The sequence below is a fragment of the Bos javanicus genome, chromosome 17 (assembly GCF_032452875.1).
Source record: "Bos javanicus breed banteng chromosome 17, ARS-OSU_banteng_1.0, whole genome shotgun sequence".
In the NCBI taxonomy this organism is placed as follows: domain Eukaryota; kingdom Metazoa; phylum Chordata; class Mammalia; order Artiodactyla; family Bovidae; genus Bos; species Bos javanicus.
In genome coordinates this window covers 41,698,571-41,770,659 of record NC_083884.1, presented here as the reverse complement: position 1 = coordinate 41,770,659, position 72,089 = coordinate 41,698,571, and the positions used below count along the sequence as shown (strand labels likewise).

Genomic DNA, 72,089 nt, shown 5'->3' with positions numbered 1-72,089 from the left:
AGAGCCTAGTAGGCTGCAGTCCTTTAAAGGGTTGCTAAGAGTCGGACACAACTGAGCGACTTCACTTTCATGCATTGGAGAGAGAAATGGCAACCTACTCCAGTGTTCTTGCCTGGAGAATCCCAGGGACTGGGGAGCCTGGTGGGCTGCTGTCTATGGGGTCGCACGGAGTCGGACACGACTGAAGCGACTTAGCAGCAGCAGCAGCAAAAGTAACAGACTTCAAAAAATGCATACCTTGGCTATTAAATCCATAAGTTTATGGAGAGTTACGTTTCCAGAAAATAAAATTTTTAAGGAATATAAAACTATAAGAACATTTTTCTGTAATGTGGCCACCAGGAAGTGTCTACCCCTCCAAGACACCAAGTCTTAATCTCTAGACCCTAGGAATGTTACCTTCCATGGAATAAAGGACCCTGTCAAGGAGATTCAAGATAGGATCTGAAGAAGAAGAGATAATTCTGGATTACCCAGGTTTGCCTAATGAAGTCACAGAGGTCCTCCCATATTGAAAGAGAAGCAGAGGTCAGAGTTAAAGTGGTGTTTGGAGATGCTCTGTGTTGCTGGCTCTTTAATGGAGATGCATCTATGAGCCAAGAGAGCAGCAGCCTCCAGGAGCTTGGAAAATGTGAGGTACTTTCACTCTGATTCTCCCCTGGAGCCTCTGGTAAGAAGGAAGTTCTGCCAACACCTGGGTTTTCACCCAGTAAAACCCATTTCAGACTTTGGCACTCCAAAACTACACAATAAAAAAAAATTTAAGCCAGTAAATTTATGGTAGGTTGTTACAGCAGCTTGTGGCTAAATATACATAGGAATACTGATGCAGACATCACTTTGCCATTTTTATTTCACGTCCTATTCTGAGCCATAGGAGTTTCTGTGTTTTAATCTTCATGGCTTGGAATTCTAATTTGCAGATGACTCCGTGACTGCATCAATGTTTAAGATAAAAAGACAGATATTTTGGGACAGCAATGATGCTATCAAAGGGACATTAGAGTATAGTACCCCTCCTGAGATGTCTGAAATTTGGGACTTTTTTCCAGCATGACCTTCTGTAGGATATAAGCTCTCAGGGTCATCCTGGTTTTCTAGTTAATTCAGTTCAGGTCAGTCTCTCAGTTGTGTCTGACTCTTTGTGACCGCATGGATTGCAGCACGCCAGGCTTCCCTGTCCATCACCAACTCCCAGAGCTTACTCAAACTCATGTCCATTGAGTTGGTGATGCCATCCAACTACCTTATTCTCTGTCATCCCCTTCTCCTCCTACCTTCAATCTTTCCCAGCATCAAGGTCTTTTCCAGTGAGTCAGTTCTTCGCATCAGGTGGCCAAAGTATTGGAGTTTCAGCCTCAGTATCAGTCCTTCCAATGAATATTCAGGACTGATTTCCTTTAGGATGGGCTGGTGGATCTCCTTGCAGTCCAAGGGAATCTCAAGAGTCTTCTCCAACACCACAGTTCAAAAGCATCAATTCTCCAGCACTTAGTCTTCTTTATAGTCCAACTCTCACATCCATACATGCTGCTGCTGCTGCTGCTAAGTTGCTTCAGTTGTGTCCGACTCTATGAGACCCCATAGACGGCAGCGCACCAGGCTCCCCTATCCCTGGGATTCTCCAGGCAAGGACGCTGGAGTGGGTTGCCATTTCCTTCTCCAATGCATGAAAGTGAAAAGTGAAAATGAAGTCATACAGTTGTGTCCGACTCTTAGTGACCCCATGGACTGCAGCCTACCAGGCTGCTCCATCCATGGGATTTTCCAGGCAAGATTACTGGAGTAGGGTGCCATTCCCTTCTCCGCATTCATACATGACTACTGGAAAAACCATATTTTTGACGAGATGGACTTTTGTTGGCAAAGTAACGTTTCTGCTTTTTAATATGCTGTCTAGGTTGGTCATAACTTTTCTTCCATGGAGCAAGCATCTTTTATTTCATGGCTGCAGCCACCAATCTGCAGTGATTTTGGAGCCCAAAAAAATAAAGTCTGTCACTGTTTCCATTGTTTCCCCATCTATTTGCTATAAAGTGATGGGATCGGATCCCGTGATCTTAGTTTTCTGAAGGTTGAGTTTTAAGCCAACTCTTTCACTCTCCTTCCTCCTGGCAATCTTGATTCCAGCCTGTGTTTCATCCAGCCCAGCATGTCTCATGATGTGCTCTGCAGATAAGTTAAATAAGTGGAGTGACAATATACAGCCTTGGAACCAGTCCGTTGTTCCATGTCGGGTTCTAATTGTTACTTCTTGACCGCATACAGATTTCTCAGGAGGCAGGTCAGGTGGTCTGGTATTCCTATCTTGTTAAGAGTTTTCCACAGTTTGTTGTGATACCTGCTTAATAAATAACTTGTTGAGTGAACGGTAGGGAAAATGATAGTCTATGAATAATTTGTAGTAAAGGGCCTACATGACAAATGAAACCACCTTCTTTGCTAGCTGGTCAGTGTCTGTGTCACCTCATATTTGTGTGGGTTAGTTAAGGCAGAATACACTTCTATAGAAATGCAAGTGTAATAAGGACCAGTTTACACATTACACCTATACCTTTTGGAGGCAAAAAGTACAACAATCAAGGGAGGGAAGGAAAAGGCACAGAGTGTTGTGGCCAAGTGAAACAAGAGGGAAGAGGGGAAGGTACCTTCTTTTAAAATCAGGATGACATAAAACTGGTTAGAACTTACTTGGTCCAAAATAGTGGAATATTCGACTTCCAGTGGACCTTGAGCCTCGTCATAAGCTCATAGTAGTACATTAGCATCTAAATGACACACCCACAGGTACCCTGACAGTTCTAGCAATAAATGTGCAAAAAATGTGCAAAGTGGCTCAATTCCTGGAAATCCCTGCCCCTCCTCCAAAACAATTGGAATAATCCTCCCACTCATTAGCCTATAAAATCACACAGTCCGTAAAGACTAACCATGCCATGTTTCGGAGCCTCTCACCTTCTGAAACAGACCTCACTCTGAATGTGGAATGTGTTTCTTTGTAAATAAATCCATTTCTTTCCTATCCCTTTGTCTCTTGCTGAATTCCTTTTGCTCCGAGACACAAAGAACCTGAGCTTCAGTAAGTCCTGAGACCAGAGTGCAATCTAATTGAAATACACAGTTCCAGTCCAATCTTGATTTTGGACAAGTACAAGTCCCAATCTGACCTGTGCAGTTTCACAAGGCACCACAGAGCATTGACTCTAATGCTGGATCTTTTTTTACAAGCTGTCTGGTTCCAGAGAAATTACCTAACATCTGTATCTCAGTTCCCTCTGCCATTAAATGAATAGATGGTTTAGTACAAGCAACGTGCATAGAAACAAGAAAATATGGACTGCACACAAAAGGAAGCTTAAGGTGCTTCAGGGAATCAGTTCCATGAGATGAAATGCAGTGTTTCAGACAGCAGCGAGGCTAATGTGATTTTTTTTATTAAAAAAATAATTAAGAAGCATTCATGGGGTGCTGAAGATAAACTTGGTCATTACAACTTTTGCCTAGAGCTGGTCCTGGGCACTAAAACAATTTGGTATTAAAACTTTACTAGTTTAGGGATATTTTTCTGCTTTACCATCCCTCCATGCACATGTTGGTTTGATGAGTTTTCACCTTTTTGAAGTCATAGATTCACTTTACTGACTTCATTAACCAGAGGGGAGAAAAATTTTGCTCAGTGGGTAATGAAAATGTTCGCTGGCCCTTAATGATTAATTAATTGAAATAATATCTGCGAAGTGTATAAAGCAAAGTAAGCAAGCAAAAAAAAAAATTGTCATTAAATGGTGTGTTAGGTCAAGTCAAGGTAATGGTGCTCCAATGATTTGTATGCATGTCACTATGAACACCAAACGCAGCTACAGTTTGCAGATGGTCCAACTCAGAGGAGCATATCCACATTATTTAGAGAGAGAGCTATGAAAGTTGGATTTATGACTGATAAAATTCTATTATACCTTGGCAGGTCTTTCTCTTTTAGAATAACTATTGATGTAGAGGAAGATAAAATGAACTGTTCAGACTTCAAGTGTCATTTTGATAGGTTTTGACAATTATACACACGATGTAACCATCATCCAAAACAACATACAGAACTTTCCCGCCATTCTGAAAAATTGCCCCTGCTTATTATGAGTCTTATCACCACCTGAATATGAGTTAACCACTTTCTGATTTCTATTACCCTAAAAAAATTGTCTCTTCTTGGACTTCATACCCATGGAATTGTGTCTGGCCTTTTTCATGCAAGATAATGATTATGAGATTCATCCCAGTTATGTGTATAACAGTTGTTTATTCCTTTTTATTGCCCAGTAGTATTACATTGTGTGAATCTAATATGATTTGTTTATCCATTTCTTCTTCATAGTAATTTGGTTTCCACTGTAGGGTTATTAAGAATAAGGTTGCTGTGCATATTCTTATTAAAAGTGTTGTGTAGACATGTTTTCTTATCTTGTAAATACCTGATTCAGAATGGATTGTAGGCCTAAATGCTAAAGTGAAAATTAAAAAAAAAAAAAACTCAAAAAGATGTCACTGGAGAGTATTTTCAGGCCATTAAGAGAAGCTAAGTTTTCTTAGGTAGACACAAAAAGCACTAAAGAACCAGAGGAGAATAAGCTTAACTTGGGCTTTCTCAAAAGAAATATTCTCCTTCTCGGAAGATATCATTTAAAAAAAAATTCTTTTGGACTCTGTGGGAGAGGGAGAGGGTGGGATGATTTGGGAGAATGGCATTGAAACATGTATAATATCATATAAGAAGCTAATCACAAGTCCAGGTTTGATGCAGGATACAGGATGCTCGGGGCTGGTGCCCTGGGATGACCCAGAGGGATGGTATGGGGAGGGAGGTGGGAAGGGGATTCAGGATGGGGAACATGTGTACACCCGTGGCAGATTCATGCTGATGTATGGCAAAACCAATACAATATTGTAAAGTAATTAGCCTCCAATTAAAATAAATAAATTTAAATTAAAAAAAATGAATAGACAAGTCAAGGATAAAATACCGACAGTTTGTATAACAAAATATTTCTATCCATTATATATATACAAATCAACAGTAAAAAGACAAAGGGCCATTACAAATATTTGCCCAGACAATGGACAATATCCAGTTAGAGGACTTGCATTATGTAATTTTTTTTTTTTTTTTAATCCATGTGCTGGCCAAGGATCACTTACTCTTTGCTGTTTTTGGGGGGCAGGAGTAGGGGGTGGGGGGTTGTGGAATCTGCCCCACAGTGGCCTCTCCCATCCAAGTTGCAAAACACATAAAACTTCAAGACAAAGGATCCCTGGTTTAGGGATAACATTTTTTAACCCAGGAAGATCAGCAAGGGCTGATGACCAGGGGTACAGTGGGCCTGACCAGAGTGCAGGGTGCTTGACATGTTAAACTACTACAGCATGAAAACTCCTTTCAGTGGGTATTACTAAGGACTGGTTGGGTGACGATCATTTATTTACTTAATTATTATGGATGAAGATTTTAAATTTAAGAGGTTGAGGAATATTTTCCAAGTCCCAAGTTTGAGTGGGACTGACTCAAAATCCACAGTTTCCCGCTGTCAAGGCAGTATCCCCTGGTGGTTAAGGACACAGACCCAGTGGCAGTTTTTTCGGGTGAAAACCTGGCCCTGCCATCCATTCATTGTTCAAACTTAAGCAACTCATTTGACCTTCTAAAAATTTACTCTTCTCAAAAGTAACCTGTTGATAATATGGAAGCTATTCTCATAAGATAGTTATGAAGATTGTATTCATATATGTAATCCCCTGGTAAGAGTTCCTTGAGAGAAATATAAACTCAGTATTATTATGAGAGCTTATTATTATTATGAGATCCTGTATAAATTCTATTACATGTGTATGTGAGTGTAATATTCACTCAGCATGTGGCGGTAGTTTTTATCTTTTAAGTGAATTAAAATGTAATCTGTGCTTTCCCTGGGGAAACAAACTTTATTTACTTATTTTTTATTTACTTTATTTACATTACACACTAAAAATTTTGGAGAGAAAAGAAATAAATATGCTTATGGGGTAGTAGAAAATGTGATCCTAATTATGTTCCAACTGGATAAGCAATAGAACTGAAACATGCCAGTTACCCAATTAGCCACGATCATCAAAACTATAGTTGCTATCTTGGCATAATTGTTCACTTTTTTTCATTTAGAACATATGGAGTAACTGTAGACAGTGTTGCCTGACAATTAAAATCCGAATGATCATGTGCTGCCTAATGTCTATCCACTAATTAGAAAAGTGATTGAAGAGGTATAATTTGCAAGTTTGTCAGCATCAGGAATTAACTAGGACTCCATTATTACATATGAAAGCTTATAGGGACCAATATTCTTTCAAAAATGTTAGTGCTTCATCACCTAAAATACCTTCATCACCTGTTTCATAGGAACAAACTTCAGAACACAAATCCTAAACAATCCTAAATAAATTATTTATTCATTTTGTGAAGATTTTATCCCCCAAGAATAGCTTCAAATTCTCACTCTTAAGTTTTCTTAAGAACAATGTAAGCTCTTAAGGAAACTTGTTTCCATTCATGTCTGGACTGCGTATTTCACATCATTCTCTCTTTACCTTTCTCCAAATTACTGTATTTTGGTTTTTTCCATTGTGTCACCATTTCTCCATTTGAAAAATCATCACTTTTCTCCATTTTCTCTCTTTTTACTTCCAGCTCAATCCTCCTTTGAGTTCTCAATTCTTTCTTCTAGCGGGTCAAAATACAAAGCTAGGACTTTCAGTAACTGTTGTCAACAAGCTTTTGGAAGTAAATTAACACGCTAAGCACACTCATTCAATTGTTCATAATGAATGAATGTCAACTATTTGCCAGGTTCTACTCCAGATTCTGAAAGTAATTCTGTAAACAAAACAAAAAAGGATCTTTTCAGGCTGTGAGGAAGACATGAAAAAGCACCCCCAAACCTACCAGCTAAACAGGGACGGCACTGCAGATCACAGCCTGAGAGAAGAGAGAGAGTGAGGATGGCATCTTTGAAAGGCTGGTGCTGGAGCAGAGCTTGAGGAGAAGAGCTGGCTCTGAGAATATCTGCACTGAGGTGGGAGGAATATAAATGAAGAGCCTGAGGTGGGAACCAAACTGTCTTCTGAAAAGACAGAAATAGAACCTAAATATCTGAAATTTGGTCAGCAAGTGTGAGAGAAAGTACAAGTTCAGAGTTCTTTGCTGCGGAGACAAGAAACCCCCCTAAAGAACACCCTAAATAGCACTTATTAAAGTGACTGAAGGGTATCAAAAAGCACAGGGGATCTCTAGGGAGATGAGAATCAGGCTCAGTTGCACAGACCAACAAACCACCCGCATGAGGGTTGGTTTGGGGGAAACAGCATTGCCTGCATTGCTGCTGAGCACAGCATCGCAGCTCAGGCCTTTGAGACTGGATGCCGTGGTCCTCAAACTCTACTATCAATCTCAATCCACACTAAAGTGTGGATTCTACATGGTATGCACCCACCTTTCCCTCCTGGTGCTGGTGCTCAGTCGCTTTAGTCGTGTCTGACTTTGCGCTACCCCATGGACTGTAGCTTGCCAGGCTCCTCTGTCAGTGGGATTCTGCAGGCAAGAATACTGGAAAGGGTTGTCATACCCTTCTCCAGGAGATCTTCCCGACCCAGGGATTGAACCTGCATCTCTTACATTGCCTGCACTGGGGCCAAATCCAAAGTCTCACAGCACTTTAGATGTGCAGAGCCTGGGGTCATGCTGACCACAGGAAGGCTGGGAGACAGAGTCCTAGCTTGCAACTTGGGAACACAGGACTCCTGATGTCCCATTGCAATAGTGTTCAAAAGATACCAGCTCATCACACACGTGATAAATGCCCACCAGCTGACAGAGAAAAGCTGGAATTATTAAACATGAACATGATTTCAAGTGTGTTATATAGGATTCTCATACTTTTCCCCAAATTCTGCATCAAGGAAGTTGAAAAATAAAAAGTGTGTTTGAGTTCCCCAGTATCACAGAAGAGAATTGCAGTGATCAGTGAACTCAGAATATGGGTTAATTCATGAAATGCCCCTGAAGGACATTTAACCAGCAGAGCCACCTCTGCCAACAAGAGGAAGGCTGCTGGGGACCACGTACAGTCTCATCAGTATGATAAACAGAAAATGATACTCATCTCTCAAAAGTCCATTGCTTCCCTAAGACTCTGAGGTGGAGATTGATAACCAGTGAAACTAGTATGAGTTATTAAGAGTTTGGCAGAAAATGAGTGATTCTGTCAAATGTCATTCAAATCTTACACTCCTATAGTTACAACTGCCATACTGCTAACTAAGCCAAAGCTAAAGGAAATCTAAAGTGGAGATGTTTAAAATTCAACACATACACTTCAAAAATTTTATATTTACAAATGTTAAATGTATTCTATTTTCATGTTAACATATTAAGAACCTGTTTTTTCTTACTCACTTTTCATTAGTATAACTTTTCTTAGTTACAAAGGTTTGCCTTGCAGCATTTTAAAAGATATTTATTTCATAGTGTATGTGTTCAGTTGCTTCAGTTGTGTCTGACTCTGTGATCCTGTGAATAGTAGCCCACCAGGCGCCTCTGTCCATGCGATTTTCCAGGCAAGAATACTGGTGTGGTTAGCCATGCCCTCCTCCAGGGGATTTTCCGAAGCCAGGGATTGAACCTGCATCTCCTGAGTCTTCTTCTGCATTGCAGGCGGATTCTTTACCATTGAACCAGCAGAGAAGTCCCATTTTATAGTGAAGTATAGTTATATAGTGAAATATACAATGTTGTGTTAGTTTTAGGTATACAACAAAATGATTCTGTTATACATATACATAAATCTATTCTTTTTAAGATTCTCTTCCTGATTAGGTTATCACAGAATATTTAGCATAGTTACTGTGCTATATAGTAAGTCCTTGTTGTTTATCTATTTTATATATAGTAATGTGTAGAGTCAATCTCAAACTCCATTTTTTTCTTTCTGTGATTACACAAAGACTTACCAGATACTTATTACCCGACAATGTACTGAAGCAAAACTCTGAAGCCTTTAGGGCTTCATCCAATGCCTTAGATTAGCAATGAAGCTTTTTTCAAAGCTCTGTTTTGCATATGGCTAGCAAGTACTTAAGCTTCATTCATTCCACATAAATGTCTACCTATTAGAACAAAACAGTTTGCTGTTCCGAGGCAGTGGAAAGGATGTATGGCTGTGTATGAAAATCACCTTTGGAAATGTGGTAAAAATGCTCAGGATTTCCCTGCAAAAGTCTGATTCCCTGTCATCTGTCATAGGCCAGGAGCCCAAAGCATCTAATACATTCATCAGTAATTGACTGTGATGGCAATGTGTCCCCTAAATGGATCTTTTGGTAAAATCACAGGATTTTCATCTCATCAGAGATACATGCTGGGTGCAGGGATTAGTTTACAGAAATAGCACCCAAACATTCTGCAAAAGCCATTCAAACAGTTACAGAAAAAAGGACATGATGAAAGCTTATCTTTCTGAGAAAATCCATAGAAAAGTCCATCCATTCCTCTGCTAAAGTGTTAACTCTTTTAATCATCTGAATACCTAGGAAAATGTTTCATAGCTTTTGAGTCCGTTTACAGTCTTTTATTTATCCTTTATCTTGTTTGCTGTTATTATCATTGTCAATATCATTATACAGTCTTTGAAGGGATTGTATAATGATATTGACAATGATAATAACAGCAAACAAGATAAAGGATAAATAAAAGACTGTAAACGGACTCAAAAGCTATTGAGATGAAATTCAGAAAATGATATAATGTGCAAATAAAAACTAGAGCTAATTTATGAAAACCAGAATCACAGACCACTCTCACATAATAAAAATATTAAAGAAATTTGGAAATGAGAATGCAACTGTAACAATACAGAGGGTTTTTAAAATAAGAGAAATGTTTATAATTTTAGTTCATAGATAAGATTCTATACATTTTTTGAAAATTATTGAATTATTCAAACCAAAGTTGGGGAAACTGAAGTCTAATAACTACAAAAGAAATCGAGCAAGTTATCAGTGACTTGTCCTCTGAAAAGAATTGTAGGTTATGTGGGTTTTACACCTAAAATAGCAAAGCTTCCTCTTCTATAGAAACTATGCGTGAGAATACAGATGGTCAAGAATCCCTTATGTAACAAGTATCAGTAGAAGAGATCAATAAACCTTATTAAAAGACAAATATAAAGACAGAACTGATTAAGGTAAAAAAGATGGTCACAAATAGGGTATGCACAGTGGCATATAAGTGTAGAGAATTCTTAAAGATCATGGATTATTCTGAATAAACTTACTACAATGAATTGCAATTTTAAAATGAATATAGATTGCATGGAAGAATGCAAAATACCACAGCCAGCTCAAGAAAATATACAGCATATGTATGTATCTCTTAAGGTTAAATTTTTAGCTAGAAATAGAAAAGATTCTCCAAATGGGCCTTAAGCAAAGGAGAACTTAACTGCTCTCATGTAAAAGTTTTGCAGTTCAAGACTGCAGGGTTCCTTTGCTCATGGATTTACCAGCTCTAAAGTTTGGTCCTTGTGTCTATGATCCAAGGTCATGTCTAGATCTATAGCTATCATGGCACAAAAAACAAAAACAGTTTGAATAAAGTAAATTGCATACAATCTCACTTATGAATTTATGTGAAAATATCTTAAATAAAATATTAACAAGTTGCAAAGGAATATATTTGCACTTATGAAGAACACTCACAGTTGGAATATAACAGAACCAGCACTGAAATCAGTAGGAAAAAGAGGTGTTATAAAATAAATGGTCAGAGATAAGTGGTTATCTGTCCTAAAGTCAAATAAAGACATTATTTTCTCAAAGCATGAACAAACATAATAATTTCCAGGTGGATTAAAATCTGCAATATAAACTGAAAAACTTGGAATAAAAAAACTGTATAAATTTGGAAAAGAAAATGATTTCCTTATTGAGATATAATTCACAAATCACAAACCACATTTTTTTGCAGTAAAAGCTGTTTGTAAAAAAAAAAAGCTGTTTGTATTACGGATAATATCAAATACAATATCTAATGTTAAGCTGCAGATTTGGAGATGATATTTGCAGTATAAAAAAAATAACAAGAAAATACTGTCTAAAATAAAAATATTTTGTTGTTCTATCGCTCATTTATGTCCGACTCTTTGTGACCCCATGAACTGCAACACGCCAGGCTTCCCTGTCCTTTGCCATCTCCTGGAGCTTGCTCAAACTCATGTCCATTGAGTCAGTGATGCCATCCAACCATCTCGTCCACTGTCATCCCCTTCTCCTCCTGCCTTCATCTTACCCATCATCAGGGTTTTTTTCTAATGAGTGGGCTCTTTGCATCAGGTAGCCAAAGTATTGGAGTTTCGGCTTCAGTATCAGTCCTTCTATCAGGACCCCAGCTGCAGTCCATGAGGTCACTAAGAGTCAGACATGACTGAGTGACTTACTTTCACTTTTCACTTTCATGCATTGGAGAAGGAAATGGCAACCCACTCCAGTGTTCTTGCCTGGAGAGTCCCAGGGACGGGGGAGCCTGGTGTGCTGCCATCTATGGGGTTGTACAGAGTCGGACATGACTGAAGCAACTTAGCATGCACACCTGCAAAGATATACGAATAATACATATAAATACATATAGAAAAAATAAAAATAAAAAAAGGGCAAATGACTTGAGCAAATATTTTATAGAAAAAGTATAAATTGCCAATAGAGATGATAAGATATCAACTGCATTGGAGAAAAATAAATTAAAACAGTAGTGAGATTGAGAAAACTTTATAGATTGCAAACCCTGATACCAAATATCAGTGAGACAAAGGAAATAAGAAACACATGGGCTCTTATGTGAATTTAAAGTGGTAGAACTTTGAAGGTGAATAACTTTACTTCTAGCAATTCTATTTCTATGTGTATTACTAAGAGAACATATTGCTCACATTGTCAACAAAACATGTAGAAAATTTTATTGAAGCTTTTACCATAGTAAGAAATGCAAATACCAATTTTGGATAGGAAAATATATTATTGAAAATCTACTAAATGGTATATAATATAAACATTGAAATGATGAATAAGTATCAACATCCATCAACATAAAAATTTTATAAACTATAGTGCAGCTGAAGAGGTACACCTTAGGAATCAATATGACTCAATTCCTTCCATACTCCCCACAGACTCTGGATTCTTAGTCTGTTTGGGCTACTGCCACTAAATGCCATAAATTGGGAGCTAATAAACAATAGGCATTTAATTCCCCATTTCTGCAGACTGAGAAGTCCTAGGTCATGGAACCCACAGACTGGTGTTTGGTGAGAATCTGTTTCTTAGGTGACATGTTTTAGTTGTAGCCTCACATGAAGGGGCTAGGAAACTCTTGAGGGTCTTTTACTAGGAGCACTGATTCCAATCATAGGACTCTACCATGATGCCCTACTCAGCTCTCAAAGGCTCCATCTCCATGCACCATCATAATGGGAACTAAGTTTCAATATATGAATTTTGGGGGCATGCAAACATTCAGATCATAGAATGTAAGAAGTCATAGGGGATCTAAAGTCCAAACAAAGCTGATATGATTCTCCAGGCAAAGCCAAGTCTTGTGTATCCCTTTTCACTGATACCCAAAACCTAAAGGAAAAGAAATTCCTCCACAGACAATTTTAAAGAGGTTCACATAATAAAATCCAATATGAACACAGAAACATGCCTTTAAAAGTATTAGATTTACAGATAGATTTTTAAAATATTGAATGTAGCTGAATAATGAAAACTGTATCATAAAGGGAAAGCAATTTCTAACATATAATACAATGTCCAGTTATGACCAAAGAAATCTAGAACATTAAAGATAGTCATGAATGATAATTACCTTCAACAAAACATTATTTGGGTTGAGTACAAATTTATTCAAAGAATAAAGTAGAAAGTGAAGATACAAAGCTGCTGCTGCTGCTGCTGCTAAGTCGCTTCAGTCGTGTGCGACTCTAAATAGGCTCCCCTGTCCCTGGGATTCTCCAGGCAAGAACACTGGAGTGGGTTTCCATTTCCTTCTCCAATGCATGAAAGTGAAAAGTATTTAATAAAATTTAATAATATAGAAAATATGGTACACAGAGAACATCAATAAATTTTGAGAAATATCAAACTGGTTATATTACAACTGAAAAAGAATTGTAATAATTTGCCCACTTGAAATATGTTCATCTTTTGGGATGACATAATGAGACTAACATGAGTGGTGAAAGAGACCAACATACATGGTTCATGGCATAGAGAATTTTATGTAAAGTAGCAAGAAACAGAGTCAGAGGAATGGCTTCCCAGTTTCTAAAAATCTGCATGCTTTTTAGTGACCTGGTTTCTACTGAGCAAATAATCAGTGAAAAATAGCCATAGCACATTTCTGGGGTTTACAGTAATGTTGTGTAAAGAAAACATCAGGTTCCCAGGACAATCACTTAGCATGCCTGATTTTCACAACTGTTTGGTCCATAACTGTATTTGAAGGCCTTAACATTTAACATCTCCCTTTCTTTTTCACTCTAAACCATTTTAGCAGGTAAAATATGTTATTTAGTCATTCAGGTATATAATAACTGTTTCATACACCCAATAAAAGGAAGATATCCCATCAAGTAAAATAACAGTAGTGTTTCACCTTTCCTAATTTTTCCTATTTTTAGTGCCTTTATTATAGTATACTTTATAAATCTATCGATATATAAAGCCATGTGTTGAATTCATATCATTTCCACAAAATTTAAAATCCTTCATTTTCTTTTTCACTTTTATTCCTCTCCTGGTCAGCATCCTAGAAATGTCTCCAAAGCACTCAAGTCCAGAATAATTTTGTTAGTATTGTTTAACTACTAACTGGTTGCATAGAGAAGAAGAAATTATAAATTGCCTAGAATTGTCAGAGTTTTGCTAAATAGGATAGAATCCACTCTGGTTATCTTTTAAAATAGTGTGTGCTTATAGATTCTTTAGAGGGCCTACAGATACAGACTCTAAAATGAGTTATCAAGAATAACTTGGAATGTCAAACTTTGCTGCCAAGAAAGCAGCTACCTGTGACAGCTATTGAGTTAAGAAGCAATTGGCTTCAGAATCACTGGATCAGGAAACTGCCTGCTAAATTTGGAAGCTGATTTTATACTTTCCTACTCCAGGACAGTAACACTTCTACTGTTTCGCAGCAGCAAAATAATTTTTAGACCCTCGCCTCTCCCCACATGAGTCAGTTCCAAATCCAGGCATATATCACAATAGCAGAATCTAAGTCACAGGAGAAATTCTAGCTACAAGAAGGCCTAAGAAATGTAGTTTTAAGCTTTCTGATCTCTGCAAGAAAGGAGTTTGGGGCTTAGGTTGAAGGGGTAACCAACAACAACATCTTCCCAAACAGAGGACAGACAGAACCTCATGTGGTTTCACAGACGATTATACAATAAAAATGAGAGTGGAAATGTGGACAAATATATTTACTTATAAAGATGCCAACATTAGTAATCTTTTACAAGCAGTTTAGTGTTAAATATCTCTTCAAAGCTTTTACACAAATGTTTACTATTCTAATAAAGTTATCAAAATTCAATTAAAGTTGTCAAAACTATATGAAATAGAGTAAATGCAAAATATATACATATATAAGTATATGTATCAGTTCAGTTCAGTTCAGTTGCTCAGTCGTGTCCGACTCTTTGTGACCCCATGAATTGCAGCACACCAGGCCTCCCTGTCCATCACCAAATCCCAAGTTGAGTTTACTCAGACTCACGTCCATCGAGTCGGTGATGCCATCCAGCCGTCTCATCCTCTGTCATCCCCTTCTCCTCCTGCCCCCAATCCTTCCCAGCATCAGAGTCTTTTCCAATGAGTCAACTCTTCGCATGAGGTGGCCAAAGTACTGGAGTTTCAGCTTTAGCATCATTCCTTCCAAAGAACACCCAGGACTGATCTCCTTTAGAATGGACTGATTGGATCTCCTTGCAGTCCAAGGGACTCTCAAGAGTCTTCTCCAACACCACAGTTCAAAAGCATCAATTCTTCAGTGTTCAGCTTTCTTCACAGTCCAACTCTCACATCCATACATGACCACTGGAAAAACCATAGCCTTGACTAGACAGACCTTTGTTGGCCTTTTTAATATACCATCTAGGTTGGTCATGACTTTCCTTCCAAGGAGTAGGCATCTTTTAATTTCATGGCTGCAGTCACCATCTGCAGTGATTTTGGAGCCCCAAAAATAAAGTCTGACACTGTTTCCACTGTTTCCCCATCTATTTCCCATGAAGTGATGGGACCAGATGCCATGATCTTCATTTTCTGAATGTTGAGCTTTAAGCCAACTTTTTCACTCTCCACTTTCACTTTCATCAAGAGGCTTTTTAGTTCCTCTTCACTTTCTGCCGTAAGGGTGGTGTCATCTGCATATCTGAGGTTATTGATATTTCTCCCAGCAATCTTGATTCCAGCTTGTGTTTCTTCCAGTCCAGCGTTTCTCATGATGTACTCTGCATAGAAGTTAAATAAGCAGGGTGACAATATACAGCCTTGACGTTCTCCTTTTCCTATTTGGAACCAGTCTGTTGTTCCATATCCAGTTTGATAAATTATATATACATATATCATGTATATGTATACATGTGTATACATGATATATATTTACATTTTATTTTATATGTCTTTAAAAACTGTCAAGACTATTGACTAGTCTAACAAAAATAAAAATAATGTATTATGCAATTTTAGCATATAGACCAGTAAATTAATTAAATTATATACCAACATTAACACAGGGTTGTGGGCTGGGAAAATAAATGGAATCATGTAAAATGTTCAAACTGTGTTCTAGTGCAATCACCAGAAACCTGATACAATGCAAAATATATACATATATAGTAAAACACCAATATTAGACATAGTAAAAAACACCAATATTAGAGATTAAATAAAATATTTTCAATTTTAAAAATGTATTGGAATTAAGAACATAAAAAAATTAAAATAATTTTAAACAAATACCATGATGGGGAAAATAAATTTGACCATATCAAAAATTGCATTAAAGATAAATGGACTAATCATTCCCTTTAAAAACAGATTATCAAAATGGATCTCCAAAGAGCACGATTCCAGCATATGCTATTTGTAAAAAGTATTGACTGAAAAGTCACAGAGGGTTCCCTGGTGGCTCAGTGGTAAAGAATTTACCTTCTAGTGCAGATGTGGGTTCAATTCTTGGGTTGTGAAGAAACCCTGGAGAAGGAAATGGCAACCCACTCCAGCATCCTTTTATTTCTTAATATATATACTTTACTGAAGTATGGTTGGCTTACAGTGTTTCAGGGTGCATAGCAAGGTGACTCAGTTATACATATACATGTATATCATTTTTTATCATATGTTTATTATACATATACATATATACCATTTTTCAGATTTTTTCCTTTATAGGTTATTGCAAGATATTGACTATATAACTCCCTGCACTATACAGTAAATCTTTGATGCTCGTTGCATATATATTTTTTTAATTAGAAATCTAGCATTCTAGTCATACTAAATCTAACAAGTGGAATTAAAATGTCCTGATTTTTAGTTAGGAAAGAGTTTTCTAAAAATATATATATTATACATACTATTTATATATATATATATGAATACAAAAGTTTTTCTACTATGCTTGATAAAGGCTTGAGAAAGAACATCAAAAGAAGAAGAGTTGGATAAATTGGGGAACACTGAATATGAAATAGAAAATGTGAAACAAACTAGATAAAAGAAAAAGATCATCATATAGTCCATTAGTTTTTAAACATGGCTACTCATTAGAAACATATCTGGAGCTTTGGAGAATAAAAACAATACCTGGGTATTTAATATCTTTTATAAAATTCTAAGATAATTCTAATATACATCTGGGTTTCAAAAAGTGATTATAGGTTCTTCTATTAAACTATAGTTTAGGTGATATAGAATTCTATTTTTATTTTTCTGTTGACCAGTCACGAAACAATGGCATTAGTAATAGTTACAGAATCACAACAGTAAAGGATGCTTATCAGTTTTCACAATCAGCAGCCAGACCAGAAATAAAAGATAATTATAGTTGCAAGCCATAGTGGAAACATGATTAACCTAACAACATAAAACAATTACAAAAATTTGGGGGGTCAAGCAGAGTGATGTGGTAAGTGGAAGTGTATATACATGCACATGTTTTCATCCACCTAGCCAGTCTATGTCTTTGATTGGTGCATTTAATCCATTTACATTTGAGGTAAATTTAGATATGTATGATCTTATTACCATTTTCTTAATTGTTTTGGGTTTATTTTCTGCAGATCTTTTCCTTCTCTTGTGTTTTCTGCCTGGAGAAGTCTCTTTAGCCTTTGTTGTAAAGCTGGTTTTGTGGTGCTGAATTCTCTTAATTTTTGCTAGTCTGGAAAGCTTTTGATTTCTCTATCAAATCTGAAGGAGAGTGTTGCTGGGTAGAGTAGTCTTGGTTGTACATTCTTCCCTTTCATCGTTTTGAGTATGTCATGCCATTCCTTCTGGCTTGTAGAGTTTCTGTTGAAAAATCAGATGATAACCTGTTGGGTGTTCCCTTGTATGTTGTCATTTTTCCCTTGTAGCTTTTAACATTTTACCTCTGTCTTTAATTTTTGTCAGTTTGATTACTACTTTCTCTTTTCTCCTTCTGGGACCCCTATAATGTGAATGTTGGCACATTTAATGTTGTCCCAGAGGTATCATAGGCTGTCTTCATTTCTTTTCATTCTTTTTTCTATATTCTGTTCTGTGATAGTGATTTCCACCATTCTTCTGACTCAGTTATCCTGCTATTGATTCCTTCTAGCATAGTATTCATCTGTTTATTTGTTCTTTAGCTATTCCAAGTCTTTGGTAAACAATTTTTGCATCTTCTCCATTGTTTTCCCAAGATCCTGGATCATCTTCGCTATCAATATTCTGAATTCTTTTTCTAGAAGGTTGTCTATCTCCACTTCACTTAGTTGTTTTTGTGGGTTTTACCGGTCCCTTCATCTGGGACATAACTTTCTGCTTTTTCATCCTGATTTACTTCCTGTAATGTGGTTTTTGTTCTAGCCACCATGGGATTGTGGTTCTTTCTGCTTCTTCTGTCTGCTCTCTGATGGAGGAGGTTAAGAGGTTCATGTAAACTTCCTGATAGAAAGGACTAGCAGTGGGGAAAACTAGGTCTTACTCTGATGAGCAGCACCTTGCTCAGTAAAGTTTTAATCCAGTTATCTGCTGATGGGTAGGTTTAGTTGTTTGGCTTGAAGCAACCCAGCCTGGGGGACTATGGGCTCTATGGTAGTGTTAATTGTGACCTCCAAGAGAGTTTATGACAAGAGGAACATTCCAGGACTGCTGCTGCCAGTGCCCCCATCCATGTAGTGAGCCCCTGCTAACCCATGCCTCCACTGGAGACCCTCCAACACTAACAGGTAGTTTTGGTTCAGTCTTCTATGGGGTCACTGCTCCTTTCCTCTGGGTCTTTGTGCACACAAGATTTTGTTTGTGTCCTTCAAGACTGGAGTCTCATTTCCCCCAGTCCTGTGGAAGTCCCATAATCAAATCCCACAGGACTTCAAGGTCAGATTCCCTGGAGATTCCTAGTCCTTTGTCAGATCCCCAGGCTGGGAAGCCTGATGTGGGGTTCCAAAACTTCACAACAGTGGGAGAACTTCTGTGGTATTATTGTTCTCCAGTTTGTGGGGTCACCCACCCCGAGGGTATGGGAGTTGATTGTATCATGATTGTGCCCCTCCTACCATCTCTCTGTGGCTTCTTCTTTGTCTTTGGAGGCAGCGAGTCTTTTTTTGATGGGTCCCAATGTTCTCCTGCTGATGGTTCTCAACAGCTAGCTGCAATTTGGGTGCTCTTGCAGGAGGAAATGAGTGCATGTCCTTGTACTCCACCATCTTGAATTAAAACCCACTCCAGTATATTTACTTGCCTAGGAAACTCCATGGACAGAGGAGCCAGGCAGGCTGCAGTCCATAGGATCACAAAAGAGTCATACATGACATAGCAACCTAACAACTGCAAAAAGACACAGACATCCTGAAATAAAGATACAGGAAAAGACATACCAGTTTGAGAAAACACATTATTATAAGGCAAAATAAATTTAAACAAATAAAAGAAGGTGTTTCATAATCATAAAAATATCATTCATCAAATATACACAATAATATTAAATATGCACCTAGCAAACAACACGGTTTCATTTACATGAAGCAAAACAAGAAAACTTCAGGGAGAATTTTAAAAGAATCCATATTGACAATAAAGTATTTTCATATATCTCTCTCAGAAGGTAACAGCATACCCAGACAAAATGTAGTAAAGATAAAGAAATATTAAATACTATTAACCAAGTTGACCTTATTTACTATTGCAGAATATTACAACCAAAATTTGGAGGACAAATATTCTTTCAAATTTATATAAAATATTTACCAATATTGGACCATAAAACATATTTCAATAAGATTATTTAAAATTAAAATTACTGAAAACAGATTATGTTCTCTGATAAATAACAGTATTTTAAAATAATTTGCAAACATTTTATCCCATTCTATTGATTGTCTTTTTGCTTTGTCAATGGTTTCTTTTGCTGTGCAGACACTTTAAAGTTTAATTATGTCTCATTTTTTTAAACTTTTAATTATTTTTGCCTTTGGAGTCAGATCCAAAAAATATTCTGCAATTTACGCCAAGTGTATTCTGCCTATATTCTCTTCTAGGAATTTTATGGTTTCAGATCTTACATTTAAGTCACTAATCTATTTTGAGTTTATTTTTGTATGTGGTGTGATGTAATGTTCTAATCTCGTTGATTTACATACAGCTGTCCAGTTTTTCCAGCATCACTTGTTGAAGAGACAGTCTTTTCTCCACTGTATATTTTTTCCTCCTTTGTTGCTGATTAATTGACCATGGTTGTGTGGGTTTACCTCTGGGCTGTTTATATTATTCATTGATTTAAATGTCTGTTTTTGTGCCAGAATCATACTGATTTGATTACTTTAGGTTGGCAAATGATGTGACCAACAAGGCCTTAATATACAAAATATATAAATGACAGGGCTTCCCTGGTGGCTTAGATGGTAAAGAATCTGTCTGCAATGCAGGAGACCCAGGTTTGATCCTTGGTCAGGAAGATCCCCTGGAGAAGGGAATGGCTATTCACTCCAGGGGTCAGGTAGGCTACAGTCTATGGGATCACGAAGAGTGGGACAAGACTGAGTGACTAACACTTTCACTTTTTCACTTTCATACAACTCAATATTTTTTAAAATGTCAAAAAAAAATTAGGTAGAAGATCTGAATAGACATTTTCCCAAAAAAGACATACAGATAGCTAACACACACATGTGCATGTGTGCTAAGTCGCCTCAGTCATGTCCAACTCTTTGTCTCCCTCAATGCTGTAGCCCACTAGGCTCCTGTGTCCATGGGATTCTCCAGGCAAGAATACTGGAATGCCTTGTCATGCCCTTCTTGAGGATCTTCGTGACCCAGGGATTGAACCCACATCTCTTACATCTCCTGCATTGGCAAATGGGTTCTTTACCACTGGCACCATCCAGGAAGCCCATGGAATATTACTCAGCCTAGTGAGTATTACACTTGGTAAAAGAAAGCAAACAGAGACAGATAAATACTGGGTGTTATCACTTACATGTGAAACCTAAAAAATAATACAAATGAAAGCAAAACAAAAACAGACTCACAGATATAGGAAACAAACATGTGGCTACCAAAGGGGAAAAGGAAGTGTGGAGGGATAAATTAGGGGTATGGGATTAACAGACACGCATACTATGCACAGAAGATAAGCAATGAAGGATACACTGTGTGACACAGAGAATTATAGCCATTATCCTATAATACTGAAAATACTATAATATTATCAATCAAGTATACTTTACTAAAAAATTAATAGCAAGGGACATGAAGACCAAGTCATAAAACAAACCTGCAATTTTGGGTTACAGCCCAGGTTAGTTGTTTTATCCTGTATTACATTAGAAATGCCCCGCAAATGAATTACATTGAAAAGATATGAAGGATATGAATGAGGCTTAGGGTGCCCATTAAAGAGAAAATTGTATATTATGATAGCAAAACTAACCAATGATATCTTTTAGAAATAAAACAGAAAAAGTCTCCCATGAGAAACATTCATTATAAAAATCACTGTCTTTCTCAAACATAAGCTTATCTTGAGGTATTTAAAGCAACCAGAGTAAAGGGATACTTATATTTCTATATAAGAATAGCCAGGCAACTTTCTTTAGGTATTGAGAATTTGCATTCTGAGGTATTACCACTGAATATCATTTTTTGGGTGGTTTGTTTCAGTGCCTTTGAGACTAAATGTTTATAATGAAAATGCTGACACAGTCTCAGTTCTGGTCGTCAGATTGCTTGCATTATAATTATATAAGAATGGAATGATATTAACTGAAGCTGAGCAGGAAGACACTACAGATAAAATAGACAAATATGGAGACTTTATTTCTAATGCAATAACCACAATTTTAGTAATATGCCTAGTCATACAAAATCCAAACAGAGCAAGAATTTCAAAGTGTCAAACTTTCAAACTTCTAGAAATAACCATTGCTTTGCAACAGGATACAGATTTAAAATGTTTGCTTTTGTATTAGTCTTCACATAGCCACTCTGAGACTGCATTGAGGGGCATGAAGCTCGTTAAATGGCAGACCGATGAGTCACTCCCCAGTGGGATAAAAATAGAATGAAACTGACAAATATAATGGCAAGAAAATTACTTCAGCAGTGGGTAGCAGTGTTAATTGTCAAATATGCAAAAAAAATAATAGAAACTGAAGTAGGAATAGCTTTACGGATTCAGAAGCTAGGTTCAGTAATATGATGGAAGTGCATATCAAATGAAGTGAGAATTATCCCAGGTTCATACTTTTTTTTTTTACCTTTTAATCAGAATCAATGTCTTCAGAAAATATGACTGATTCATCACGAATCAATTCTAAAATGCAGGTAATTCTTCTTAGTACTAATTGAAGGGAAATTACTCCTTATTTTTTTTAAAAAAAGTGTGCAGAGCCTCTTAAAATGATACTATAGGTATTAATATTTCATACATTTTAATAAAAATGTGAAGAATGTTATTATGCCAAGTAGATACAGGGAAAGGAATTAAATTAATCATAAGTGATTCTTTTGATTATTTTGACTTTAAGCCTCTTTATAGTCTCTTACAGCAGTAGTATTTCATTAACCTTGGAAGTGGGAGAAGACTTTTTCTAGTTTTGTAGTTTACTTGCAGGAAAGACTTTCTCTTCATCAATTTTATTTTTCAAACACAAAGGCATTTGCAGAGTAATTCCATCGTGTTGAAACGAGTGACCTCCTTTGGGGTGTCCTGGGCATCTTGATTATCTTCCTCTAAATGACTTTTGAGATTTCACAGAGGGTAAGAGGTAAGTGAAATTTAAACGTGTTCATTTTCTTCTTTCTTCTCTTTTGTCCAGTTATACACATTTGTGCAAACTTAATCTATTTTCAAACTAAGTAGTAGCTAAAATATAACAAAATAAAACCCATGTGTAGTGAATAATTTTCATAAGAATAAGCAAATGCTCTGCAATAATACATAATTTTCTTGTATCTATCAATATCTGTGCCTCAGAAAATTTCAACTTATTACTCCAATCCAGTAGAAAGCTGGCAATACTGTTGTCTACAAGGCAGAAATTTAACAAAAAGAAACAAAAAGAACCACATTTATTTTTCTATGCAAATTATGTTATCAATATACCACTTTATTTTTATGAGAACCTTGCTTATTGCAAATATTTATTGTGTTTAACATTTAGGAATGTAACAAATATTTAACTAATTTTTAGTGTCTACCCCACATTGTTGAAAGAATAAAGCCTCTAGGACACAAAGCTATAACAAACCTAGACAACATATCAAAAAGCGAAGACGTCACTTTGCCAACAGAGATACATATAGTCAAAACTATGTTTTTTCCAGTAGTCATGCACAGATGTGAGAGTTGGACCATAAAGAAGGCTGAGCACTGAAGAACTGATGCTTTTGAACTGTGATGTTGGAGAAGACTCTTGAGAGTCCCTTGGACTGCAAGGAGATCCAACCAGTCAATCGGAAAGGAAATCAACCCTGAATATTCATTGGAAGAACTGATGCTGAAGCTGAAGCACCAATACTTTGGCCATCTGATGCAAAGTGCTGACTCAGTGGAAAAGACCCTGATGGTGGGAAAGATTGAGGGTGGGAGGAGAAGGGAATGACAGAGGATGAGATGGCTGGATGGCATCACTGACTCAATGGACATGAGTTTGAGCTAACTCAGGGAGATAAGAAAGGACAAGGAAGCTTGGTGTGCTGCAGACCATGGGGTCACAACTTAGCAACTGAACACTGAAATGAAAAAGGATGAAGTCAAACACAGTACTGGTGAGGGGGGTGGGGAGTGGGTCTAGCATGCTGGAGGGGCCAGTAAGTACAAATGCTCTTTTGTTTTCTAATTTTTCTTTCTTTCTTTCTTTCTTTTTTGAAGAGAATGGAATTTCCTAAGGAGATTGGAAAGGGAGAGGAAGGTAGGGCAAAGGGATATTCCAAGCAGAGTGAACAGCATATGTATAAAGAAAATTGATATGAGAGAGTGTGGCACCGCCTTACTGTGGTAACTGATGACTTGGGAAGGGCTGCACCCTGGGCACCAGTGCAGTGGTGAGCAGTGAGTCTGCCCTGATGCGGAGGGGCAAGTAGGGTCTTGTGTACTGTAGTTAAGACACTGAATTTTATCTTGAAACATGTACGAAAGACCCTTGATCAGAGGTGTGTCAGAGGAGAATGGTGCTTTAGCATCTATACAAAGGGGGAGTTTGAAAGTGATAGATTGAGTGGTCAGTGCATCAAACCTTAGGCAGAGGGCATGTGAACGTCTAACTGTTGTTTTCAGTCACTCAGTCAAGTCCGACTCATTTCGACCCCATGGACTGCAGCATGCCAGCTTCCCTGTCCTTCACTATCTCCTAGAGTTTTCTCAAACTCACGTTCACTGATTTTGAGAAACTCGGTGGATGATGCCATCCAACCATCTCATCTGTTGAACGAAGAGAAGTTTATCCATTTGCATTTAGGTAACTAGTAGAGTCTCTCCACAACTAAAATGTGAACTAGATGCAAGTTGGTAGATTCCACTGAGTTCAGCCGTAGTGATGTCAGAGAAACAAAATGGGACTGATGAACCACAGGCCTCTCTCACTGGGTCTCTCTTACACACACACACACACACACACACGCACACTCACATACTAAATGATACAAAAGGGAAAGGTTTCCCGAACCCCACATTGCTCCAGTCTGTCCTGAGCGGTGTAGTTTAGAATAAATTAACATCTGAGCTTTCTTCCTGGTCCACTCCTTTTTCCAAGTTAGATCATTTCAGAGAGGCAAAGAGAAGGTGAGGGATGAAAGTGTCTGGTTTTTTCTCTGTGTGGGGGGAGCAGGAGAAAAGACAAGAAATGCAGAATAAAGTATAACACCAGAAGCTGAGTGTCTTGAGCTATTACAGCTGGCTTGTCCTCTTTTAAGGTATCTGGAAACTCAGGCTTTTGACCTAATTCCCTCCACAGAATAACTCTGAAGGTTGTTCTAGTCCAGGATGTTCTGTTTACAGGCACCTCTTCATAGCATTTCCCCAGACCAGTCAAAGAAACTAAAGGATGATGCTCCCTCAATCATTTTCAGAGTCTAGGCATAGTAAGAACTCATTAACTATTTTATTTTAAAAACAGATGCTACTTAATATAACTAAATACCAAAGAAAGTATTAATCATCTTCTCTAATATTAGCAATTTTTAAAGATTTCATTATAAACCCCATGGACATATTCTATTATTTTTAAGATTTCAATCTGATTATCCATTGATTCAACATTTCTTAGAAGACAGGTCACTATCTTCTTGCTTTGTTCATTAACTCATGCTGCAGTGTCATGCATAGTGTCTCCCCTCAGCCCTTTATCTATTTTGGCCATGCTTGACCTTGTGGGATCTTAGTTCTCTGAGCAGGGACTGAACTCAGTGCCTTGGCAGTGAAAGTACAGAGTCCTAACCACTGGACAACCATGGAACTCTCAAAACTCATTAACTATTCTAAACGAATGTATACATTAATGGGATGCAAATTCTTTGGAAGATGCTGAGAAGGTGATGGAGCTGGTTATCACTGATCAAAAGATCATGAACTCTAGAGGACTAGAAATCAATATTTTAGAACTGATTACCTTAAACCTATGAAAATTATCATAGCAGATACCAGTCCTAGAAACAGGAGAAGTAGCAACCCCACAAATAAGTAAAACTAACTTGTTTTGATGAGATTGAATATTGGAATATTTATTGAAATACAGAATAATGAGAGGAAATAAACAATGGAAAAGAAGGGGGCTGGTGCTGGAAATATGATAGGTAAGAAAGTGTAGAAATGTAGAGTCCAGCACAGGTATAGGGAAGTTTGCATTTTGGTTGTAGTTTAATGATAACAAGACTCATTTACTCAATATAAAAGAAATACTAGTTGAGCCCCTAATAGCGACAGATTCAGTTAAAAGTTAAAATTGATTTATTTTCAACATTTATGGTCCTATCAAACACTGGGACAAAGAAGTTATTTCAGCATCAAATTAATAAAAGTATGAGTACAAACTAAGATAAAGTCAACACCAAATGAGGGGGGAAATGCAAAAGTACCAAAAAATATTGTGCTATGGAAGCATAATAAAGAAGATTCTTTAACCCCAGAGTTGAAGGACAAGTAGGCATTACCCACTGGAGAAAAAAATGTGACAGAGAAAACAGCACACTCAGAAATACTGTTGAGATTGTAGAGGAAAGTTGTCTTTTCTTTCTCTTTCTCTCTCTTTTATTATTGCATTTCTGATATTAAATGATGAATAGTAGAATTGATGCCAAGAAAATGAATAAGGAGAACTGTATGAGCTAGGACCTAAACTGCAAGCAAGGGCCAGGCCATACAGAGATGTTTTGTTTTAAACCATATTTAAAATTACTTTTACCCCTTCAGTGAAGAGCAATTCAAGGTTTTACAATCCAAGGTAGCAAAGATGTGTATTTCAAAAATGTGCCCTTGGCAGAATTATGCAAAAGAATTGGGAGGTGGGCAGGAGGGATGCCGGGGCACCTGTGCCAGCAGTCTGGAGATAACGGATGTAGCTTGGACCAGGATGCAGGGCATAGGAATATAGAAGGTGGCAGGTTCAAAAATGTTGAGGAGAGAAAAACCCACAGGATTTGGTGATAGATTTGGCACAGGACAGGTATGAGGAGGTGGGACAAAGTTATATACCAAAAATAATTCCTGCTTCTGGTGTACCTAACTGAACGGCTTGTATTGCTATTATCTGAGGTAGAAAACCACAGTTAAGGAGCAGATATGGGAGGCAAGATAATGAATTTGGTCATGGACATGCTGAGTCTGTCATACTTAAAACGCATTTATCCGGAGATTTGCATACTTCACTGAAATCTCAGGTGGGAAGGGTACACAGAAAGAAACAAATTAGAGACCCTAGAACACAGCCTTAGAAATTCCAATATTTGATTACTAGATTAGATTACCATCAAACTGCCAAATATTTCCAAAGGAGACAAAACCACCCCTTGGATAGAAGAAAAATCAGAGAATATAGTGTTGGAACTAAATGAAGAGGTTTTCAATAGGGATGAGCAGTCGAGATGTTTTATGGCAATGAGTGGTCAAATGAAATAAGTTCTGGAAATTTTCCATTGCATCTAGACTCTTAAAAGTAAGTGGGTATCATAAGTAAGTGGGTCGAGGAGATGGTAGGATTTGGGGAAAGAAAAATAGTACACCCTGAACGATCGGGGGAATTGGGGTTATAAGGAGGAAATAGAACATAGCTAAACTCAGAGAACTGTTCAAAATGTGAGAAACATTGTGAGCATGTTTAAATGTTTGAGAAAAATCCGGATGAGTGGTGGAAATGGAAAACCTGGGCACAGGACAGACAATTACTATTGAGAGGGGGTTAGAGGGGAGAGAGTTGGGGGATTTTCTGTGTGTGGAAGGGATGCTTCCCTCATATAGACAGGAGTTTTTAGGGCTCATGCAAGGTTTGCTTAAGGATGTTAAGGAAGGTTGTGTCAAATAAAATCTCAGGTCAGCTGCCAGGAATGAATGAGGAGGTGTACGCAGCCCTGGGAGCCTCACTGCAGCCTGGTGTCCTGTAAGCTGGTCCTTCTGAAACACGGAGAAGATCCTCCACGTATCCCATAGCAAAACAGACAGCAGCTTGTGGGAGGAACACACTGAACATTCCATTTGAATTTAACATACATAATTCTCAAGAAACAATTATACCCAGTGCTCTGTGATGATCTAGAGGATAGCATGGTGCTGGCGGGGGCGGGTGGCGGGGAGGTGGGAGATGGCTCAAGAAGGATGGGATATATGTATACATATGGCTGATTCATTTTGTTGTACAGCAGAAACTAACACAACATTGTAAAGCAGTTACGACTCTTGCACGATTCTTTGTGACCCTATGGACTGTAGCCTGCCAGGCTCCTCTGTCCATGCGATTCTCCAGGCAAGAATACTGGAGTGCATTGCCATTCCCTCCTCCAGGGGATCTTCCTGACCCAGAGACCCAGGGAATGAACTTGAGTCTCCTACATCTCCTGCTTTGGCAGATGGACTCTTTACCACTGTGCCACCTGGGAAGCCCCATAATGGAATATTACTCAGTCATAAAAAAGAATGAAATAATGCCATTTGCAAGAACATGGAGAAACCTAGAGATTATAATACTAAGTGAAGCAAGTTAGATAAAGACAAATATCATACAATATTATCTATGTGTGAAATCTAAAACATGATACAAATGAACTTACCTATGAAACAGAAATAGACCCACAGATATAGAGAACAAACGTGTGGTTGTGAAGGAGGATAGCAGGGAAGACGCATAAATAGGAGATTGAAATTAACACATACACACTACTATAGATAAAACAGGTAACTAACAAGGACCTACTGTATAGCACAGGAAACTATAGTCAATATCTTGTAAAACTTATAAGGAAAAGAACTTGAAAAAGTATCTGGAAAAGTATATATAAATACACACACACACACACATATATATACACACACATATGAGTGTATGTGTGTTAAGTCACTTCAGTTGTGTCTGACTCCTTGCAACCCTATGGACTGTAGCCCGTTAGGCTCCTCTGTCCATGGGATCTTCCAGGCAAGAATACCATGCCCTCCTCCAGGGGATCATCCTGACCCAAGGATTCAACTTGGGTCTCCTGTATTGCAGGCAGATTCTTTACCACTGAGTCACCGTTTTCTGTACACCTGAAACCTTGTCAATCAACTATACTTCAATTTTAAAAACTGACTTCTGAGCCTGGTTTAGCTACTTTATCACCAGAGTGAAACAAAGTTTTTAGAAATGTAATAATGTGTTCCCAAAGAATTTAAAAACAGTGTAGAGAGAGAAAAAGACAAATTTTACTGACTTAGGGATAGAGTAAAATGTCCATGGATGACTAACAGAAGGAAATATCAAAACTTGTATTTATTTTGGTTCTTTTAAACAAATTTTAAACATTTTTCAAAACAGAAAGGTGAAATGAACAGCATATGGAGAAAACAAGGAGTCCAGGAAAGACAATTGCATGTTCGATGAACACCTGCCTAGTTCAAGGGAACTAAAACCTTATCCCAGATGGAAGGTAGAAAGGGAAAACATTTTGTTGTTATTGTTTTTGTCCTTTGACAGCTCTCTGAGAAAGGTGAAGTCAGGACAGTCTCCCCTTTTCCAGCTCCCATCACCAACCCCTACCTCTTCTTTATTGTCCTGTTCTCAGAAAGAACCACAGGCTCTCAGGGCTGGCAAAGGTTGAACAGAACATTTTCAGGAATTCTCTTCTTTAAGAGATAATATCATTGACATCCCAAGAGATAAGGAATTTACTCAAGGACACTAGCTGATGTGAGTGAAACAGTAAAGAGCCCAGATGTCCAGACATGAAACAAAGAACACATTTAACTGCATATTGGTATTTATTTATGAAAGCTGTTATGATCATGAGACACCAAGGTATCCCACCTTTATTCTTCAATTTCTATAACTACTTGAGATAATATAAGTGAGACAGTGTCACATAAAACTGAAGATTGGCGTGTGTTGCTCATATTTAAGGTTGATCACAGGTAAATATTTAGATTAGATTAAGCAAACCTATATCATCAAATCAAAATCAAATTTTGATGTGATTAAGGAAAAGCTTTGCTTCAAGGAAACATTACTGTCATTTAGTTTACATAAAAGCAGCAAAACTTCACTTCAAAATTGTTAAGGGTATTAATTACTATATCACCTTCCTATTATTGCTACACAAATCGCACAGATTAAATGTCTTTAAACAGCACCCATGATTTTCTCACAATCTGTAGGTCAGGTTCTGGGTTGGTTCAATTGCTTCCCCTGCTTTAGGTTCACCAGGCTGGAATCAAAGTGTTTCCTGGCTGGATTCTTACAGAGAGGTACCACAGGAGAATCCATTCCCTAGCTTCTTCAGGTTGCTGGCAAAATCCAGTTCTTGTGGTGGTAGAACTGAGATCCCAGATTCTGACTTTGAGCTGGAGGCTGCCCTTAGCTCCTGGAAGAAGCCTCTCCCTGATCCTATCCTGTAACGGGGCTAGCTACAGTGTGCCAGTTCCTTTTTGTGCTCAGAACCCACCTCTGCTGTACCTCTCCTCTGCCTCCTCCTGCCAGCTAAAGAGTGTCCTTGGCTTTTAAAGGCCCTGTGATTAGATTGAGCCCACCCCAATAATCCAGGATACTTTCTCTGCTTTAAGGTACACAACCCTGATTACATCTTCAAAGGCCCTTTCGGCTCTGCAGGTTTACATATTCCCAGGTACCAGGGACATCTTTGGAGGGCTATTATTCTGCCAACTACCATTACCTAATTGCAGAAAGGAATTTAAGAACCTTTCCAAAGTTCCACTGTTGTGTAAGATTATACATATTGGAGTCTGAAGCCTCGGTCCCAGCCTTTCCTTAACTCACCTGCATTCTCTGCCTCTTCAGTTCTTACCCGTGGACTTTTGCCAGTTCTAGGGATTAGTCACAAGAAGACTGTGGAAACGCGCTATGACTCCCCCAAGACATACGTTTGGATAAGATACTGAACTATCACGACTGTAAGGTGAACTAAAACTCAAAAAGGATTGGCTGATGTATGACACCTAGTCAGTATGTGGTATGTCAGGTAAAGCATTACAGAGCATGGACTTCACCTGGGCAGGCATGAGGACAAGGCATTCAAGATATACCCTCATATCCTCACATGACCCAAAACTGGGCTCCAAAGTAATGGAAAAATAACCCAGCTCAAGCTCAACTCATAGGCTCAACCCCTACATGGAAACCACATTAAATTCCTGACACATATAAATATATGTATATTATAAAAATATAATTTATTCAATTATAAATGTAAATGAATATGTATACAGAATGACACTCTAATAACACAAGATGTAGAACTTATGACATAATAGCAAACCTTGTGAAAACCTTCAGAGAGTTCTAGTTGGTTTCACATTTTAACATTAAAAACCTTGGTACGCGGAGGGAGGTGGGAGGGAGGTTCAGGATGGGGAACACGTGTATACCCATGGCAGATTCATGTTGATGTATGGCAAAACCAATACAATATTGTAAAGTAATTAGCCTCCAATTAAAATAAATAAATTTATATTTAAAAAAAGAAAAGAAACATTATTTTAAGCTGAAAATAAATAAATAAATAAATGAAATGTAAAAGGCTGAATCATAAAAAAGAAAAAAACCTTCAGAGTGGTTTCCAATGAAAATCTGTAATGGCTCCTCAGTAATATTTAAATGAAACTGAAAGAGAGAGAAATACGTTACATTATAGATCCCGAGGGGGATAAGGGTGATGAACTCAGAGAATTTGCTTTTCTAAGAGGTTTATTATGTGTCTTATAATAATTGGAGAGAATTGAGTGGAGAGCTGCTCTCACACCCTCTCTAATCACCACTACTTGAAGCAAATTAGAATGACTCCAACTGTTTCTTGCCTTGTCAAAGCCAATATTGAAGATAGGAATAATTAATTTTCACATGGAATAGATTTCTACAGCTTTCATGTGGGTTGAATGCAAATTATATTTTTAAAAAGTGCTATAATTTTCCTAGCAAAATGCCACTTTTCATGGCATTTCAGAGACCAAATATATACATGTATGTAATTTTATATTATATTCCTTGCTTTTATATAGTACCAATATGAATGGGAAATCAATACATAAACACACTTTAAAAATTTATGGTTATAAAGCTTCCTTTTAGGTAACATTTTCCATGGCAGGTATGACCTACTTAAGAAAAAGAAACATGCTCACTATGGAAAATCCATGTTTATAAAAATGCATTAAATGGTGATTATTTAGATAATAAGATTTCTTTTCTTTAGCTTTACAAAGTGCTGCTCAAGAAAATATTGCTACATAATCAGCTTCTCCAATGATTGTAAAGTATAACTTGCCTTACTTAAATTTAATTTATTCCATTTTAAGGCAAGACTGCTTTTTAAGATGATGCATGTCTCTTTGGGCTTACTGTTCAAGGACTGTATTTTCAAATAATGGAAAATTTGACACTATTTGCTTATAGAAAAGTGTATTCATATGTATTCACTGGTGACAAATTGGGACTGGTTCCTAACTGGGAAAGGAGTACATTCAAGAAACTAAGATCATGACACCTGGTCCCATCACTTCATGGCAAATAGACGGGGAAACAGTGAGAGACTTTATTTTCTTGGGCTCCAAAGTCACTGCAGATGGTGACTGCAGACATGAAATTAAAAGATGCTTGCTCCTTGGAAGAAAAGCTATGAAAACATAGACTGCATATTAAAAAGCAGAGACATTACTTTGCTGACAAAGGTCCATCTAGCCAAAGCTATAGTTTTTCCAGTAGTCATGTATGGATGAGTTACATATGAGAGTTGGAACATAGATAAATCTGAGCACCAAATAATTGATGCTTTTGAACTGTGGTGTTGGAGAAGACTCCTGAGAGTTCCTTGGACTGCAAGGAGATCAAACCAGTCAATCCTAAAGGAAATCAGTCCTGAATATTCATTGGAAGGACTGATGCTGATGCTGAATTTCCAATACTTTGGCTGATGTGAAGAACTGATTCATTGGAAAAGACCTTGATGTTGGGAAAGATTGAAGACAGGAGGAGAAGGCGACAATAGAGGATGAAATGGTTGGATGATATCACTGACTCTATGGACATGAGTTTGAGCAATTCCAGGAGTTGGCGATGGACAAGGAAGCCTGGAATGCTGCAGTCGATGAGGTCACAAAGAATCATACACGACTGAGTGACTGAATTGATTCATATGTAACTCCAGAAGTACTTGAAAAATTATTCAAAATTTGGATTTTTTTTCCCCTGGAAATGTGGCTCAGAATACTGGCAAACTGTGCCTTTACTTGGAGAAGGCAATGGCAACCCACTCCAGTACTCTTGCCTGGAAAATCCCATGGACAGAGGAGCCTGGTAGGCTGCAGTCCATGGGGTCGCTAGGAGTCGGACGCGACTGAGCGACTTCACTTTCACTTTTCACTTTCATGCATTGGAGAAGGAAATGGCAACCCACTCCAGTGTTTTTGCCTGGAGAATCCCAGGGACGGCGGAGCCTGGTGGGCTGCTGTCTATGGGGTCGCACAGAGTCGGACACGACTGAAGCAACTTAGCAGCAGCAGCAGTGCCTTTACTTATATTTAGTCAAGTATCTAGTTGATGTCTCCCTGATGACTACTCAAAGGTTTTGCTATTTTCTTTAAATTCTCAGCCCCCTGACCCTACCCTGTATTTTTTCCCTTATTCCTATGTGTTCATCTTTCTCTTGAGTTTCTGAAGAAGTGTTCCTCTTTCCAAATATTTCTTAAATTCTTCCATTTCTCTTTATTCTAAACATTGTTCAAAATTGAAAAGTCAGGGAAAGAAAAAGTCAGTCAAATCCACATCTAATTCCTATCTATTATTCATTAGTTGCTTGAACATTGGCAATTTACTTAAGGATTTTTAAATATACAATTTCTTATTAGTTAATGTGATTAATGACACTTACCTTGCAGAGTTTCTGTAATGGAAAATAGTAACATTGGTATTGCACATGGCAGCCCCTGAAGAAACAAAATTGTGCTTCAGGGGACTTCTCTAGTGGTCCACTGGTTAAGACTCTGAGCTCCCAGTGCAGGGGGCCTGGGTTCTATCCTTGGTTGGGGAACTAAGATCCTGCACGCTATTTAGGTAAGTAAGTAAGTAAGTAAGTAAGTGAAAGTCACTTAGTCATGTCTGACTCTTTGCAATCCCATAGTCTATAGAGTACATGGAATTCTCCAGGCCAGAATACTGAAGTGGGTACTCTTTCCCTTCTCCAGGGTTTCTTCCCAACCCAGGGATAGAACCCAGGTCTCCTGCATTGCAGGCAGATTCTTTACCAACTGAGCCACCAGGGAAGCCCAAGAACACTGGAGTGGGTAGCCTATCCCTTCTGTAGCAGATCTTCTTGACCCAGGAATTGAACCAGGGTCTCCTGCATTGCAAGCAGATTCTTTACCAGCTGAGTTATCAGGCATGCAATGAGGTACAACTAAAAAATATATATGCCTCAGTTAATACCCTTTCGTCAACTACCCTCAGACCTTTTTGGTATATATTTTTCCTTCTTTCTCTTCTACAGTGAGTCTCTTTCCCCATCTCTCCCCTTCTCTCTCCAAAACCCAAATCTCCTTAATATGTACATATGTCCCTTCCATTTTTAAATAATAATAGTCAGTTGTCCCTGGATATTGAGTATTTTGTCTACTGTCCATTTTCCCTCTCTTCCTTCACAACCAGGTCTACACAGTTGGGAAACATTAATTCATTTCCTAATATTTGAATTCTATAGGATTCTGAATTCAGTCCCTATTCAGAACACATTCACAAGTTCCAATAGTATGTCTAAAAATGGTTTTCACATCCATGTTATTTTATTAGAAACCCCTATTATAATATAAAAATATAAATTCTCAATTCCTTACCCAGATCCACTGAATTACAATGTCTGGTGAGTGGATTCTGGAATCTTTATATTAAAAAAATATATATATAGTCGAATGATTCTGGTAATGACACTAGTTTGGTATCAAGTGGCCTACATATATCAATAATTCCCACAGCCTTCTTTTCATTACTTCCCTGTCCTGAACTCTAAATCTGTGTCTTCAGTGGCCCTCTAGATCAGTATTCATAGCTCACAGAGTCGATAGTAAAGTCTTCTCCAGACTTGAAAACAAGGGAAAGAGGATTGCCATCTGGGAGCTAAATTAGTTGCATCAATTTACACTGGGACAAACTTGTTATTTCCTGAATCAGAATAATAGGTACTTGAATGGACTGTGCGTGGTAAGTTGCTTCAGTTGTATCTGACTCTTTGCGACCTTATGAACTATAGTTTGCCAGGCTTCTCTGTCCATGGGATTCTCCAGGCAAGAATATTGGAGTGGGTTGCTATGCTTTTCTCCAGAGGATCTTCCCCACCCAGGGTTTGAACACTCATTTCTTCTGTCTCCTGTATTGGCAGGAGGGCTGTTTACCACTAGTGCCCCCTGGGAAGCCCTGAATAGTCACAACCACCTAATTTAATGATATTTAAAAAGAAGATGAAGAAAAATTGGGAGCACAGTCCAGAGAAACACAGTTACCATTTTTGGCCATGACTGGTGAAAAGAGAGGCAGTATCTTGGTACAGAAGAGAACAAATTACCTGAGCTATCTTTTCTCTTATAGGGTGGAGTGTTTGAATGTTCATCACTATGATCTGTATGAAATAACACTGAATATTTTGGACCTCATTTGTTCTAATTCCAAGTTCATTAAAAATCTAATTACCATAATGGTTTTCCAAATACCAACAAACTGGGCTCTCAGAAAGATAATATATATAAATATTTCAAGTACCAGAAAGGGATAGCTCCCTCTGTAACGATGTCAATGTAGAGAGGGAGCTCATTCTGAGTGTGTAATGGGAAGTGGAGGAAGTTGAAACTTGAGTCCATGTAAATGTCCATTCTTAGATTTGTTTTGACTAGTCCACTAACCTGCTTACTGAAGAATAAAATGTATACAGGCAAGAAGAAAAACCAGAAGTTCAGGAAAGAGGATATGATGGATATGAAGGAGGATATGATTTAGAACTGATGTTTCTTGCTAATTTTTAGAGAGCTGCGAATCAAAATTACAGTCAGGTATCACCTCACACCAATCAGAATCCATGTCATCAAAAAGTCTACAGACAATAGATCCTGGAGAGGATGTGGAGAAAAGGGGACCTTCTTACACTGTTGATGGGATGAAAATTTATATAGCCACTATGGAGAACAGTATGGAGGGGCCTTAAAATACTAAAAATAGAACTATCATATGATCCAGTAATTCTACTTCTGGGCATATATCTGGAGAAACACATGGTTCAAAAGGATTCATGCACCCATGTGTTCATTGCAGAGCTGTTTACAAGAGCCTAGACATGAAAGCAACCTAAATGTACAAGACAGATAAATGAATAAAGAGGAGCTAAAGAGCCTCTTGATGAAGGTGAAAGAGGAGGGTGAAAAAAGCTGGCTTAAAACTCAATATTCAAAAACCTAAGATCATGGTTTCCAGTCCCATAACTTCATGGCAAATAGATGAGGAAAAAATAGAAACAGTGACAGACTTTATTTTCTTCAGCTCCAGAATCACTGTGGACAGTGACTGAAGCCATGGAATTAAAAGCCATTTGCTCCTTGGTAGAAAAACTATGATGAACATAGAGAGCATATTAAAAAGCAGAGACATCACTTTGCTAACAAAGGTCCATATAGTCAAAGCTATGGTTTTTTCAGTAGTCATGTACGGATGTGAGAGGTGGACCATAAAGAAAGCTGAGCACCAAAGAATTGATCCTTTTGAACTGTGGTGCTGGGGAAGACTCTTGAGAGTCCCTTGGACAGCAAGGAGACCATACAAGTCAATCTTAAAGAAAATCAACCCTGAATATTCATTGGAAGTGTCACATAAGTTTACTTCTCTTCCTAGGTTCTTGTCTCATCATAACAAAAATTTAGAGTGATAGACTAAAGGTTGTAGAACAACAGGCAAGCTACAGCTCAGTTCAGCTATTGCAGACAGATCTTTTATTAGCCAGACACTCTCAAGACATGGGAGCTGACTGATTCCCAAGGAGTCTTCCTCATCCTTCCTGTCGATACCTCTTGGCTCCCCCAGCCCTTTTATATTTCTTGTCTTCTTTTGATTATGCTCTGTGCAAAGTAGGGCTTGTACCCAACCCCAGTCAATGAAAGGGAATGCAAATAGGCATATGCTCAAGGCCAACAGACAATTGCAATTGTTATATAACAACACGCTGTGTTGTTTATACTATCCCATATGTCTTCCCATAATTCAATCTGTTATAATTAGATATAGAATATTCATGAGCCCTCAATGGGCTCCTAGTTCCCTAATTTTACTTGGAGAAGCCCGTGTGGTTACTTTGTATCCCCTGAGTGCCTAGCACACAAGTGCAGGAGTTGAAAAAGTCTTTGTAGTTATTTTTGTAGCATATCTGTGAGCTCTCCTGGATGTGTCTGTGATTCAGTTTAGAGATCAGCTTGCATCCTTTTCAGCCAGACCACTCCTTGCTGCTCATGCCTAACTGCCTACCTAACAGAAGATCTGATGCTGAAGCTAAAGCTCCAGTACTTTGGCCACTTGATGCAAAGTGCCAACTCATAGGAAAAGACCCTGATTCTGGGAGAGACTGAGAGCAGGAGGAGAGGGAAGTGACATAGGATGAAATGGTTGGATGGCATCACCGACTCAATGGACATAAGTATGAGCAAATTTCAGGAGATAGTGAAGGACAGGGAAGCCTGGTGTGCTGCACACACAAAGAGTTAGACATGACTGAGCAACTGAGTAATAAATAAATACACAATGGAAGGGCTTTCCTAGTAGTTCAGACAGTAGAAAATCTTCCTGCAATGCAGGAGATTGCAACCCAGGTTCAATCCCTTGGAGAAGGGATTGGCTACCCACTCCAGTAATCTTGCCTGGAGAATTCCATGGACAGAGGAGCCTGGCAAGCTACAGCCCATGGGGTGACAAAAAGTCAGACATGATTGAGCAAACTACACTTCCATACAATGGAATATTACTCAAACATAGAAAGAATGAACTTATCTACAAAACAGAAAGAAACTCACAGACACAGAAAACAGACTTCTATAGCAGGATGCAAACTATTATATATAGAATGAATAAACAATAAGGTCCTACTGTATGGCACAGGGAACTGTATTCAGTATCCTGTGATAAGCCATAATGGAAAAGAATATGAAAAAGAATGCGTCTATGTATAATTGAATCACTGTGGTGTACAGTAGAAATTAAAACAGCATCATAAATCAACTATACTTCAATAAGTTGGAAAAATAAAAAGAACTGATGTTTCCTGGACTTGGGACATATTGGTAAGGATACAGAAAAATGAACAGACACTCAATCGATTTTTGAACAGAGCTGAAATGTCTTGCTAATAACTTGGATACAGGTTGGATACAGGAGGTTAAGAAATTGAAGAAATCAAGGATGACTCCCAGGTTTTGAGTCTAAAGACCTGAGGAAATGTTGTTGCCTGGAAGAATATGGTGAGTGGTAGTCATCAACAATTTTATTTTTCCCATGTTAAATAGAAAGTGCATATTATACCTCCAGTTAGAATGTCAAGTAGGCAGCAACCATGTGAGTTTGAAGATCAGTGTAGTTACCAGGATGGAGGCATGTAATTGAGAATCTTCAGCGTATTAAGTCATGTGATAGCTAAGATAACAGGTTGGAATAGTGGGGAGAGAAGATTGGGATTGAGGGCGGGATACTCCATCACTTCTCAGAACCAGCCAAGAAGATTGGGATGTACTCATCAGTGTTACAAAAGGTCATCTCTCTTTCCAAGTTCAGATGCACCTCAACCTTAATTATGTAAAATTAAACACATTCCTCCTCTGAACCAGACGTGTGTCACCCTGAAAACTCCTCCATGACAATGCTATGTCATCCTGAATACTGTCCTCCATATATTCACATTCAATATATTCCCTACTCTGATCAGTTTGGCCTTCCACATAGAAATTGAATATATGCTATTACTCTCTTTCTCTTTCTCTACGTGTGTGTGTGTGTGTGTGTGTGTGTGCGTCTCTCTCTCTCTTTGCCTCTGCATTGGTCCCCACCTTCCTCATGGATCAATCTTCTAAGTGGTGATTGCCTCTGTTTTTCCCCTTCAATCCCTCTCATTTTTGCTGTCATAATGGTTTTTGAAATGTAAACTGGTCTTTAGCTTTTCCTTCTTAAGAGACTTTGATGCGCCCACTGCCTTTAGAGTTTGAAATTTCAGACTCTCTTGCTTTATGAGTCTGTATAACCTGAAGAATAACCCTCTTTTCCCAAAGAATCTTATTGCATACTCTTACACCAATAAAGCTCAAACTTACATGTCCCTGTTCATGCTTTTTTCCCTCTTCTGGTGTTTTGCTGTTAACATATACAAATATAGAATATCTGCATCACAGACACGCTGCTATGGGGCAGTAGTGTCCTGGTGCAAACTTTGGCCATTTTCCACTAAACAATTTTCTACAAAATAAAGGTAAAATGTCACTGTAAAAAAATGCTTTAAATCGTTCTCCATCTGTCTCAGAAAGACTAAATCAGATACCTCTCCTCAGTGTTACTATAATGCATATACACACACCTCTTTTATAGCATTTAAATTACTAACTGAAATAGCTAACTTAACTTACTTATTTACTTACAAATTATAACTCTTTTGTTTCCTGTGATTACTTCATAAACTATGATATGCACATGGACTCTGAGATGATTTCATTAATTACCGTAAACACAGGCTCATATCTATTTCTACCATAAGAAAAATGGAACTAGATTGCTCTGACTGATACAAACTAACCATAATAATCTGTCCTTTGGGATGAGCCATATTACATGCAAGCACAATCAGAGTTCTGAAGCAAAGAACAGGAAATGGCTATTATGAAGACAATCAAAACGGCTGCCATAATCATAAATATCCTAGAAGAAGGTCATGGCAACTACTAAAACTGATACACAGTTATCTAAGAAATGACTGAAGTTAAAAAAATAAAATACCTTATTTTTTTCTCCTGTTTCACTAAACTTGTGCATGTTCAGTCTATTCAGGCATGTTTCACTCTTTGTGACCCTATGGACTATAACCCGCCAGGCTCCTCCGTCCATGGGATTCTGCAGGCAACAAAAGACAGAGGTGAGTTGCCATGCCCTCCTCCAGGGGATCTTCCCAAACTAGGGATGGAGCCTGTGTCTCTTAGGTTGCCTGTATTGGCAGGCAACATCACCTGGGGAGCCCATCACTGAAGTACTTCTTACTTTTTTTCAATGTACTTTATAACTTTATAATAAAATTTTACCACTATAAAATGTCACTCTTTGTATCTGATAATAGTTATTTTCTTGAATTTTATTTTATTTGATACTAAGTAGTTACTCCAGTTGTTTTATTATTAGGGTACATGATATGTATATTTTCCATCTTCTTATTTTTGATCTGAGTTCCTTTATATGTAATCTTTTCCAGTTTTATTGTAGTATAATTGACAAAGAAAACTTGTATACATTTAACATGTACATTGTGATATTTTGGTACATGTATAAAATGTGAGATGATTATCACAATCAACTTAATTAACATATTCATCACCTCACATAGTTATCTTTGTGTGTCTGGTGAGAATGCATGTGATCTACTCTCATCAGATCTCAAGTATACAATAAGTTATTGCTGAATATAGCCATCATCTGTACCTTAGGTCAACAGAACAATTCTCTTACAACAGAAAGTTTGCACTCTCTGGACAACATCTCCCCATTTCTCCTATGATTCAGCCCCATACAACACCATTTTCCTCTTCTTACTTCAGGTTCAACTCTTTTATATTCCATATACAACTAAAACCATGAAGTATTCATCCTTTACTTTCTAGCTTATTTCACTTAGCACAATGCCCTCCAGGTTCTATGTATAGTAAATGGCAAGATTACCTTTTTTATGACTGAATAGTTTTCCATTTGATACATATGTCACATTTTCTTCATTCATGATAACTACTTAGGTTGTTCTCATTTATTGGATATTATAAATAATGCTGCAATAAACATTGGAGTATAGTTATCCCTTTGAGACCTAGATTTGATTCCTTTGGCTAAGTACCCAGATGTGAGATTGTTGGACCACACAGTAATTCTATTTTTAACTTTTCTGAGGAAACTCCATACTGTTTTCCATACTGGCTGCACCAATTTACCGATTATTACCAACAGTGTAAGAGTTCCCTTTTTTCCCATGTCCTTGTCATTGTTTGATTCTAGGATGAAAGCTATTATTACAAATATGAAGTGATAACTCATTGTGGTTTTGATTTACATTTCCCTAATGATTAGTGATTCTAAACACCCATCCATGTACCTGTTATTCATTTGTATGTCATATTTGGAAAAATGTCTATTTGGGTCCATTACCCATTTTTTTTTACTCACTTTTTAAATGAAGTTCTTATGTGCCTTGCTATCGAGTTGTATGAATTGTTTATATATTTTGGATAGTAATCCCTAATCAGATATATAATTTGCAAGTTGACTCCCATTCTGTAGGTTTCCTTTGAATTCTGTGGATGGTTTCCTTTACAGTGGAGAAGGCAATGGCAACCCACTTCAGTACTCTTGCCTGGAAAATCCCATGGACAGAGGAGCCCAGTAGGCTGCAGTCCAGGGGGTGGCGAAGAGTCGGACATGACTGAGGGACTTCACTTCACTTTCACTTCCTTTACAGAGACTTTTTACTTTGATGGAGTCCCATTTGTTTATGTTTGATTTTTTTACTTTTGCTTATGCCATCTATCAAGAAAAGAAAATTGCCAAGTAAAGGAGATTTTTTCTATGGAAAGATTTTTCTTCTAGGAGTTTTATAGTTTCATGTTTTACATTCAAGTCCTTAATCCATTGTGGGTTTAGTTGTGTGTGTGGTGTACGATGGTAGTACAGTTTTACTTGTTTGAATGTAGCTGTCCAGTTTTCCTATAGCCATTTATTGAAGAGTATGTCCTTTCCCCACTATATTCTTGACTCCTTCCTTGTAAATTGCTGTTGTTGTTCAGTTGCTCAGTTGTGTCCAACTGTTTGCAACCCCACGGACTGCAGAACGCCGTCTTTCCTGTCCTCCACTATCTCCTGAAGTTTGCTCAAATTCATGTCCATTGAATCAGTGATGCTGTCTAACCATCTCTTTGTAAATTAATTGGCCACGTATATATATGGGTATATTTCCAGGCTCTCTATTCTGTTCTATTGACCTATTTTTATGCATCTGTTTTTATGCCAGTACCACACTGTCTTGAATACTATTGCTTTGCAATATAATTTGAAATCTGTACATGATGCCTCCTGGTTTCTGCCTTTTGCTCAAGGTTAATTTTTCAGGATCTTTTGTGGTTTTATGTGCATTTTGAGGTTGTTTACTTCTTTGAAAATTGTCATTGGTATCTTGACAGGGATTGCATTGAATCTATAGATCACTTTCAGTAGTACAAACATTTTAATAATACAAATTCTTCCAATTTTTAAACATGAGATATCTTTCCATTTCTTTGTATCTTCAATCTGTTTCATCAGCATTTTATAGTTGTCAGTGTACAGATCCTTCACTTCCTTGATTAAATGTATTGTTAGATATTTTATTTTTGAAGCAATTTTTTGCTTTTGATTTCCAACAATTTGACTATGATGTAGATATGTTCTTTTTTTAAAAAAAATGAAATCCTATCCATTGGATATTAAGCATATTTTCCACTAAGTTTGAAAACATTTTGGAAATTATATCTTCACAATTTTTGTTCCCCAACTTCTCTTTCATCTCCCTTTGGGATTCCAGTTATTTTATGGTGGATGACTTGATCTTGTTCACAAGTTACTGAAGCTTTTCTTTTTTCTTAGTCAGTGTTACAGTTTAAATAGTTTCTATTATTCAGTCTTCAAGTTATTTGCTCTTTTCTTTAAGTCAAACTTCTGTTAAGCCTATGTAGTAACTTTTAAATTCATACAAATTTTGTAGTTTTAGAATTTGCATTGGGTTCTTTGTTATTGTGTCTATATCTCTAAAGATATCCCTATTTCTTTGTTCATTATGCACATCTTTTCCTTTAATGAAATTTTTATAATAGGTATTTCAACATCTTTGTCATCTTTGGGTTTATTTCTATCAACTATACTTTTATTTATATATCACATTTTTAAAATTTCTTTGTAAGTCTGCTAATTTTCTTTGTATGATGGACTTGTGGCTGCTACTCTATTGAGAGTCTGCTTTCTCTCCTTAGAGAATGTTCAATTTTATTCGAGAATTTAATGAACTTACTCATGACTTTTTCATAATTTATATGAAATCTTAAAAAATTGTACATGTATTATTTCATCAGGATTGAAAGATTATTCTATTGAAGAGCTCAACCAACAGGTAATTGATTTTCATTTTACTAAAATGGTTGTCTTTGGTGTGATATAATTGCTTTTTATCTACATAAAATAACATGTTTATTTTGTGTTTTTTTTTTGTAAAATCATACAGGAAGTGACTATCTACATTAGTTAACTAACTATAAAGTGACTTAACTAGTGAGAAAAATATTCATACTACTTATAACTTTTTGTCAAAATTACCTTACAGATAATTTTAAAACAAACAGGTTTTGTTTTAAGCTTTGTAAGGACAAACACCCTAAGACTGAAGTAGCCCTACTCATAAGTTCTCATGAAAACTCTCATCGAAATATTTGAAATCTTCCCCAAGACCTCTCCATTCTGGCCAGCATTTTCCAGCACTGTTTGACTTAAGAACTCTCTGTTCAGCTCCGGGCCCTCTGAAGAGCTTTTCTGGGGTTTTTTAGTTTTTGTTTTCTTCCTTCCAGGCCTCATAGAGTCTCACTCTCCATATATACAGCATAGTATTTAGTCAAAAACTCAAGGAAACACTTTGCAGACTCCTGGGTTTTATTTTGCAGAGTTAGTTCATCTTTGGTACCTTGTCCCATAAATCCAGATACCTCAGCAACTCTGATGTCAGATTTGTTTCTCTGTTTGGGCTCCACTTCGCTGTGTCAAGCTTTGAAAATCCCTCCAGGCAAAAAGTGGGAGTGACTATGGAGCAAGCACTTCTAATATGTTCCTTCTCTCTAGAATCATATCCTTATGCTGCCAGTTTCTACTGCTTAAAAGGAGGCGCTTCATAAATCTTATCAAGTTTTACAGTTACTGACTATGGAAAGATAACTATAATACTTTCCTCAGTGATTGCCAGCCCAATGCTCATTTCCAAAGCACTTATACATAATACAATTCCTTTGTCTCACATTTAGCAGTTTTTCCCAAATCTGTCACCCCACTTGAGTAAAAAACATTCTGCTTCCCACTGTTCTCTATCCACTCACAACTGATTTACCTTTATTTTTAAAATAACAACTAAAGTAAAAAGAATTTACAGGTTCTCTACTTAAAGATTCTCTGAGGATTATCTCCCAATAAACACACAGAATAATACAAAACAGTTCTAAACACTATCGCTTTACCATTGTTTGAGGCCCACCAGCAGAGGGGCTCCCCAGAGATAAAAGTGCCAAAGTAAAACCCTGTGTTGCTTTACCGTGGAGCTATGATTTATGCCCAGCTCTAATTCCCATGGTCCCTCACTTCCCAAGGCATCTTCTTCTGCCTTATTTACATTCTGACCTCCCCTGGTCCACAGAGAAAGGGTTCCACTTAGCACTCTGCCTTAGCGTGCTGGGCATACGGTGAGCACAGTGAAGAAATTTAACATAATTTTTCAAAAAAAAAAGGTTTCCCACTGAGATAATAGGGGGAATAATGCCTTTCCAGAACTTACACAATGTGTTACTCTTTGATCTAAACTGCAATTCTACTTAGCCTGACTTTGGGTACATATTTATTTGTGACTATAATGTAGTTACCCTGCAAGATTGATGGGATGAAGGAAGGGAAAAAATTGGAAAAGAAAAGGAGCTGTTATAAAAGAGCCCTAAGAGCAGTTTTTCTGTTGCTTTCATATTCCTTTTTTATCACCCAATGGTGCAACATATATTTCTTCTACTTTTGTACCTATAATTCATCTTCTAGTAGGTGACTGAATGGGTGGAAGTGACTTTGACTTATTTCTCTCCTGTTACTGTATCACTATATGTTTATTTAGGTGCTTGGTGAAGTTTTCAGGTACACTTTCATAACCTTCAACAGAATTTTTGACTGAATGGAAATAACTTGAAGGATATTAGAGAATATGATCAAAGTAAATGCTTTTTAGTATGGGCATCCCTGGTTGCTCAGATGGTTAAGAATCTGCCCACAATGCAAGAGACCAAGGTTAGATCCCTGGGTCAACAAGATCCCCTGGAGAAGAGAATGGCAACCCACTCCAGTATTCTTGCTATGGAGAATTCCATGGACAGAGGCTACATTCTACAGGGTCGCAAAGAATCGGACATGACTGAGTGGCTAACACTTTGACTTTCAAAGGATTTCTTTCAGTTGTAGGGCCTAGGAATGTAAAACATGATCTGAGATCTGACATTAAGTTGCTGCTAGTCTTATATTTCAAGATGTCAAATAAATTAATAATGCATAGCCATTGCAGTCAATAGTATATCTATATTTGCATATTCCTAATATGATATATAAAAAACTTTAGTTACTGCATTTTCTCTTATGATATATATATTTTTTTTATTCTGTAAACATCTTAGCTCTTTATCTCATTTAATTTTTGGAATACACACCACACTCTCCATGTTGATTTTCTCTCTACTCAGAAATCTTTGCCCTTATTACCCATAGTAATTTTCCTACTCGTCTTCCATGTGTAAATTTGTAGAATTGTTTCCTGATTTCCCAAGAATAAGGTCTATTTCTAGTTGCTACATACTTTTATAGCATGTTATTCTGAGTTTCCTAAACTTCTTCAGTGTTCATCCTTTTAAATATAGGGAAAACTCTTGAAAAGCTAAAACTGTATGTATCTCTTCTACTGCCATAGACCCAGGGCCCACCACAATGTCTTGCGTGTAGCAGGTTCTCAGTAAATACATGGTGAATAAATGAATGAATTTTAGGATTCCTTTGAAATGAAAATTCCATACTTCCTAAAAGAGTCCCTCTTTTATGAGTGACTATATATACACACACAAAGAAAGTCCTTTTCCATGGACTCTAAGATGCCCTGTGCAGAGTCAGAGGCTATAGACCTGCTTATATATTATTGGTTGACAATAAAATTTAGGACATGAAAAGAGCATCTGATTGTAACCAAGCAACCAACTAAAATGTGAGAAATTGAGTCCCCTGTATCCTTCTTCATGTAATGCTAGGAACAAATTTGGCTTTTTCCTTATGTGTTTGCTTAATGTATTGGTTGGATTGGTCAGAAATTTCACTAAGAGTTGTTAAGCCCATTGCAAGCATATATTTAATTAAAACCAAACTGGAGCTAGTGGCCTCCACAGTAATAGATCTTACATTTACTATAATGAACTTTTTTTATTCTCTGATGCTAATGTGGGTCTTTAGTTTGTATAGGTAAACATATACATTATATAAAAATGTAAATGAATCTTGATTCATAATTTTGATTATTATGCTGTTCGTCCTAGGAGATGTCACCATGATTTTTAACCATGATATATTTCCACTTTTGCACAGTAACTCTGACTTAACTCCTTGGCTTTTATTCAATTTCTTCCTCCAAGACTGTGCCCTGAATCTAAGACAAAAAGCAGTGTGGTCCACCCAGATACCCTAAGAATGCCTCCAGGAAGAGTCAGAAGGTTATACTTTACAAGTGTCAGTCAGTCCTTTTTTTCCCCCATGACACTATATTTAAAAATATATTTTACTTGATTATTCACTGAAAGTGCAATGATGCAGATTAAATATCTCCTAGATATACCTGAGATTATCCCCTGGATATAACCCTGGTAGCTCAGCTTATAAAGAATCTGCCTGCAATGCCAGAGACCCCAATTCAATTTCTGGATCAGGAAGATTCCCTGGATAAGGAATAGGCTACTCACTCCAGTATTCTTGGCTTCCCTGGTGGCTCAGTCAATAAAGAACCTGCCTGCAATGCAGGAGACTTGGGTTCAATCCCTGGGTTGGGAAGATCCCCTGGAGGAGGGCATGGCAACCCACTCCAGTATTCTTTCTTGGAGAATCCCTAAGGACAGAGGGAGCCTTGGCAGGCTGCTGCCCATGGGGTCAGAGTCAGACATGACTGAGTGACTAAGCACAGCACAGCATACCTGAGAAATAATTACTGATATTTAGAAGAAAATGTACCAATCAAACATTATATTTTTAATGTGTTAGATGAAAACTACATATATACATTTTCTTTTAGTAAAGAACACATTAAATAATAGTAGTATGCTTAAAAGGAATCCCTCAAAATCATTTTTCTCTTGTACAAAAAAAGCAATTAATTATAAATATATTTTCAATTGAAATAAAATAAATCCTAGTGCTATCCAAGCAAATGTATTTATATTTAATGACTGTGACACATTCACAGAATGCTGCAAGTAATAGGCATCTTGAACCTGTTTATCATATTGAGTTCTGTAACAGCTAAAGACTCCTTCTAATGTTTAAGTAGATCATATGCAATAAGATTTGTCTAAATGATCTAGTTTAGTAAATGCCATCCAAACACATCAGCCTAACTGGCCCTCATTAAGAATACAATCTGCCTTCTTATCTTTGTTAAGAAGAAGAAATGTTTGCGATAAAATATTTTTCTAAGTCGCTTAGTTCAAAATCTTATAAATAGGCATGTGGAAAATTAGAAACTCAAATACTGGTGATTCTTTTTACACTAACTTTTAAGCATCCAATGTATACTCAGCGTTTAGCAAAATCAAGATGTAATTGTTTACCTTGGTCCAGTTAAACTAACCTTTATCTGAATGTATGCTGGCAACAATACGTGCATTAATTACAAATGCCAAGCATCACAACACAGCAGGATCTTTCATTCAGAAAGTATAGGTCTTCAACCAGTTAAAGAATTAAACATCAGAAAAATGTTATGTGTTTCAAGGACTTAGGAAATATAGTAGAAACTCAAGTGCTTTTTTTTTTTTTAATTTATTAAAGTATTTATTGAACCTGTATAACTAGATATAACTGTAAGTACAAGAGATTCAGATAACACAGCTAATAAGCATCAAAGTCAGGAATCAGATTCTTATTTTATTCCTAAAGCTTTTACTTTTGCAAGATTCTTTTTAGAACCCTGTTGATTAATGAATCATCTTCATTGTTAGCTAACTTTTGAAAAGTCTGTCAGAGGTACCATATACTTGAGACATAAGATGCATGGGATATGTTTACTACACTTTCAGTAAGTTATCCACACCTTATTTTTTAAGTTATGTTATGCCATATTATAACATGTGGAATTGTCTTTTTAGAACTCTAGTATTTCACAATTGACTTTTTCCATGTGTTGTTGAAAGACATATTGGGAATTTTGTGTAATTCTTCTGTGAAGTTGTCTTCTAGATATTATTCTTTATTCTTGATCACTGTGTTTTATAAAATAATATCATGATAAATTGCTTTCAGAATTCTAAAAGCACAGCTTTGCTCAAATAGAATTTGAGATATTATTTTCTTACATTTCTTCCATATATTTTTATGTAATATGGTTTTGTTCTTAGTATACTTATTTTATCTCTGATAATATTCCAGAGATTTGCAAATCTATATTTATAGTCCAAAACATTTCAAAAAGCTCTCCATTAGAGTATGTCATTATTTACCTACATATGTTTCACACCTTAATATCTCACAGACATGTGGAATTCTACCTGGCAAAAGTGATAATCTATTATCTTTTACCCCAGATCTTCTCTTCTGATACCTGTCCTGGCTCAGGCAACATCATCTGCCCAAGTCAGACATATGGGTGCTAAGCTATCTTTCTTTTTTTTTCTTTCCACACACACAGTTAGTGACAAAGTCACTCCATTCTTTTTATTACTGCCTTAATGAATCACACTTCTATTCAACAGTTATTTTCTTACTGGCACTCTCTCTCCTTCTTGATTAACTTTTCCTGAGTCCCAGAATGAATGGTGGTCTTATGTCCACTGAACATGATTCTAAAATGATACCCATTGCATTTGATATATTACTTGTTTTCAGTTCACTCCTAGGCTTGAAGCTCTTTGAGAACAGAAGGATATCTTTGCTTTTCAGTTGTATAGTGCCTGGCATGTTGGAGATATAATAATAGTTGGAAGGAGTGAAAGAGTGAAGAATCTATCTTAAAACTTTTGTTAAGTACCTGGGATAAAAATAAATTAAAACAGAAAAAAGTCAATGTGTGGTCACTGAGATTATAGTTTCTTTGTCCCTGGAAAATTTTGTGTTGCCAATTAATTCAGAACTTGTTTTGCTTACTATTAGTTTCTTTTTTTTTTTTTTCTAATTTTATTAAAATCTTATTTTACCTGCAGGATAACCTTGGACAAGACACCTAATACTAGTTAATTTCCCAAGCTGCATTTTTGGAACATAATTGTAAAATGGAATAGTTTGTTTAACTATATGTTGTACAGAAGAAGCAAATGTCAAGTCTCACCTAACTATTAGAAATGAAAGCTGAGAATATCCAAAATAAAACAACCATATGATTTTCATCAATAACAGAAATATCACTATTTTTTCAAAAGAATCCAAATTTGTGAAAATTATGCCTAATAATAAGAGACAGAGAAAATGAGGGAAATTGAAGCCATGTTGACTATTCAGCACACATAACATAGAAATAAATGGGTCCCATTTCATTTAACTTCATTTAACAAGTATATTACTATATTGTGTACTTAAGAATTCCCTTGTTTAAGTACTGCAAAATGTATATAATATAAAATCTCTTTCTTCAAAGAGGATCAGAGCATCCAGCAGGAACTACATGTATCCAGCTATAGCCTGGCAATCAGGAAATAGTTATGGAATTTTTTTCCTTCTCTTTCAGAAATATCACTATTTTGTAAACAAAAAGACATAATGAAACGAATCGCCAGTCCAAGTTTGATGCATGATACTGGTTGCTTGGGGCTGGTGCACTGGGATGACCCAGAGGGATGGTACGGGGAGGGAGAAGGGAGGGGGGTTAGGGATGGGGAACACGTGTATACCTGCGGCGGATTCATGTTGATGTATGGCAGAACCAATACAATATTGTAAAGTAATTAGCCCCCAATTAAAATAAATAAATTTATATTTTAAAAAAAGTACATTGTGACTTTTCCAATGAGATAATCATAGCTCTAAAACACTTTTTATTAATCTATATTGGCCTAATTCTCATATTGACTTGAGACATTAAAAATATTTTTAGAATATAATTACAATATGCTATGAGTTAAAGGAAAAGAATACCTAGCATGAAGGAAGTTTAGTCCTTGGGGAGGTAAGGTCTTTTTTCAAATCCAGTTCTGTTACTGGCTGGATGATTGGGCAGCTCATGGAAGATTTTTTTTCCTGTCTTTATAGGTAATTATGTACAAAACCACCTGCCTTACCTACATCTTATGGCTAAGAGAATTCAATAAGAAAATATCTACAAATAGTAAACATTCTTAAAGCTTAAATTGACTCTATTATCACCTTACATCATTACCTATGCATGGTAACTAAAGGTAACATGGTTGAGCTGTGCCTAAACTAAGAATTTGTTCTCACTGTAGGGATTGTTTTTATTTTATTTTTAGCATCTTTTAATTTTTAATTAATTTTTATTGGAGCATAGTTGATTTACAGTGTCATATTAGTTTCTGCTGTATATCAAAGGGAATCGGTTATACATATATTAATACATATATCTACTCTTTTTCAGATTATTTTCCCATATAGGTCACCACAGAGCATTGAGTTAAGTTCCCTGTGATACACAATAGGCCATTATTACTTACCAGTTTATACTTAGTGATGTGTATAAGTCAATCCCAGTCTCCCAATTTGTCCCTTTTTCCCTCCTCCTGGTAAACATAAATTTGTTATCTATATCTGTGATTCTATTTCTGTTTTATAAATATGTTCATTTGTATCATTTTTCAGATTTCACATATAAGTGATATCATGTGGTATTTATCTTTCTCAGTCTGGCTTATTTCACTTAGTATGATAGCCTCTGGATATCCATATTGCTGCAAATGGTATTATTTCATTCTTTTAGTTCTATTATGGTCAACATATAAACAGGCATAAGTGATTGTTTCCTCTTGGGTGGCTAAATATGGTTCAAGAAGTAGTTCTGTGAGGATGGTAACAGAAAATGTTTAGAAAGGTTACTAACCTTTTTTCACTTGAAATTATTGAAAAATAAAAAAATTACCAGTCCTTATTTGTTGGTGACTCTAAGAAATGGTGTACCTACGTTGACTCAGGAGGGGTGTCATTTCATTTTGGCCCATGTAGAGTTGTTAGAATTGTACTCTGGTATGGATCCCAAGACAGTCAGAGCATCCTCCTGGTTTTCAGAGCATTCTCTATACAAGACAACTCTTGTTACCAGAACTGATTTCCTACAGACATGGGAATGACACCAGAAAAGAGGGTTCATTTTCTTAGTTAAATGGATTTTTGAGAGTTATTATTCTGTGGATACATCTCTTTAGAGTGTCAGGCTAAACCACTATGACAGAATAAACACTATTTCATTGTCAGCCCCACTTCATTGCTTTTCAAAAGTTATATTCATAATCAGTGTAAAAGAACATACTTTAGTAACCCAGACCTTGCTCCATTCCCCAGAACAATGCAGAGGTACAGCAAACACTCATCAAAATACACTCAGCCAGCCATTAATTGAAACTCAATCTACTAATTTTTCTTTATGTTGAGATCATATAGATTTAAGGCCATTTTTTATTGCTGCTGCTGCTTAGTCACTTCAGTCAGGTCTGACTCTCCGATTCTATGGACTGTAGCCTGCCATGGGATTCTCCAGGCAAGAATACTGGAGTGGGTTGCCATTTCCTTCTCCAGGGGATCTTCCCAACCCAGGGACTGAACCAGGTCTCCTGCACTGCAGGCAGATTCTTTACCTCTGAGCCACCAGGAAAGCCCCTTTCATTGCTACCAATCTATTTGTCTCATAGATTATTTTTTAAAATTCTGTCTTTCCTTAATATTTGTGCCAAATATCCATACTCTAGCAATAACGTTTGCACTTTTTTTGCTTCTTATGTGTTCACATCTTCTAATCTTGGATACTTTCACACCTGAATTATAGACAGTATATGATAGCTCATTACACCCTAGCAGATTTAAAATCCATGGAAACAAGAAAATATCTTTGCAGCCTCTACATCATGAAGCAGTATGTTAGAGTGCTTCACATGCAGCAGACAGTCAGACAATGTTTTCTAAAAGAATAAGTTGGTGAATAGGTAAAACTGATGATTTAGTAATTATTTCTATATTTAAGGATGTTTCAGAGAGATTTTGGGCACTTGACAAATGAATTGTGTGTGTGTACTTCTAAGCATAAAAACTTGAAAAAGTTAGTTTGAGGGGAAAAAAGGAATTTTAGGTCAGAGACTGATGGCTATAAAATTAGCTTGCATAAAAATATGTTATTTGTGAAGTAAACATTAACAAAACAATATTTACGTGCAGATTTAAAAGCAACATATAGAAATATTTCAATGTTTCTATTAGTGGCAATGTTTATAAAACAAAATGTTGTTTATAGTAACAAAAAAGATGCAAATTTTTCTTTCCAAGTCTAATATGCATTAGACTATTTTAGTTATTGCTATTCATTCCATACATGATAAAAGAATAAGGCACATACCATCAGTATAGCTACAGAATTGAACTATCTACATTCAAGACAGAAAAAGAGAGAGAGGAAAGGAGGGAGGGAGGAAAGGGAGAAAGAAATCAGAGAAAAGAAAAGATAAGAAAAAAGAAAGAAAGGAAAGGGCAAGAGAAAGAAACAAAAGGAAGGAAGGAGGGAAAGAAAGAAGGAAGGAAGGAGGAATGGAGAGAGGAGAGAGAGAGAGGGAGAGAGAGAGAGAAAGAAATTTTCAGGGGTAGTAACAAACACTCCAATTTTAACTCCCCTTTGGGAAAAAGAAACTTTCCCACAAATGAAATAATTCTCAAACTTGATTCATCTGCATGTTAATGGAAAAATATTTCAATTTTGCTGGTGTGTATTACAGACTGTGTTTGACCTAACTCCCTGCTATTTCAGAAATTGTCATTAGAATTTAATATTGCTGTCTGTTGCATTCACAGTCTGAATATTTTAAAACAGAAGGAAATGATTCTGCAAGAGAAAATGCTTGAAAATGCTGTATTTAATTAATGCCCAAGGGAAGCCATGAAAAAGAAAAAAATGGTAGTTGTCACATACTAATTTTAAACACTGTTTACCAGATTTACTTACATGCACTGTTTCTGCTTCCCACTCAGCAGCTTGATAATAGCAGAACTGTTCCAGGCTTGACTTCTGGAATTCAGTGTGAGTAATAGAATACAAAGTATAGATGGAGAAGCTGCACTTTAATTAGCTAAATTCTAAGGTTTAGGGCAGACCCTCACCATAAACATCTGCTCATACACAAGCAGGCGTAAAGAACATGCTGCTTGATCCGGCAGAGGAACTATTTAGATCCTTGCAAGGCAAGGAACTACTTGGTTGACATTATCTTTTCAATTCGAGTTTGATCAGACCATTTGAGACCCAATTAATCTTAAAAGAATAGTTTAGACATGTTTCTTTTCTAAATGAAGAGCTATTTCCATGAAGAAAAAGAGAACGAAAGATTATAAGATAAGGGATTTTTCTCTCCCAGTCTTCCTATGTGGCTAGAAGAGGCAGGTCTTGTTTGTAAAATGAATTGAATACATGTAAGGGGTTTCCCTGGTGGCTCAGATGGTAAAGAATCTGCAATGCAGGATACCTGGGTTCAGTCTCTGGGTTGAGAAGGTCCCCTGGAGAAGGGAATGGCTACCCACTCCATTATTCTTGCCTGGAGGATTCCAAGGACAGTGAGCCTGGCGGGCTACAGTCCATGGGACGGCAGAGAGTCGGATACAACTGAGCAACTAAGTCCTTCACTTTTCTTTAATCATTTACTTAACAAGAGGCAGAGACTCTGATATTGGACCCCCCTCCCGCAGTGTGTCAATTAACTCCTACAAAAAGAGGAGGGAAAGAACTACCATGAGGATTGCCTGGTAGATGCCATGCATGAATCTCATCTATTTTATATTCATAATAATTAAATGAGGTAAATCTTATCCTTATTGATCCATGAAAACTCTTAGACAAGCAACCTGCCAACCAGAATCCTAAATTATGTCTCTACTTCAAGCCTGAGTTGCTTCCATTCATCGTGTGTCTTGTGAAATAGGATGAAGCTTGTTAAAGAAAATAAACTGCATTTATTTCTGTTCATCTTCCAAGTCTGCCAGCCAGTCCACAGTTACACAATCACGCTGTGGTTATATTTGTTCATGGCATCCTTCTCTCTCCTCATCACTCTCTGATTCAGTTCTAAGCCCTGGTCTTTGACTTGTTCTCTGCAAATATCCCCAGCTCTTTCCAAAATTTTACCATAAGGATAAGATGTGGGGATAGGGAAAAGAAAATCAGATGTACTGAGTTGGGTAGTTCCCTGCAACTCACCCAAATTTATCACCCTCCCAGAATCTCAGAATACAGCCTCATTTGGAAATAGGGCTGTTTGATGATGTAACTAATTAAGATGAAATCTCATGAAGTCAGACTGGATTAGGGTGGCCCTAATCCAACATACTGGTATCCTAATTGAAAAAAAAGAAGAAGAAGAAGCACAGATACAGATATGCCAGTGAAGTCCATATGATGACAGAGGTGAAGATTGGAGCTGAAGAATGCCCAGCCTCTCCATCATCCTCATAGCTGAGAGGAGGTCAGGACAGGTTGTCCTAAAGAGCTTCAGAGAGAGTGTGGCCTTGCTAACCCCTGGATTTCAGGATTTTAGTACAGCCTGGTGAGACAATAGATATCTATTGTTTTAAGCCTTGCTATTTGTGGTAAGTTGTTACGGCAGCCCTAGAAAACTAACACACCAGGTAACTGGTTTTACTGACTGAAGATTTATTTCTCATGTCCTCCTGTTATCTACCCTGCTCTCTACTTATGCCTGTGCAAGAACTCTATTTTTCCTTCCATTTCACAAAGCCTCTCTCTGTTTGAATCCTTTCTTTTCTATGCTAATAAAATATCAATCACCTTTGATCTTATCTGATCTTCACCTCATCTTCCAGCAAACCTCATGAAAACCTTGATGTAAAGATAAATTTCAAATAACATTTCAAAATCAAAACAGTTGGAAAAAAGATGAGAAATGAAAGATTACTTGAAAATTAAGGGCTCAGGATTCCAGAAAAATGAGAAGTGTGGTCTCAACCCTACTTGGCATATCTCTTAAGTGGGCAGTCAATGAGACATCTGGATTTCAAATGGGTGATCCCAAGGGAGTGATTGTTCTGGTTTTTCATTCTTCTCTCAGGACAGGCAGCAGATCACAGAAAGAAGACCTCCTTTATGCTATTTTATACTGCAATTACTCAAATAATTTGCAATGCCAGATCTAAGGTGTTACAATTGAACCATACACAATTTGTGTATCTGTTAATCACACACTATTACATATAAAATAGACCAACAGCAAGGACCTTCTGTATAGCACAGGGAATTATATTCAATACCTTGTTATAGCCTATAATGAAAACACATACATATATATGAATGTGTGTTTGTGTGTGTGTGTGTGTGTGTGTGTGTGTGTATAAGTCACTTTGCCATACATCTGAAATTAACACAACATTGTAAATCAACTATACTTTGTTGCTGTTCAGTTGTTCAGTTGTGTCAGACTCTTTGCGACCCAGTGGACTGCAGCACACCATGCTTCCTTGTCCTTCACTATCTCACAGAGTTTGCTCAAACTTGTGTCTGTCTATTAAGCCAGTGATGCCATCAAACTATCTCATCCTCTGTCGTCCCCTTCTCCTTTTGCCCTCAATCTTTCCCAGCATCAGGGTCTTTTCCAATGAGTCAGCTCTTTGCATCAAGTGGCCAGATTATTAGAGCTTCAGCTTCAGCATCAGTCCTTCCAATAAATATCCAGGGTTGATTTCTTTTAGGATTGACACTTCAATAAAAAATACTGAATTCTATAACTGAGATTGGCTGTCAATTACTCAGGTCATTGATGACTGCCCTATTTGCCCTTTTCATAGAAACTAACAAAAAGGTGAAGAGAGTCACCAGATGTCCTCTGCATCTTTTTGTCAGGTAGGTGACTGTAGCAGGACTTTGCCAACCTGTTTTGTGGCAGCGCAGTGGCCCTGCTGAGATGCCGTCTGCTCTGGAGACCTGGAATCTTGACTGCAGTTACCTGCCAATGTCAGGGACAATTCAAGTCTCACAGTTATACTAACAATATATTTTACCCCCAAATCAGGGCACAGTTCCTGACAGGTACAGCTATACCTATGGGAACAATGAAACAGGATATTTAAATTCAAGACTGTCCTAGAAAATCTGAAACTTCTGTCCAATGAAACCTGTTCTGCTAGGTACCTTTGGTACTGGAAAGAAAAGCAAAACATGAACTCAATTTGTCTTAAAATGAACAAAACAGTGAGTCATTAAAATAACATTAAATTACATCAAGTATTTTAATTTTGACCTCAAACTGCTGAAAAGTTCGTTTATTATGTTATCATATATGTTATATAAATCTTAATCTATATTTTTCAAAATAATACTAAAAAGTGAAACAAAACATATTGTTGAGAAGCTGTATATATGGCAATGACAGTAACTTTGTCATACACTCTCTGTTAGTATTAAGTCAGATTGATGATAATGATAATAAGTATAGCTGCTATTAGCAGTTAATCAAGTGCATTCTAGTACTAGGCAAAGTGCATGTACTAAGCTTTCCACATGCATTATCTAATGCTCACAACAACCCATAATACAAGCTTTTTAACTCCATTTTATGAATGAGGAAATATAAGCCTAAAATCGCACTGTGAAAAAAATCACAGAGCAGGATTTGGACCTAGTCTATCTAAATATTCAGACGGTAAAGCGTCTGCCTACAATGCGGGAGACCAGGGTTCTATCCCTGGGTCGGGAAGTTCCCCTAGAGAAGGAAATGGCAACCCACTCCAGCATTCTTGCCTGGAAAATCCCATGGACAGAGGAGCCCGGTAGGCTACAGTCCATGGGGTCACAAAGAGTTGGACACGATTGACTTCAATCTAAATACAAAGTATCTGGTCATCACCACAATGAATATCATTTAAATGAAACTGTCTTCCATTTTTATCTACCTGACAGACAATGTAACTATGGTAACCATCCCCAATCTCAGTTCCCAGAAGGTAACCCACGGTTTCACCCTTTCCACTCCTACATTAAAAACCATCAGAAAGCAAGTGAAGAAGAAGAAGAAAGAGAAGGAGTGGGGAGGAAGAAAGGGAGGTGGGAGAGAGAAACAGAAAGAAGAGAAAGTAAGTACATGGAAATGAAGGGAATCACCAGTGAATCTTCTTTATTTGGTGGGAAAGTAATATTTCCCTTTGTTGACCAAGAGATTATCTGAAACAAAAAAGGAAGAAAGAAATCAATATGATACTTAAGGCACATTTAACATCGTTATACATGCTGCTTATGAAAGAGAAGTAAAGGATGAAATAGGTTTGGATCATGGACCGTTTCATTTTCAGTGATGAGGATTTTACTTTATTTAAATGTGGTCAAAATAGAAGAAATAGAAGCATTTTATATTCAGTATATAGATATGCTGTGTTTTGGCTTGTCTATACAGTGGAGATTTTTATTTCATGAACAAGAAACTGTAACTGTTGAAAAGGCTTAATCAGTTTTGTTTTTATCTTTGAGACAATCTAGTTTACTTTATTCATTAACCACACTTTCAAAATATTCATAATTCTTTTAGCAACAATATGTGCTTGCTTTTTGACAAAGGACAATTTTACTGATTAAAAACCAGGCTGCTGCACTTAGATATGTACCAGTTACCATGGAAACAATTTTACTTTGACTCAGAGTATATCTTGTTTTAGGAAGACTAACCCGTTGTTATGGCAATGAGAACATGAGCATTTCCCCCACAAGAAGACTAGCAGAGGATAAATAATAGCGTTGCCAGTCATGAAGTATATACAAACACAGTGTGCTCACCTTAGGTAGCTTATAGAGTCATGGCTTCTAAAGACACTAGATACCACTGTAATCTTGTTAGGAAATCTCTCATCCCATGTGGTTCCCTTGTTTCGTATTTAAATATAATAATTAAGAATACAGCCTGAAATTTTCCTTACTGAAGGCAATAAATTCAAGTCATAGTTTCTATAGCAACCGTATATGATGTTTCATTAAAACTTTAATAGAAACTATAGTTGAGATACTATAAAAATCATAACTATCACCTATTTCAACATATAATGGCAATGGTGATGATAATTATGAGAGTCAAAAAAATGTACATAATGATACCAAATATCTGGCATGTTTCTAAGACTTCTTACTATATTAAAACATTAAAATTCTCATAATACCTCTCCTTGAGTGGGGCTTTATTAATATCTCCATGTCACAGAAAAGAAAACTGAAGCACAAAGAGGTCCATTTTCTTTGAGCCTGAAACATTAGTTTTCACTTTAAGCCTGACAAATGTTTGGCAAACAACTGAAGAGTCTCCAGATCACTAAATAATAGTCCACTGCCTTACAATTAAGCTAGAACCTATGCACACCAGAAAGTCAGGGTGGTGGAAGACTCTGGGACTTGATTTAGAACAGCTTCAAGTTTACTTCTTGAACGATTCTCCAAGAGCGAGTCGTCAGAATAGGGAGGCAAACTTAAAGAAATATACAGACGTTGTAAGTCCTCACAAATGAGTATTTAGAAATATGCAAACACCAGTTTCCACTCCAGCAGAGATCTCATCCATTTCCACGGCTTCAGCCGTCACTGATGGGACTGGAGTCCCCACATCTCCATGTCTAGCTCAAGTTTACAAAGAGGCCAGTTCATGTATCCAAAGGGACAGAGCAAAGCAGTGTCAGAGCCAAGAACCAAACCTGTAAAATCAAAGGTCTTAACTACTTCCTCAGGTAGCATTTCCTCATTGCTGAATACATTCGTTTTAATTTTCTTATGATAATATTAAATATCAGCTTAAATTTCACATATTTTAATCAACTTTAGTTATTTAAATAACTTTAATAATTTAAATACTAAATTATATTTTTACAATAAGAAGCTTTTCTAAGGGGGAGTATAAATTTCACACAGAAATTGACAATATAAACTTGAATTTAACTGCACTTAGTGATTTTTCTCAGTAATAACCCTGTGTTGTTATTATATTTAATGCTAAAGTTAACTAATATTTAAGTAATTTGGGGTCATAAATATGAAAGCCTTATTCAGACTGGAGGGAGTAGGATTCTTTGAGGGATTATTCTGAATGTATTTGTAAGTCTGAAATATATAAGCAAATATGAAAATGGCAACTAAAGGATTTGCTGTGATAGGACTCTAATTAGAATTGCAAAATATTTTATTTCAGGGGCTTATGCCTTTTCTCATCAAAATTTTTCAGCCTTTTTAAACCAAAGCCATTTTTCTTGCTAGTTTATGTGTTGCAGATGAATTATGAATTCATCTCATTTTCGTCTCTTAGGCAATGATTACATAAGTGTTTCAGTAACACAAGATATTCGTTCCACTTTCTGTTATTGAAGAAATGTATATTATTGAAAAATAAATTGCCTTATCTACTACATTGTTTCCAGTGTAGGTAAGTGACTTTTCGATAAATAAATAGTTTCTACAAAGATAATGGTTGACCTGATAAAGGTTGTAGACAGATAAAAAAAAATCACTGCAATAAATATTTCCTAAATGCAGTGATATTAGAAGTACTTCCTTTTGAATCACAAGTAGGACAAAAATGCTAATATTACCACCCAGTCCACACTGCACTGAAGCCCTAGCCAGCAATGACACAGGCAAGAGTGGTTTTCAGAGGGTTACCAGATGTTCCTTTTATACTAACATCCAAAACACTTAATAGCTTATATTAAAATGTTCTTAAATAAAGAGCACTGCAAACAGTAATTTGCTTAAATAGCAATGTAGGTCAGTAACAGCCAGGCTTCAGCTTATGGCTTGCCCCTGCTTGTGCTTGGGCTAACTTGCCAATGCACATTTCGCATTCATGTGTCAACACTTCTGACTCATCCACGGCTAGAATTCTACACCTCTGGGTCCAGCTCGACATACACTTCCATTAATAATTGTTCACACAATATTCGTCCTCTATTTCACTCTAGAGTTTAGCCTTAAACACACATGCTCAGATCTAATTCACTGATAAAAATGTTGGATACATTGCTATGACCTTGATGCTTCAAATTGCAAAGGGAAACAGGAATTTGCTTCTAGGCATGCTCATTTCCTGATGACTGGAATCATTAGGTAGTTGGTACTGTGGTCTTGGACCTCAGGAAGAAGACCAACTTGGAGTCACAAGTGTGTGTGTGCGTGTGTGTGTGTGACTAGTGCTATCATGAGTACGTATAGTATACGATGTTCAAATAGTGACTGAATTTACTGATAATCAATTAGCACATATATTACTACATCTAGAGATCAGTTTTCAAGGTAGGAACTATTTTCCTTAAACATATAAAAATTGAAGTGTCTAGGGAGAAAGAAAATAGTTTACCTGAAGTGATACAATTAGTAAGTTATGGGTCTGAGATAAGAATAAAGGTCTCATCAAAAATCTGTATTCTTATATATTTGTGTTTCTCTTTCTTACTTACTTCACTCTATATGACAGACTCTAGGTCCATCTATATCTCTACAAATGACTCAGTTTCATTAAAAATGGTATAGATGAGCCTATTCCTAGGGCAGGAATAGAGACGCAGATATGGAGAATGGACATGTGGACACAGGAGGAAAAGTGAAGGGTGGGATTAATTGGGAGAATGGGATTAACATAGATACATTACTGTGTGTGAAACAGATAGCTAGTAGGAACCTGCTGTATAGCACAGAGAGCTAAGCCCGGTGCTCTGCGATGATCTAGAAGGGTGGGATGGAGATCCAAGGGGAGAGGAGATGTACCTATACATATGGCTGATTCACTTTATTGTACAGCAGAAACCAATACAACATTGAAAAGCAATTGTACTTTAATAAAAATAAATTTTAAAAAATATGTTTATTTCCCTATAGCAAAGCATCTCTCAAAAAATATTTAAAATATTTTTAGAAGATAATTCTTAACTATATTGTAGGAAGAATGTTTTGCTTATCAAATTGATTGTTATTTTAGAAACAATGTGTTTACTTTTCTTCTTTTCCCCCACATGCCAATCATAACATTCTATAGGAATTTCATCATTTTAAAAGATGCTAAAACTTTTTCTTCTTTGTTTTACAATTATCTTTATCTCTTAAACCATATTTCTTTATATACATCAAATTTTCCATTTTTTTTCCTAATCCATTTTTGAAAGAAATAACAGCTTTAACTTTGAATCTATATACTCTTTCCACACCTCACCCCCAACAATACTAAAGGCCTATTTATAGAAATTTCGCTTACTGAGTACATTACATCTTGCTATCAAGAAAAAATTACAAGGCATATGAAAAGGATATATAATGTGGAGAGTCAGAGTAAGTATCAGAACCAGACTCAGCTATGCTAAGGATGTTGGAATTATCAGACCAGGTGTTTAAAATAACAGTGATTAAAAATCTAAAAATTCTAATGGATAAATTAGTGTGCAAGAAAATATAAACGATGTCAAGAGAGAGATGGGAACACTAAAGAAGGAAGCAATAAGAAATGTTGGAGATCAAAAATACCATCAAGAACTACGGGACAACTGCAAGAAGTCTGTCACAAGCATAAAGGATCTTCCAAAAGGGAGAAAGGAATCAAAGAAAGGTTTGAAAACTAATGACAGAATTTCCCCCAAATAAAGTCAACCAACCAAACCACAGATTCAGGAAGCTCAGAGACTATCGAGCAGGACAAATATCAAAAACCAACTACACCTGGACATGCCACTTTTATTTTTCAAACTACAGAGAATTAAAACTAAAGAAAATCTTGAAAGAAGCCAGGGGCAAGGGGTGTGGGGGATGACACTTTATATATAGAGGAACAAAGATAATAATTGCATCCAACTTTTCCTTAGGAGCTGTGCAAGCAAGGAGAGAGTGGAGTGAAATATTTAAAACACAGAGAAACATCCAGAAATTAGAATTCTGCGTCCAATGTAATCAACATGTAATCTTTACTCTAATCTTCACTCTAAAAGTGAAGGGAGAAATAAAAATTGACAAACAAAAATTGAGACAATTTGTTGCCAGTAGATCTGCCTTGCAAAGAATGTTAAAGGAAATTCTTCAGAGAGAAGTAAAATAATAATAGGTCAGAAACTCACCACTACAAGAAGAAAGGAAAAGTATCTGAGAAGAAACAAGTGAAAGTGAAAGAAAAACTGTTTTTTTCATAAGTTTTTTATGTTGTTTTATTTAATTGGAATATAACTGCTCTACAGTGTTGTGTTAGTTTCTGCTGTACAACAATGTGAATCAGCTCTACCTACACATATATCCTCTCCTTCTTAGGCCTTCCTCACATCCCCACATGCCATCATTGTAGGTCATCGCAGAGCACCAAACTGAGCTCTCTGTGCTATACGGCAGCTTCTGACTAGCGATTTTACACATGGTAATGTATTTAAGTCAACGCTACTCTCTCAATTCATCCCATCCTCCCCTTCTCCCTTTGTGTCCACAAGTCCATTCTCTGCATTTGTACTTCTATCCCTGCCCTACAAATAGATTCATCAGTACCACTTTTCTAGATCCCATTTATATGCATCAATATACAATATTTTTCTTAATTTATCTAACATAATAATTTGTTCAAAGTAGTAATAGCAACAAGATATTCAATTATGTATGCTTAGATCAGTCCTGGGCATTCTTTGGAAGGAATGATGCTAAAGCTGAAACTCCAGTACTTTGGCCACCTCATGCGAAGAGTTGACTCATTGGAAAAGACTGTAATGCTGGGAGGGATTGGGGGCAGGAGGAGAAGGGGACGACAGAGGATGAAATGGCTGGATGGCATCACTGACTTGATGGACGTGAGTTTGAGTGAACTCCAGGAGTTGGTTGATGGACAGGGAGGCCTGGCATGCTGCAATTCATGGGGTCGCAAAGAGTTGGACACAACTGAGCGACTGAACTGAACTGAACTGATGTATGACTGATGACAGCAATGTTACAAGGGATGGGAGGGAAGAGTCAGCATTGTTTTGTTATTATAAGGTCCTCACACTTAGCATATTGTTATTTATAGCAACACTTGATACAGTATTGTTTAAAAGTGGACTTGGACTAGTTTTAAAGTTGTATTGCACTCTATGGCAACCAACCGCTGAAAGAGAACTATAGGTGAGTAAGCTAAGAAAGAAGAGAAAACAAAGTCACATAAAATGCTCAAGAAGTGGGGAAAAAAGAGGCAAGACAAAAATAGATGAAAATAACAAGTGTGACAAATAGAAAGTAGTAATAACTTTGGTAAATATGGTGGCTCAGACGGTAAAGTGTCTGCCTACAATGTGGGAGACCTGGGTTCGATCCCTGGGTCGGGAAGATCCCCTGGAGAAGGAAACGGCAGCCCACTCCAGTATTCTTGCCTGGAAAATCCCATGGACGGAGGAGCCTGGTTGGCTACAGTCCATGGGGTCACAAAGAGTCGGACACGACTGAGCAACTTCACTATCACTATCACGAATCCAACTATATCAATAATCACTCTGAATGCTGATGACCTAAATGCATCAATTAAACAACAGAGATTTTGGTAGGTCAAAAAGTAAGTCGAACTCTAAGTTGCTACAAGAAGCTCATTTTAATAGAAAGACAAAGAAAGACTGAATGTAAATGGATAGAGGAAAATATAACACTCTAATATTAAGGAAAAGAAAACAGAAGAAACTTTAAAGCAAGGAAAGTTGTCAGGGATAAAGAATAGCATTAAATAATGATAAAGGATCAATTATCCAAGACAAAATTTAAAACCTTAATATGTACATGCCTCACAGTAGAGCACCAAAATATATGCAACAAAACCTGATAGAATTACAGGTTAAGTTGAAATCAATGAATCCACTAAATAGTTGGAAACTTTTCAACACCCTTTTCTCAGCAATGGACTGATTCAGCAGAAAGAAAATCAGTGAGGACATAATGGAACTCAACAGTACCATCAATCAACTGGATATAATGGACATTTATGGACTACTTCATTCAAGGACAGCAGAATACACATTTTTCTCAAGTTCACATGGAGCATTCAACAAGACAGACTTAACACATGTAAAACTATAGCAATCATAGAGTTCTAAAAGGGCATTCATAGGAGTCAGTTATTCACCTAAGAAAGGAGAGTAAATCAGCATATGAAGCTTAGGCTGACTCTTTTACAAGATGAGGACTACTACTACTTCTCTACAAGGTGGAGAAAAAGTTGTTGGGGATTTTTCATGGAGAAAGACTGCATGTACAAAGACATGACTCAACAATGAACATCTGGAAAGCCAGTTGTTGCTTAGGGCAGTGCAATGAAGCTAAGAAACATCAAGGAAAAGAGACTGAGCCTAGATTAGGACATAAATTGTGTTCTGTTGAGTAGTGAAATAAGTCAAGTAGGAATGTATGATTTTAAACTAATCTGTTTATACCCGTGGCGGGTGCATGGTGATGTATGGCAAAACCAATACAATATTATAAAGTAAAATAATAATAATAATAAATAAATAAATAAAAATAAACAAATCTGTTTTTTAGAAGTTTCCCCAAAGGAAAGGAGAGAGTTTAGATAGATAAACATGTTGGATCAATAATTTATGTATGTGTTGCTTGTTTGTTTCAGATGGGAAAGCTTAAATATGTCTTTTTGTCAAAAAGGAAAAATTGGTGAACAAGTCTTCTATAGCTGGAAGAGAATGAGATACAGGTTAAGGTAAGAGAGACATCTGTTCCTCTTGGAACTAGGAATTGTAGGGATGCAGAAGTTTGAATTGGGGGACAAATATTTCTCTGAGACAAAAGAAAACAACACAGATATTAGATTAGCTGATATTAGAGTCTGATATTAGATTATCTTTTCTAACAGCATGATGCAATAAAACGCAGTTACATATACATCTTCATGGAACTCAATGCCTGAAGTTTACAATTCATTCCTATTAATAATTTCATTTTACCATCTTATACTATGATTTATCAAAAATGAGGAAATAATTGATTTTTACATACTTTACTTTTTCAGAATCTAGCCAGCAGCAGGAGGCAGGGAGCACCCTGCCTTGCTCATCACATTTCCCTGTGTACCTGAAACATTGTGGTCACTTTGTACATTGCTAAGGAATCAACTCCTAAGGAATCACATCATTTAGGGGGTTTTCCAATCCCTGTTTCTTGTGTCCTCCCCCTGGTGTCCCTCTAGAAGCTGTGCCTTAGTCATATTACTGAGCTTTGAAAGAGAATCTTGGCATGTGATGTCGAGACCCTTCCTCTTTCCTTTCCAGAGAGGCCAGCTGGCGTACAGCTAAGGCTATTAAGTGAACATGTCTTTCTAGCTCTCAAGTTAAATGAATAAGCCTACATTCAGGAATTTCAGTTTCATCAGAAATAGAGGAGATATTTTGGTCTGCATCTGCCAATTTTCTAGCCTATTTCATGTTTGATTCAGAACTTCAGTAGGGAAGCTGGTATTATTTATTGACCTCTTTCGAAGTTTGTGACACACATAGTTAGCAAACCAGTTGGGAAATAGCTTATTTTTGGTGGGTTATAGTAAAGAAATATATTTCTTTATTAGGATCTACAGCAAAATCTTTATCAAGTCTGTCCCTTGCCTGCTTTGACCTTAAAAAAACAAAAAAATCACCTAGGCATATGTGCAAGCTAACTTGCTTCAGTCATGTCTGACTGTTTGCTACCGTATGAACCGCAGCCTGCCAGGCTCCTCTGTCCATAGGATTCTCCAAGTAAGAATAGTGGAGTGAGTTCCCATGCCCTCTTCCAGAAGATCTTCCTGACCCAGGGATGAAACCTGTATCTCTAAATCTCCTGCACTGACAAGCAGGTTCTCTATCCCTATTGTCACCTGGAAAGCCTATTATAGATTTCAAATTTTTACATTATATATGACATTTATTTTTCTCTGACTTCCTTTACTCTGTATGACAGTCCCCAGGTCCATCCAGGTCTCTGGAAATGGCATAAATTGTACAGATGAGCCTATTTGCAGAGCAGAAATAGAGACACAGATGTACAGAACAAATGTATTCCTCTTGCACAGGAGACATAGGTTTGATCCCTGAGTTGGGTAGACCTTCTGGAGAAGGAAATGGCAACCCACTTCAGTATACTTGCTTTGAAAATCACATGGACAGAGGAGCCTGGCAGGCTACAGTCTGTGGGATCATGAAAGAGTCATACAGGACTTAGGACTAAGCAACAAAATGGACACCAAGGTATAAATTGGGAAATTGGAATTGATATATTCATACTACTATATATAAAATAAGTAACTAATGAGAACCCTGTCTATAGCACAGCTGTTTGTAGGACATATATTAAGTTATCCTTAAAAATGTATTCCAATATAGTATGTACAGACAAATACTGGGCTTCCCTGGTACCTCAGTTGGCAAAGAATCCACCTGTGATGCAGGAAACCCCAATTCAATTCCTCAGTTGGGAAGATCTCCTGGAGAAGGGACAGTCCACCCACTTCAGTATTCTTAGGCTTCCCTAGTGGCTCAGATGGTAAAGAATCCACTTGTAATGCGGGAGACCTGGGTTCTGTCCCTAGGTTGGGAAGAGGAGGGTATAGCAGCCCATTCTAGTATTCTTGCCTGGAGAATCCCCATGGACAGAGGAGCCTGGAACATTACAGTCCATGGGGTCACAAGCGACTAAGCACAGCACAGCACAGACAAATACTGTTTGATCCCACTGATACGAGGTACCTAGAATAGTCAAATTTATCAAGTCAGAAAGTGTACTGGTAGATGCCAAGGGCTGGGGGTGGAGAAGCAGGTGGGAAAGGAGAGTGGGAAGTTAGTTTTTAATAGGGTCAGGGTTTCAATTTAGGAAGGTGAAAAATTCAGGAGATGGATGGTGGTGAGAGTTGTACAACAATGTGAATGTACTTAATACCACTGAGTTGTATATTTCAGTGTGGTTAAAAAAAGTTTCCTCATATCTAATATGAAAATAATCCCCGCCCTCCCTACTTTGCATAAATATGAAGATATTAAAATGAGATTAGAATTATGCCTCCTCCCAGTCATTAAACCACCCATTGCTCCCTAAAGGTCACCATTAACCAGAATGTGAAGGCCCTTGTTCACCATTAACCAACACCAGACCTTACTTTGACCTGTTTTAGAGTTTAAAAATGGAATCATAAATGAAGAAAAAGAGAGGTTTGTAAAACAACAAAAATCTAAAATATTCACAACATTTGAATGTGAAAAGTGCTATACTGAGATGACATCATTGTTTTCGCTCTAACCAGCACATGTGCTCCCTCCCAGCTGGTGCTATATTAGGTAAGACCAGTATCCTCATCACATCTGTCCTGATCATGGCAACAGCCTCCCCAAGAGTCCCTGTGTCCTTCTGGGACTATTTCCATCCTCAAATGGCTCTCATACTCAAGGAGGAGGAGAGAGATGATCCTTAAGGGAGATGGTTTACCTTTAGGGATGATGTCCGAGACAAAATTTGTGCTGAGGAGGAGGCGAGATGATCCCTAAGGGAGAAAGTTTGCCCTCAGGAGTGGAGTCTGAGACAAAATTTGTGTTTGGGTAGTTCATCGGGAAGCAGGAGTGAAGGCAGGAGGAACAGACCCAAGCAGAATTATCAAGAGGCGCTCACTGACAACAGGGAACTGGATGCACCCATAGAATGTGCCTGGCCCCCTCAGGGTCATAAGAGCCCAGCCATTCCCTGTGCTCCTCTTGCTGAGACACCTATGAGATGAAGTCAACACCTTCTGGGACTTGAAGTCACTGCCTCCTGGCACTGGAACTGAGAACAAGGTGAGGGAAATGATGGAAGGCCAGGAAGGTCACAGCTTAGGTGGATGGAGGCTATCCGTATGCTGCTTTCTTGCTTTTGTTAATATATTTCGTTGAAAAACAGATATCATATGATATCACTTACATGTGAAATCTAAAATATGACACAGAAAATCCTATCTAGGAAAAAGAAACAGACTCAGAGACATTGAAAACAGACTTGCCAAGAGGAAAGAGGGGGCGGACTGGGAATCTGGGATGAGCGGATGCAAACTATTATACATGCAATAGATAAACAAGGTTCTACTATCTCACACAGAGAACTATATCCGGTATCCTGTGATACACCATAATGGAAAAGAATATAAAAAAGAATGTTGTTGCTGTTCAGTCGCCCAGTCATGTCCGACTCTGCGACGCCATGGACTGCAGCACGCCAGGCATCCCTGTCCCTCACCATCTCCCAAAGTTAGCCTAAGTTCACGTCCATTGCATCAGAGATGCCATCAAGCCATCTCATCCTCTGATGCCCATTTCTCCTTCTGCCCTCAATCTTTCATCAGGGACTTTTACAATGAGTCGGCTTTTCACATCAGATCACCAAAATACTGGGGCTTCAACTTCAGCATCAGTCCTTCAGAGTTGACTTCCCTTAAGATTGACTGGTTGGATCTCCTCGCTGTCCAAGGGGCTCTCAGGAGTCTTCTCCAGCACCACAGTTCGAAGGCATCAATTATTTGGCACTCTTCCTTCTATATGGTCCAGCGCTCACAACAATACATGACCACTGGGAAGACCATAGCCCTGACTATATGGACCTTTGTTGGCAGAGTAATGTCTTGGCTTTTCAACACACTATATAAGTTTGTCATGGCTTTCCTGTCAAGAAGCAATCATCTTCTGATTTCATGGCTTCAGTTACCATCTGCAGTGATTTTAGAACCCAAGAAGAGGAAATCTGTCACTACTTCCACTGTTTCCCCTTCTATTTGCCATGAAGTAATGGGACCAGACACCATGGTCTTAGTTTTCTCAATATTTAGTTTTAAGCTGGCTCTTTCACTCTCCTCCTTCACCCTCATCAAGAGGCTCTTTAGTTCCTCTTCGCTTTCTGCCATTAGAGTGGTATCATCTACATATCTGAGGTTTTTGATGTTTCTCCTGCCTATCTTGATTCCAGCTTGTAACTTGTCCTGCCAGGCATTTCTCACGATGTGCTCAGTGCATAGGTCAAATAAACAGATTGACAGCAGACAGCCCTGTCATACTCCTTTCTCAATCCTGAACCAATCAGTTGTTCCATACAGGGTTCTAACTTTGCTTCTTGGCCTGCGTACAGGTTTCTCAAAAGACAGGTAAGATGGTCTGGTATTCCCATCTCTTTAAGAGCTTTCCACAGTTTGCTATGATCCACACAGTCAAAGGCTTTAGCATGGTCAATGAAACAGAGGTAGATGTTTTTCTGGAATTCCCTTGCTTTCTCTATGATCCAGCCAACGTTAGCAATTTGATCTCTGGCTCATCTGTCTTTTCTAAACCCAGCTTGGACATTTGGATGTTCTTAGCTCATGTAATGATGAAGCCTACAATGCAAGATTTTAAGCATGACCTTACTAGTGTGGGAGATGAGTGCAATTGTCCAGTGGTTAGCACATTCATTAGTACTATCCTTCTTGGGAAGTGGGATGAGGATTGACCTTTTCCAGTCCTGTGGCCACTGCTGGGTCTTCCAGACTTGCTGACATACTGAGTACAACACTTTGATAGCATCATCTTTTAGGGTTTTGAATAGTTCTACTGGAATTCCATCACATCCATTAGCTTTATTAACAGCAGTGCTTCCTAAGGCCCACTTGACTTCACACTCCAGAATGACTGGCTCTGGGTGAGTGACCTCATCATCATAGTTATCTAGTTCATTGAGATACGTTTTGTAAAATTCTTCACTGTATTCTTTCCATTCTCGATTTCTCCAACATCTTCTAGATCTATAGTCTACTAGATCTAGAACTATGGTCAATATCCTGTGACAGACTGGAAAAGAATATATAAAAAAAAGAATATGTCTGTGTATAAAACTGAGTCACTATGCTATGCAGCAGAAATTAACACAACATTGGGTGCTATTCGTTTCATGTATATAGTGAAACAGATTTATTTCTGCACATAAACTAGGGAGTTTTTTATAATAGAAGTATAGTATTTTAAATCACAAAATATGAAAATACACCCACAGATCATTTTGCAATAGATACAAATATTGAACCACGATGTTGTACTTGAATCTAATATAATGTAATATGTCAATTATACCTCAATTAAAAAAAAAAAAGATCACTGACAGTATGTATGCAAAAACTTAGTTAAAACTAAGTATAAATGCTTCAGTTAATATAACTATTCATTTTTGCCAAATTGATACTTTTATTTGTTTTTATTACCTGTGGTTTTGTAGGCAAGAAAAATTGACATTTTCTGAATGAAGAGAAAATATGGGAGAAAAATCTTATAGTTAAGAAAATTACCAATTTTCCTACTAATTAAACCACTGTTGCTTGGTTTGAGCAGCTTTGCTTACACTCTGTTCTGCAGGTATATATTTGGAGATGCACTAATTCCGTCTACTTTGCTGCCAAGTTGATTTTTCTGAAACTCTAGTCTGATCAAATAACTTTCCTCCTTAAAATCACCATTCCTGACAACCTGCATAATGCAGTTCCCCAAAACCCTCCACTTGTCACTGATGTTTGCTTTGTAGGGATTGCTTCCTTCCTGGAAACTACCACCACCCTCTGACCAAGTCCCCCTAGAAGCCCAGCACAAGTTTCCCTCCCAGGCCGCCTCCGAGCCCCTTGAGGTGGGAGTTCTCTCCTGGGCTTTTCATGTATGCTTTTCAAAAGTGGTTTTTTTTTTTTTTTTTTTTAATGTGGCTAGATAATCTCTCTGAATTTTGGTTGAATTTTAACCCCATCTCCAAACACATGTACCCCTCAGCTCAAAGTTACTCCCATCAAGGCATCAGCTGGTCCTCTCTCTGTTCACTGACCCTGGGAAATTCTATAAAATATTGATCTTCAACTTCTACCCTAAAATACAATTTTCCTTTAATCACCCACCCACTAAACATGATTAGGGATATGGTGCCATGTCCTCAAACTATGCCATTCACTGTAGTAATAGCACAGTTTTGATTTGAGAACCTTGTTTCGAACACAAAGTCTTAAGAGAAACTACAAAAGAGTGAAATTGCAGATTAGGAAATTCAGACTCTATTCACATGGTGTGGGGGGATCCAAGTGCAGGGTCACATACTTTTTGTGACAAGAGGTAGCCTAAGCATGCTTCAGTGTATAAGTTTCTTGTTACCTTTCATCTGTCACCCAATGCAAGCTTGTTCTTAATTATTTCTTTGTAAAGAGCCACCATTAAATATGCACTGAGTGAGCTGGTTGGAAAGAGAAGAAAGGGGAAGGAGAGATAGAAAAATGAAAGAACAATAATAGTTCTTGGGTTTTCTGAAGCACAAGAGAAAACTTGAGTGTGGTTTCAGCAGAAGCGGCACATGAAAAAAAACGCAGGTGTTGACTTTGCTGAAGGGGACATCCTGACAGCCAGTATGAAAGCTAACACATGTAGCTAGAAAGTGAAACAGTAAGTTAAAATGACTTGATGCCTGAAAATAGGTATTTCCATTTGATCTAAACAATGACAAATGTCCAATAGCCAAGCACTATGAATCAATACAGAAGCTGTGCACCTTAAACTCTAGTGAAAATAGACTATCAAAGGTAAAAACTGTGAACATAAATACATTTAAAACAGCTGACTATAAACAAAAAAACATCCAGAAGAATAGGAAAAGATATTTGCAAGTGAATGACAAGGGATAGAGCTCCAAAACATACAAACAGCTCAATATATTAAACACAGAAAAGCCAAAAATGGGTTAAAAGATCTAAACGTATTTCTCCAAAGAAGACATAGATGACCAAGAGGTGCATGAAAAGGTGCTCAGTATTGCTAATTATGAGAGAAACACAAATCAAAACCACAGTGAGCTATCACCTTACACTGGTCAGAATGGCTATCATCAAAAAATCTACAAAAAATAAATGCTGGAAACGGTGTGGAGAAAAGAGAACCCTCCTGTACGGTTGGTGGGAATGAGTATGGTGCAGCCACTATGGAGAGTAGTGTGGATGTTCCTTAAAAAAAGAAAAATAGAGCTAGCATATGATCTTGCAATCCCACTCCTGGGCATATATCCAGAGATAACCGTAATGTGAAAAGATGCATGCACCCCTGTTCATAGCAGCACAATTCACAACAGATATGGAAGCGACCTAAATGACCATCAACAGAGGACTGGATAAAGAAGATATGGTATATAGT

General features: G+C 37.3%; 1 long non-coding RNA gene across 1 annotated transcript; it reads left to right on the top strand.

The window, feature by feature from the left end:
* Nucleotides 1-21,775: 21,775 nt before the first annotated feature.
* On the top strand, nucleotides 21,776-64,796 carry LOC133228465 (uncharacterized). The gene is made up of 3 exons (XR_009730207.1): nucleotides 21,776-22,137; nucleotides 22,469-22,580; nucleotides 64,535-64,796. It is a non-coding gene; the product is annotated as an uncharacterized LOC133228465 (long non-coding RNA).
* Nucleotides 64,797-72,089: the final 7,293 nt, after the last annotated feature.